General features: G+C 39.0%; 4 protein-coding genes, 2 long non-coding RNA genes and 1 pseudogene across 9 annotated transcripts; 5 read left to right on the forward strand and 2 right to left on the reverse strand.

The window, feature by feature from the left end:
• Positions 1-11223: 11223 nt before the first annotated feature.
• LOC104884680 (uncharacterized) lies at positions 11224-12231 on the reverse strand. Its single transcript, XM_010669364.1, has 2 exons — positions 11894-12231; positions 11224-11767 (listed from the first exon to the last, which is right to left on the reverse strand). The coding sequence occupies exons 1-2, from the start codon at positions 12229-12231 to the stop codon at positions 11224-11226; spliced, it is 882 nt and encodes a 293-aa protein (XP_010667666.1).
• A 9781-nt stretch (positions 12232-22012) lies between these two features.
• Positions 22013-23096, forward strand: LOC130589980 (uncharacterized). The gene is made up of 5 exons (XM_057391697.1): positions 22013-22256; positions 22334-22426; positions 22519-22635; positions 22712-22829; positions 22888-23096. Exons 1-5 carry the CDS (start codon positions 22062-22064, stop codon positions 23094-23096), a joined length of 732 nt encoding a protein of 243 aa, XP_057247680.1. The 5' UTR covers positions 22013-22061.
• A 308-nt stretch (positions 23097-23404) lies between these two features.
• Positions 23405-26161, forward strand: LOC130590595 (uncharacterized). Its single transcript, XR_008968444.1, has 3 exons — positions 23405-23878; positions 24408-24464; positions 25753-26161. It is a non-coding gene; the product is annotated as an uncharacterized LOC130590595 (long non-coding RNA).
• A 75-nt stretch (positions 26162-26236) lies between these two features.
• Positions 26237-28458, forward strand: LOC130589982 (uncharacterized). The gene has a single exon (XM_057391698.1). It carries the CDS (start codon positions 26401-26403, stop codon positions 28456-28458), a length of 2058 nt encoding a protein of 685 aa, XP_057247681.1. The 5' UTR covers positions 26237-26400.
• Positions 28459-30579: 2121 nt separating this feature from the next.
• LOC130590599 (uncharacterized) lies at positions 30580-33581 on the forward strand. Its single transcript, XR_008968449.1, has 3 exons — positions 30580-31488; positions 32018-32074; positions 33362-33581. It is a non-coding gene; the product is annotated as an uncharacterized LOC130590599 (long non-coding RNA).
• A 4722-nt stretch (positions 33582-38303) lies between these two features.
• Positions 38304-46798, forward strand: LOC104884641 (sulfate transporter 1.2). Of its 4 annotated transcripts, XM_010669327.4 has the most exons (16): positions 38304-38404; positions 38557-38608; positions 38711-38824; positions 41433-41821; positions 41912-41960; positions 42074-42281; positions 42368-42542; positions 42635-42700; positions 42793-42906; positions 42995-43111; positions 43485-43611; positions 43712-43998; positions 44076-44266; positions 44800-44885; positions 45010-45086; positions 46271-46798. In XM_010669327.4, exons 4-16 carry the CDS (start codon positions 41483-41485, stop codon positions 46412-46414), a joined length of 1980 nt encoding a protein of 659 aa, XP_010667629.1. In that variant the 5' UTR covers positions 38304-38404; positions 38557-38608; positions 38711-38824; positions 41433-41482; the 3' UTR covers positions 46415-46798. The 4 variants fall into 4 exon arrangements, with proteins under 4 accessions (XP_010667629.1, XP_010667626.1, XP_057249064.1 ...); XM_010669324.4 differs by lacking the exon at positions 38304-38404 and having other exon boundaries at positions 38457-38608; XM_057393081.1 differs by lacking the exons at positions 38304-38404; positions 38557-38608; positions 38711-38824 and adding an exon at positions 38907-38996.
• A 7243-nt stretch (positions 46799-54041) lies between these two features.
• On the reverse strand, positions 54042-59244 carry LOC125493130 (uncharacterized; annotated as a pseudogene).
• Between the last annotated feature and the right edge of the window lie 12054 nt (positions 59245-71298).

Genomic DNA, 71298 nt, shown 5'->3' on the forward strand with positions numbered 1-71298 from the left:
TGATACTTAGGCGCATAAACTCATCAATGTTATTGTAAAGGGAAGGCCCTGGTTAATGGTGATTTTAGATGTGATCACGTCCAGGTTCCAAATATATGTAGACGTTTGCGACTACGTCGGTGTCGGTCCCCACTAGATCAACCAAAACATCGCTTTTTCCCACTTATTAGTCTACAAACTCTACACTTCTGAATTCTGATTCGACTTGTCTTGTGAAGTTCACGATTAAGTACGGACGAGTGACGACTAGAATACTTTTTTCCATTTTACAATACTTGCAATGTCTTTTCACTATTCATATATACTACCTCCCGTCTTTATTAGTTTACTCGTATTTCTTTTTGTAATGTCCATTATTAATTTACCTATTTCTTTTGTTTCTACTTTTGAAATAAGATCACTAACTTTCCATCACATATACTTTCAACTTTAATATAAAATAATAATTTCTCTTTATTTTTATGTCCACATTATTTCTCCTAAAACTCTGTGCAAAAGAAAGAGGTAAACTAATAAAGACCGGAGGGAGTATTTCTCAAGCAAGCGGTAGGTGATAACTTAGTGGTACTAATTACTGACAACACCTCCAATTCTAGATGTGATGAGATTGATTCTTAACAAGAGGTGTAAGTGGATTGCACTGGATTGGACATTGCCAAATCCATATCTAGTGCAAAGTTTTTTGAACTCGAGAAATTGCGTCAAAATTTGTTCCAATTTTTTTTCAGTCCAGTCTAGTGTAGTACAAAACTTTTTTCATGAGTTTGAATCCAGTCTGATCTAGTTCGATTATTATATAATTTTTTTTTCTATTTAGGTTCACAATATGTTTTCTCATGATTGAATCATTGAAATTTCAAAATTTTGAATCGTTTGAAATTCTTTTTTCACGCCTTCTTTTCTCTCAGTGCACGATAAGGAAACCCATTCTTATCCTACACCCGACACCATGGCTGGAAAATCGAAAGCAAAAGCGAAGAAATCAGCGAGTACAAACAACAATAAAGAGAAGCATAGGGGACCTTTGAACCCTGCAACTGGACAAAAACACAAATCAATGGCGGAATTCCATGGAATCGCGACATTAGAAATTCAAACCCCTGGGTTGGGAAATCATCTTTCACCAAGGAGTTCGTTGCAGGAGCTTCAGAATCAGCAGAAAGACAAGGCACAATTGTCGGGCTGGTTAACAATCATGAAGAAGAATCAAGGTAGATTGGAGCAAATTGCTTCAGGTAATCAACCTTCTCGTGTTTTAATGCCTAAATTTGAGAAAGTTGCATCTCCGCTGCCTGATTTAGATGAACAATTGCATATAAAAATTGACCTAGAAGATGTTTAGGATGAAATTGCTTATTGGGAATCTTCAATAATATGCTATGACATAGGGGCTAATCCACCATTTCCTGTAATGGATGGGTTTGTTAGAAGAATTTGGGCCAATAAAGGAATTGATAAGGTTATATTGGTGAAAAAAGGTATATTCCTTGTAAGATTTTCACAATGTGTAACAACGTGATCAAATTCTTATTGATGGATTCCATTTATTTGACAAGAAGCATGTAATTGTAAAGAAATGGCACCCTGATATAGGTTTGAATAAAGAAGAACTTAGAATTGTTCCAATGTGGGTTCAGTTGCCTTCTTTGGATTTGAAATATTGGGGAGAAAGGTGTTTTTTCAAGTTTGTGGCTGGGATTGGTAAACCACTCATGTTAGATCAACCCATCATTAACATACAATGGTAGGCTTCAATATGCTAGGGTCATGGTGGAGGCACAAATGAATCAACATTTTCCTTCTGAAATTCAGTTTGAAAATTAGAAGGGTGTTATGATGACACATCAGATCTTATATGAATAGAAACCTATAAGTTATGAGAAATAATGTCATGGAGTTGGTCATTCAATAGAGGATTGTAGACCACGGAAGAAACAGGTGAAGCAACAATGGGTACAAAAGCAAAATATGGTGCAGAAAGATAAAGATGGTTTTCAGAAAGTCTTAGGTGGTTCTGTTCCCATTATAACTAACCCTCGGAAGGTTGCCACTGATAGTTCTTTTGTTGTAGTGGATGATGTAGATAATGAGGATAATAGGGAGACGGAAGTGGAGAAGGTTAACAATGAGGTCTACCATGATGGGGAGGGGGAGCCTCCCACTATGGATGGATAAGTTCATGGGCTGGAATGTACGGGAATAAACAGTAGGAAAAAGCAAATAGAAGTGAGGAATTTTGTAAATTCTCATAATCATAAATTGTTTGATCTCCTTCAAACAAAGATAAAGCTCCTACATTAGGAGATTTTTATCTAAATGTTTGTCCAGGATGGTGTATTGCCACCAATAATGTGTGGCATGGCAATGTTAGGATAATGCTTTGTTGGCATCCGTCTGCTATATCGCAATAGCTAGCTTATTTGTGTTAAAATAAAAGTCGTTAATGGAGGTAGAGTGTTCTATTGTACCTTTGTATATAGGTTGAATGACGGAAAAGGTAGGGAGATTTTATGGAGTGATGTGAAGAATCTCTCTATTACCCAGCCGCCCTGGATTATACTAGGGGATTTCAATGCCCTAATGAAGCTTGATGAAAGAGTGGGGCATCCTGTGAGGGAAAAAGAAATATAAGATATGCAAACATGTATGCAAGATTGTAGACTAATGGAACTAAAGTCTTCAGGCCAGTATTACACATGGAGTGATAAGCAAGAATGTGTCAATAAAGTGTTCTGTATATTGGATAAAGCAGTAGGCAATTATGCTTGGTTTAATGAGTGGCCAACTACTAAAGTTCTAGTAATTTCAGAAGGGGAGTATGATCATTTTCCTTTGATCATCAATGCTTTCCCTGATGAAAGTAGAAATAAAGCATTTTGTTTCTTTAATATGTGGTGTCAGGCTCCTTCTAGCGCCAATGTTCCGGCATGGGACAAGTTTTTGGGTATGAACCGGTAGGTCTTCAGTCAATTAAGCCGGTTCCAATTCCTGCAAGAGAGAACACGTAAACTAGCCTCGGGGGTTGATCTGAGGAACGCCCCTCCGATGCCTAAGTCAGTATTGGGTAAAACGGGTAGCTCTCAAGTGGAGTATGATGGTGTAAGTCAACGTACCTCATGACTCAAATCAGGGGAGTATTTATAAGGAGCCCGCAGAGGCCCGTATCCAAGTAGGATTTTGTTATTGTGGGAATATTCTTCAGGATATCCCCTTGGGATACTCTCTTATCTTATGCTGAACTTCTATCTTTTAGGCCCGTAGGCAATGATAGATGGAAGTTGGATCAGGCCCAAGCCTTTGATAATAGGCCCGGAGAAAGATGTCGGCTATGCATCTTAATGAGACTGGTATGACAAAGTCAACGGTCCTACAGTAAGCGTGCGTGACCACAGCAATACATAGTGGTCTAGTAAGACCGGTATGGAACTTAGTCAACCCCCATACAAATAGCACCCAAGCCCATATGTCTAGCATAGACTTGTCCTGCTTAGTAGGTTTCAGACCGACATGGGTAAAGCTGACTTGAATTGGAATGGGAAGATGAATCGTTGCCAGGGAATTTCAATCGTCACCTCGATATCCGTGCTTACTGTCAGAGCTCATAAAGAGGAGTTTCTTCACAGCTGGGTACCATTCAATAACACGTGGCGTGATCGGGACGGGAAGACGAAGATTAGCCTAATCCCAGCCGTGATTTTTTCTATAAATATGCTTTGAGCGACCTGCGTTCTTCACTTCTCACAATCTCGCATTTGCTCTGATATTCCTATCGGACTTTCTCTCTCTAAGCTCATCCTTTGCATTCTTGATGGCTTTGATCAAATCCTTCTTCCGGCTTTCTCGTACTCGCTGATACCAACTCAACCTTCCTTCATACTCTTCATTCCAGGTATATCCGCAAAATCTTTCCCTTGTCATTCATACCGTCTTATTTATCATGTCTTAAGACTCTGATTCACAAAACATCTCTAGAAGTCCCTCTGTTATGATAGAGAGTGACGTAAATTCTAATAGCACTTCTTCTAGTTCCGTAGAACTTAATAACTCACCGGTAATAGACTCTGCCAAGGAACATAGGATCAAAACTCAACATGACTACTGTAGTACCTCTGGTAGGACTAATGTCGAACCGGTATTACGAGCCTCTCCCTTTGGAGCAGTAGTTGAACTTGGACAGGCCTTAGGGGTGCCGGTCTACGGACAATACGGAACCATGCTAGGCCTAGCAGAACGCTCTCCCGAGCTATTCCCCCCTAGCCAACCTTCTACCTCTAAGCCGGTAAACCTGATGGAGCAAGGTGAAGCTTCGAGTAGGCGCGGACCTATAGAAGAGGTCGTGTCTTCTGTAGATTAGGAGGATGTCGAGAGTGTTTGCCGGTCTTTGGCGTCGGATGAGGAATCCATTACCTTGGAGGCCGATGAAGAAGAGATACCGACCGATTCCGATGAAGAGGCCCTGGCGGAATGGTATATGCCCCCAAATGAAGTCGGTAGTGCTGCTGCTGTATCAGTGGATGCCGGTTGGGCAAAGATATGCTTGGAGAACAACTTCCTCGTGAAGGGGCCCGAATACTTTGCCTTCCCCGAAGATTACCGGCTAGTATTGTCAGCCGAGGGGGATAAGATCACTGATTGCCCTCCCGGGCATGTAGCAATTTACGCCCATATGCTAGATTTCGGTCTATGCTTTCCCCTTGACCCATTTATTGTCAAAATATTTAAGGCCTGGAACATCTGCCTGGCCCAATTGACGCTTGGGTGGTCGCTATAAAGGGTTCCCGGAGACCCTTAACCTGTTCCGCAAACTCCACTGGATCAAAGAGGATGGTTCGGCTAAGGGTAAAGGGAAGCGTAAGAGATCCCGGGCCGATGACGTCCAAGGCCAGGGTGGTTGGATGTCTCTATACACTAAGGCGGGCAAGTTGACGGTCTATCCCAAACTCACCTCCTTGAAACACGAGAGAGAACGCTTTTTTTGGGTTAGGGTACCCGCCGACTTCCCTCTCTGCCGACAGTGGACCAAGCCTCGGTCTCGAATGGAGCACATCCCTGATAGAGGGATGAGTGGCCGGGAAAGGGAGGCTTATGAGTTTTTTGCCGCCACGTCTGTACCGGCCCTCAAAGGGAAGAGAAGGATTCCGGTGCCCCAGACCTGGTTGCCTCATGTGCATTATATCTTGGGCAATCCGGCCCTTTCTGCACTAGGGTTTTGCGCCGCCGACCCCCATGGTGGGTTTTGTAGGCCGTTTGGAATGTTTTTATTTTTGTTTTCCTTATATGCTGTTTGTTAATTATGACCGTAGTGCTTACTCTTTCCTTTATTTGTGGTTTTTGCAGGCCGGGAACACCTCATTAGGGAGGCACTTCACTTAGACCATAAAAACGAACCTATCAACAATATGCCGCCCAAGCCTAACCGCCGGTATGTTCCTATTCCCGCCCCCACTGGTGGGCGTGGCGGAAGAGGAGGTCGCGGCTCGGGCCGAGGGACCGGTAGTGATGAGAAGGACCGGGACAACACTCCGCTGATCCAACGAAAGGCCAACCTGCAGGCCCAGGGGAAGCAGAAAGCTGAAGACACTCTTGAAAAGGCCCGCAAGAAAATGGCCAAGGATCCTACCCCTGAGCTAGGCAAGGGAGTGGATAAGCCGACCTCTGATGTCCTTGCTAGAAAGGGCGGTGATGCTACCTTTGCCCCATTACTGAAGGGCCGGGTAGCGGAGGTCGGTAGTACTTCTTTCCGTCCCGCTATGTACAAGCAGCTAACGCTGCCTACAATGATCCCCTCGCTGAGGGCATTTGCTAAACCCCGAAAGTCGGGCTTCCTTGAGCGCTCGGAAGTACAGGTGCCCGAGTCGCTCCAAAAGAGATGAAGTCGTTCGCCTGTTAAGGACGGGTCTTATTTTCAACCTAAGCTCAACGTCCTGGACGATGAGTCTTTGTTGCTAGACCGTCCCTTAGAAGGCGGGAACCTGGGATACCGGCTTCTGAAGGGCCTCCTTCTAAAGTACAACATACCGGTCGACAAGGTGAAAGCCGCCGCTGCCGTTCATGCCCATAATCTGGCCGTGGTGAGTGTACCTCTCACTTGTTTTAATACATCTTTCATTTCGGTTTTTAACATATTGCTGACGGTAGTATTTTCATGTTTTTTCTTGCATCAGTCGGCACAATCCGGGAAGGAGCTTTGTGACCTTTACCGGCATTTTCAAGGGGCCTATCACTCTGAGTTAGAGGCCTACCAATTGACCGCCAATCAACTAGCCGACAAAAAGTCGGAGTTGGAGGCTAGTGAGGCGAAGCTGGTCAAAGCCAAGTCTGATTTGACCCAGTCCAAGGCGGACTTGGAGGCCGCTAATAAGAAGGCCTCATAGCATTCCTTGACGGTGTCCAACAAAGACACCGAGATTAAGCTGCTGAGGGAGCAAATCACCGAAGCCACCGACCGGGAGCGCAACGTGGTGGCGGAGTACCGGAAGTCCATGGACTTCGTCTCCTGCTTGCTCAACCGGTATAACGGTGGGTGGTCTGCGGCTATGAGATGTGTTAAACGCAACTTCCCGGACTTCGACTGGTCCAAAATTCAGGAAGCTCATGGCCGCGACGAATTTCAACACCAAGTAGATTTTAGCTTTCTTCCCGCGTTTCGTGTAAACCCGGTCGCCTGTGGCCGGTATTTTTTGCTATAGCTCCTAGGTTGTACCCGTCTTTTATTATATTGAAATGCAACTTTTGGTTCGCACATATTGTCTTTTATCGTAATTTTTATTACTTTATGTTTTGCTTTCGCATTAATCCAATCCGGTAGGTCCTTTAAGGTCATTGACCGGCTAGGCATCTTATTGTATTCAGCAGATCCACTAAGGTCATTGTCTGAATAATAAACAGTGTAAATTTATTTTGTCTGGCATATCCTCGAAGGTCATTGACCGGTAAAGTACTTTCACTAATTCAGCAGATCCACTAAGGTCATTAACTCATTAATTAATAATGCGAATTAATTTTATCCGGCAGATCCACGAGGGTCATTGACCGGTTAGGCGCTATAATTAACTCAGCATATCCAATAAGGTCATTGACCGGCTAATTAATAACACGAATTAATTTTATCCGGCAGATCCACGAGGGTTATTGACCGGTCAGGCGCTATAATTAACTCAGCAGATCCAATAAGGTCATTGACTGGCTAATTAATAACGCGAATTAATTTTATCCGACAGATCCGCGAGGGTCATTGACCGGTTAGGCGCTATAATTAACTCAGCAGATCCAATAAGGTCATTGACTGGCTAATTAATAACGCGAATTTCAGTTATCCGGCAGATCCACGAAGGTCATTGACCGGCACATTTAGATAGTTATGGAACTCGGTGTAGAAGATGCTCATTTTATTAAATAAAACGACTCTTCCCGGTTGTGCCGGACTTATGGCCTACAACAATAAAAATAAGAATGCTAATAAAGAGTAACTCCTACTGGCAACAATGCCTGTTTATAAACTACACATAGTATCTTTTGAGGACACTAGCGTTCCAGCTATTCTTCAGTAGTTTGCCCGACATGTCTTCGTGCCGGTAGGACTTGGGGACGATCTCTTCCTTGACCAAGTAGGGGCCATCCCAATTGGCTGTGAGCTTTCCGTCTACATGGGCTTTCCCGGTTGTCGTTGTGCGTCTGAGGACGAAGTCGCCTTTGGAAATTGGCCGGCTTCGTACACGTTTGTTATAGGCCTTGCTTATCTGGTCTTTATATGCTGCCGACTTGAGCTCGGCTGCCAGCCTGACTTCTGGTAGAAGGTCTAGGTCCTCTTTGTGCAGTTGCTCATTCAACTCTGGGTCATAGTTCAGGATCCGCCAATTTGGTAATAAGCCTACCTCCACCGGCAACACCACTTCTGCCCCGAAGGCTAGTCTGAATAGAGTTTTGCCGGTAGTTTCCTTCTCTGTGGTTCGGTTGGACTACAGCACAGCCGGAACCATGTCAGCCCAGGCTCCTTTCAAATCATCCAACCTTTTCTTTAGTGCGTTGAGGATTTGCTTGTTGGCGGCCTCTGCCTGTCCATTGCTCTGAGGGTGGCATACCGATGAGTATGCGAACTTGATGTCGTATGGTCGCAAGAAGTCTCTTATGGGGCCGCAATCGAACTGGACGCCATGGTCCATGACAATTCCCATTGGGATCCCAAACCTGGTGATAATATTTTGCCAGATGAATTTCTTTACCTGATTAGCCGTTATCTTAGCTGTTGATCCTGCCTCGATCCATTTTGTGAAGTAATCTATCCCCACAATTAAGAACTTCCTTGCCCCGGATGCCCGTGTGAAGGGTCCTATGATATCCATCCCCCACTGAGCAAAAGGGATTGGGTTTAGGATTGGCTGCAGATCATTTGTCGGCTGGTTTATAACTGGTGCGAACTGTTGACACTTGTCGCATTTCTTGACGTAGGCTTGGGCATCTGACAGCATACTAGGCCAGTAGAAGCCTGCCCTTAACGCCTTTTCGCCGATATGGTTCCCGCCATCTTTTCCTCTAGGAGGCTGCCTGGCAGTTTAGAGGCCAAAATATCGTCATACTACTCCGAACTCTGGCTTACGGTGTTGACAGCGAGCGATGGAGTGTCAATGCTCTTTTCCCCCAAAGAATCTACCATGACACTTCGCTTCTTGTCACTGATACTCGAGCTTGCTAACTTTGACATGGCGTCGGCTGCCATGTTTTCTGCTCTTGGTACAAGCTTGACCTCAAAACTCTGTAATCCGGCTGTCATGCTCTTCACCTTATTGAGATACTTCTGCATTACCGGCTCCCGGGCTTCATACGTTCCCTCAATCTGACTCGATATAAGCTACGAGTCTGTGGTCATAAGGATCTTTTTGTCGGCAGCCGCAATGCTCAGACTCAGTCCGGCCAGGGCTGCTTCGTATTTTGCTTCGTTATTTGAAGCCTTGAAACCAAACCTGATGGCGTATTCAAAGATTTCCCCCTCTAGGGACATCATCACTACTCCTGCCCCAGTTCCACTCTGGGCGCTGAGCCATCGACCTCTATTTTACAGATACCAGTGGATTCTGCCGATTCTGTGTAAGTGGTTTCAACAATGAAATCGGCCAATGCTTGGACTTTAATGGCCGTACGAGGCCGGTATTTGATGTCGAACTCAGAGAGTTCTATTGCCCACTTTAGGAGTCTGCCGGTTGTATCGAGCCTATGGAGAGCTTTTTCCAGAGGTTGGTTAGTGAGCACTTGGACGGTATGAGAGTCGAAATATGGCCTCGATTTCCTTGCCGCGATCAAGACGGCATATGCCATTTTCTCCAGCAGCTCATATCTCTGCTCTGCTTCAGCTAATACATGGCTCACGAAGTATATGGGGTTCTGCTGCCCTTTCCTATTCACCAGTAATACTGCCGCTACCGTCTTCTCAGATACCGAGACATAAAGCTGCAATTTGTCTCCCAATTCTGGTCGAGTTATTATGGGTAGCTTTTTGAAGTGTGGTTTTACTTCCTCGAAGGTCTGCCTCTGCTCATCCCCCCATTCAAACTTCTTATTACCCCTAAGGATTTTGAAGAATGGCAGGGCTTTTTCAGCTGACTTGGAGACAAATCGGGTAAGGACCGCCATCCTTCCTGTCAGCTTTTGAATGTCCCGGATGCTCTTTGGCTCTGGGAGGTCGCTGATGGCCCTAACTTTGTCGGGATTGGCGTCTATGCCTCTTTCACTTACCATGAATCCCAGGAACTTGCCAAATCTCACCCCGAACACGCACTTTTTGGGGTTCAGCTTCATCTGATGCTACCGGAGTGTGGCGAAGGTTTCTTCCAAGTCAACGACGTGCTCTTCCTCCGTTAGGCTTTTCACTATACTGTCATCCACGTATACCTCTACATTCCGGCTTTTTTGGTGTTCGAAAATCTTATCCACCAACTTTTAATAGGTGGCACCGGCATTTTTGAGCCCAAAGGGCATGGCTTTGTATGCGTAGACTCCCGCCTTCGTTATAAAGGCCGCCTTATTTCTGTCAGATTCTAGCAAGCTGATCTGATGGTAACCAGAGAAAACGTCCATGAAGCTTCGTAAGGCGTGGCCGCTAGTAGAGTCCACCAGCTGATCTATTTTGGGCAATGGGTAGCAGTCTTTGGGGTAGGCTTTGTTAAGGTCGGTGAAGTCGACGCACATGTGCCATGACCCGTTGGCCTTCTTCACCATGACTATTTTTGCCAGCCATCAGGGTAATCGCAGGGCTCAATGAAGTCTGTTGCCAGCAGTTTGTCCACCTCTTCTTTAATGGCTGCATTTTTTCTCGCTGGAGAAATATCTCTTCTTCTATTTGACCGGTCTAACATCCTCATTGACGTTCAGCCGGTGCACCATGAACTCTGGGTCAATGCCCGACATCTCATTTGCTGAGAATGCAAAGATGTCGGCGTGACCCCTCAGCAAGGTAATTAGGTTGACCTTGACTTCTTCTGCCAAATCTGCTCCAATCTTCACAGTTTTTTCCGACCTATCCAACTCTAGGCTTACTTCCTCCGTTTCTTCTTCTGGGCTAGGTCTCGGCTGATCTGTCGGCCTTCCCTCGAAATTCTCCATTGATAAATATTTCTTGTCCTTATTCTCCAGCCTTCGTCTCTTTCGCTCTGATGGCGGTGTATCAGCGGGACGTTTATGATCGGAGTGTCTGAGAGCGGTCAAGTAGCAAGCCCTTGCCGATTCTTGGTTCCGCCTGAGCTTCTCGGGGTTACCGTCATTGGAGGTATAGACCATTGTAAGGTGGTAGGTAGATACCATAGCCTAGGCGTCGTGAATCAAAGGTCGTCCTATGATGGCGTTGTATGATGTCGGTACATCAACAACGAGGAACTCCACTATCAGGTCCCTAGAATGAGATCCTTCTCCCAGTTTTACGGCCAACTTAATGGTTCCTTCTGGGACGACATACAGATGCCCCTGTGAAACCGATAATGGGATATGAGACCGGCTTTAGACATGCAGCGTCGAAGCTCATCTTTTCAAATGTCTCCTTGTATAGGATATTGGCAGAGCTTCCTCCGTCTACCAGCACACGATGCACCATTGCCGTTGATATCTGCAGAGATACTACCAAGGGATCATCATGGGGGTAGACAATTCCCTTAGCGTCCTCTGACGTGAAAGCTACAGACGGCATGGCTGGTGGTGCCGGCCATTTCCCTGTGTTGTGGTGGTTCACTTGGTGCCTCACTCTTTCAGCCTAGCTTTGCCACCGTGGATGCTTCCACCTCGTGTCGGTCCTCCGAATATGACATGGATTTCAGTAATCCTGTCTTTCACCGACCTTCTGTTACCGTTTTCATCCTCTCTGGATGGAGATTTCCGGTCGACCCTCGCTTGGTACTGGGTGAAGTAGCCTCTTGTAATGAGGTCTTCGATCCCGCCCTTGAGGTTTTTGCAGTCTTCGGTTATGTGACCGTAGTCCCTGTGAAACTCACACCACTTCGATTTATCCCGGCCCTTGTAGTACATTTTCCTAGGCCTCCGCCACTTATCATCATCTTTATGCCACTCGTATATCTGAGCCCGGAATGTCGTGAGAGGAGTGTAATTGTGGTATTTGTCAGGTCGACCTTCGTGGCCCTTCTTCATAGAGTTACTTTCCTCCCTTCTGTTGGAGGTGTCCGACTTCTTGTATTTCCGGTATTTATCGTCCTTGCGGTCTTTTTCCTTATCTTTCTCCTCTGCTGCAGTCCTTTTAGTATTCGACGCTTTGTCAAATTCTTCCCCCCTGATGAAGTCATTCGCCTTTCCTCAGACCTCTGTAAGACTTGTCAGCTTTTTGTGGCCAAAATAGCTTCTGAAGGGGGTCCCTTCCTTTAAACCCGTCATGAGGGCTAGGACGACAATTTCCTACTGCAGAGTAGGGATGGTGATAGATTCTGCGTTGAAACTCCCTACATAGTCCCTTAGACTTTCTGTCTCCCATTGCTTGACCGACATCAGCTTGCCGGTAGTTTTCTCCCTGCGCTTGTCGCTAACAAAGTGTGTAAAGAACATTGATGTGAGCTGGCGGAAGTCAAAGACTGTTGCCGGTGGTATGCTCTTGAACCAGGTCTGTCCTAGTCCAGTTAGTGTAGAGGGGAACACCTTACACCATACTTGAGTCAGTGTCGTGTATAGCAGCATGTGCCCCTCATAAGCCGATATATGATCTTCCGGGTCAGTCTTGCCGTCACACTTACATGTCGGCATTTTGATATTTTCCATGGGCTCTTGCAGAATAGCAGTGGAGAATGGCGAATTCCGCTGGGATACCGGCGCTCGTCGCCTATACTCACTTCCTTTCTTGGGTGAGAAGAATGCTGCTGGACCTCTGTATCCTGAGCCTCCTCTTCTTCTTCCTCCCCCACCTACTCCGTGGGGGTCTTGGAGTTGGCCACCTGATCCTGGTCATCCTAGCCTCGCTCTCCCTGGCGGCCCGTCCCTGGCGAACGAAGTTTTCTCACTGGGTTGTGGGTCGCTTGACGGGGGGACCAGTCGGTGGGGTGTGGCTTGCCATGGCCTGGAAGACTTCTACAGCACTCCTGAGCTGTTCTGGGTGAAAATATGCTGGAGAGGATGAAAAATACTCTCCTAAGGAGTTTCAGGAGCTTTTCTTCCTTTGTCAGTAGGTGGCCAAGTTTATCCTACAGCTGGCAGCGGAGTTGAGAATCCTGGTGGGGTTTTCTCAAGAGGAACATTGTTTTTATCAGTCTCCGGCATCCCAAAATGCTGACTAGGATCCATGAGGGATGTTTTGTTTGCAAGAAATGGCTTAGACTACGAGGTATTGTTCGCCCCTCCTTCTAGCGCCAACCGTTCCGGTATGGGACAAGTTTTAGGGTACGAACCGGTAGGTCTTCAGTCAATTAAGCCGGTTCCAATTCCTGCAAGAGAGAACACATAAACTAGCCTCGGGGGTTGATCCAAGGAACGCCCCTCCGATGCCTAAGTTAGTATTGGGTAAAACCGGTAGCTCTCAAGTGGAGTACGATGGTGTAAGTCAACGTACCTCATGACTCAGATCAGGGGAGTATTTATAAGGAGCCCGTGGAGGCTCGTATCCAAGTAGGATTCTATTGTTGTGGGAATATTCTTCAGGATATCCTCTTGGGATACTCTCTTATCTTATGCTGAACTTCTATCTTTTAGGCCCGTAGGCAATGATAGATGGAAGTTGGATCAGGCCCAGGCCTTTGATAATAGGCCCGGAGAAAGATGTCGGCTAGGGTTCTTAATGAGACCGATATGATAAAGTCAACGGTCCTACAGTGAGCGTGCATGACCACAACAATACGTAGTGGTCTAGTTAGACCGGTATGGAACTTAGTCAGCCCCCATACACGGTAGGCAATTATGCTTGGTTTAATGAGTGGCCAACTACTAAAGTTCTAGTAATTTCAGAAGGGGAGTATGATCATTTTCCTTTGGTCATCAATGCTTTCCCTGATGAAAGTAGAAATAAACTATTTCGTTTCTTTAATATGTGGTGTTAGGCTCCTCAGTTCATGGATATAGTGAAGAATGGTTGGCAGAGACATATACAACGGACCAAGATGTTTCAAATTGTGAGTAAATTGAAGATGATGAAGCACTTGTAGAAATAATGGCTTGATTGCGTTTTCATGATTTTTCAATATTTGAAGCTTGAATTTCTAGATAAACTAAATATTTTTTTTCTAATCATCCTTACTTGCACAAGCAAATTTAATTTGGAATAACATCCTAATTTGATTCATTAAACTAAAATCGAATATCATACGTTCATTGTTGTTTCGACTCAATTAACACTTGATTATGCTGTTGTTGAGATCAAGTTGTGAGATTGTTGAAATTGTATTAGATTGTTGCTCCATGAATCTCTAATCTTCTTTGTAATTTTGATCCATAAAATTTCGCGAGATTGCTGATTTCGATCTGAAGAGAAAGAAAAAATGTGCGATTTACTTTGAAAAATGCGGACTTCAAATCCAAGAATCACTACTACATTTTTAATCAAACGCAATGGTTAAAATAAGCTAATGCAACGGTTATTTTTTATACCGTTGCAATAGGATCATCTATTGCAACGGCCTATTTCAATTTAGGTTCATAGATTAAGCTATTGCAACGACTTTATAGTAACCGTTGCATTATATATATCTATTGCAACGACTTGGTCATGTCCGTTGCATTAGATATATCTATTGCAACGACTTGGGATAGTCGTTGCACTTGATGATGTTATAACGCGTACGTACAATAATATATTCACTTATTCATCTGATTATGCGTTAGCTAGCAGCCACGTGCACGTACGACTCATCCACTCACAAAAAATTACGCTCATGATTCCCTCAATTTTTTTTCACGAAATTTCAAATAATACTTCACATACAGTTTGAATAGCAGTACAGCACCTTATCTCCCTAAAACAAGGAAACCTTGATCGATGGTAACTGACATCGAGATAAAAAAAAACCCTATCAATTGCAAATCCCAAATCTCTCTTATGAATTGAAGGCACGAACCGAATTCAGCCAATTACATACTAAGAGGAATAGGGAAGAGGGAAGAGGCGAAATTTTCACGAACACTACTTCACATAACAGAGGGCGAAATTTCGAACTTCAAAGGTGCGTTCTTGTATTTTGGAAATTCTGGAAATCCTTCTAAAATCACAAAATCCAGTCGAGCTCCAAAATTAAGGTATGTTCTTCAATCAATTGTTATTGGAATTTTATGTTTTAGGAATTCTTGAGATTATTGAAATTCGTGGATATTAAGATTCTGCTATGTTTTAGGAATTTTATGCATAACCAACGTAATTAATCACCCAATTCAAAGAAATCCCAATTCAGAACCAACGAAAAAGAAACCGTTAGCAAACAAGTATCTAAATTCAATCCCCAAATCATCGAAATTAGCCAGATTAATTAAAACACCAAGCAATATACAGCGAAACATAATAAACTAAATCACAGAAATTAGTGTGTATAATAAAAAGACAAAACATTGATGTAATGTAGCAACTAAGGAAAGAACATGAAAATTAATTAGTATAAACTGAAACAAACCCTCAGAATAGGTAATAATGACAATGATAATAGAAATTGAAATAAAAGAGAAGCTGAAATAGAAGGAATTACAGTGAGAAGCTCAGAATTGAGGGAATAAGATGATAAAGCATCTTGAATGGCAGAAAGAGAATCCTTTTGTCAAAAATCTCAAGATTGTGGGAGGAGAGAGAAACGATGAAATTTATAAGTTTAAGAAATTAAGGTTGAAACAGATCATACCAAATTACCAATTATCCAAGACCCAATATGTTTTGTGAATTACTATGTTTTAGGACTGAATTGGGATCTTTTGAATTGGATGCTGACTTAATGTTCTTGTTTGCAATATACGATTAAGGAACAAAATGGATAACATAGATAAAAAGTGGTGGATGCTTCAAAGGTGGAGCAATGAATATGAAGAAGGAGTTGAGGAGTACATTAGTAAGGCTTTTGCTATTAAAGCACAAGGGAACCAGATTTGTTGTCCTTGCAATGTTTGTCATTATCGTTATTGGCAGTATAGAAATGTTGTTAGGGATCATATCATTGTTAATGGTTTTGTTCCCAGAACTGATAAGTTGTTAGACTTAGATATAAATATTGAAAAAGAACCGGATGTGACTGAAGAACATGATGCGATATTAGACACAAATGATGACATAGAGGGGTTGTTGCATGATACAATGAGAGAAGGGCCAAATGAAGATGCAAAGAAGTTTATAGATTAATAGAAGGTCAACAAGAATTATATCCAGGTTGCAAGAAATTTTCCAAACTGTCCTTTCTTATTCATCTATTTATATACAAGTGTGACCATAAGTTGAGCAATGTAGCAATGTCGGCTTTGTTAGGAATATTTAGAGACACGCTACCAGATGCAAATTTTCCCAAGTCTTTTAATGAAGCAAAAAATATTTTAAGAGTTTTAGGGCTAGATTGTCAGAAGATTGATGCATGCCCTAATGACTGCATGTTGTATTGGGAGGAGCATGCAAATGCAACAAGCTGTTCTGTTTGCAAGACTTCAAGGTGGAAAGTAACTAATAAAGAAAAGACTAATGGGAAGGATTATAAAATTCCTGCTAAAATTCTAAGGTATTTTCCAATTAAGAAAAGGTTGTAAAGGTTATTTATGTGTCCGGAAACTGCAAAGTACATGATATGGCATAAAACAAATGATTCAGAAGATGGGCTTTTACAGCATCCAAGGGATGGTGAAGCATGGAAAACATTTGACAAGAGATATCCAGACTTTGCCAAAGATGCTCGTAGTGTGAGGCTTGGGTTAGCTTCAGACGGGTTTAACCCATTCCACAATATGAGCATTGTACATAGTACGTGGCCAGTGATATTGATCAATTATAACTTACCTCCGTGGTTGCTTACGAAGCCTGAATTTTTGATGTTAGCATTGCTTATTCCAGGTCCCTTATCCCCGGGAAATGATATTCATGTTTATTTGCAACCACTAATTAAGGATTTGAAAGAATTGTGGGAGGTTGGATTGGAAACTTATGACTCTTTAAGCAATCAAAGGTTTGATATGCATGCAGCATTGATGTCTACCATCAGTGACTTTCCTGCTTATGCAATGTTATCTGGTTGGAGCACAAAAGGGAAACTTGCATGCCCTGCTTGTCATTATGAAACTGAATCATTGTTCTTCAACAAAAGCCACAAGCATTGCTATATGGGTCACCCTACTTTTTTAGATTCGTCCCACCCTGGCGTCGTAATAAGAAATATTTTATTGGAGTTACGGGGCAAAGAGACCAACCAGTGCGTTTAACAGGAATCGAAACTAAGGAGTTACTTTGTGGTTTTCGAAATAAATGTGGAAAGTTGCAAAAGATAACGAAACAAGAAAAGGAAGTTCCATGGAAAAGGGTACCAATATCTTTAAACTTCCATATTGGAAGCATTGTTCACTTCGCCATAATCTTGATGTAATGCATATTGAAAAAAATGTATGTGATAATATCATTGCCACACTGTTAGATTTACCTGGAAAGAGCAAAGATCATGCTAATGTTCGTCAAGATTTGAAAGCCCTAAATTGGATGCCTGAACTTCATCCTCAATTACTAGAAGATGGTAAGGAAGTATTTCCAAAATCACGCTTTTCGATGTCGTTAGAAGAGAAGCGATTGTTTTGCCAGGTCATTAAAAATGCAAAGCTACCACTTGGATAGGCTTCAAATATCGCTCGATGTGTGCAAGTTGGTGAAAGGAAGATCACTGGATATAAGAGTCATGATGCTCATTTTCTAATGCATTACTTACTTCCTGTTGCAATCAAGACAACTTTGAGCAAAGATGTTGCAAAACCTTTGCTAAGGTTATGTGCCTTTTTTAAGGGCATATGGAAGAAAGCTATCGACCCCCAAGATTTCGACTATTTGCAAACTGAGATTGTTGAAACCCTTTGTCAGTTAGAAGAGATTTTCCCACCTACCTTCTTTGATGTCATGGTTCATTTACCAATTCACTTGGTGGAAGAAATTAAGCTTGGTGGTCCAGTTGGAATTAGATGTATGTATGCAATAGAGAGGTACCTCCGAGAGTTAAAATCTGATGTTCGGAACAAGGGTCGTCCGGAGGGATCAATGGCTGAAGGATATTTGGCCAAAGAATGTCTTGCATTCTGTGGAAGATACTTGAATCGATCAAACAATACTTCAGAAAATAATGGTGTTGATCCTAGTATCTCAAATCCATTATTTCCCAATATTGGCCGACCTATTAGAGGAAAGGGAAGGAATAGAAAGAAGAAGGATTATGGGTTTATGATGGATCACATTACACGGGCCCAAGTCCATCAATATGTCTTATTCAATTGTGATTCTGAGGAAGTTGAGAGATACATCGAGTAAGCTAACTTAACACGGAATTTTTTCTAATTTATTTTTCTAATTTTTTTATTATGCTAATTGTGATAGATACTAACATATTTAATAAAATCACAGTGAACATAAGTTGTCTGTAAGCAGCCACAGGAAAAGAAAATGGGATTTCGCGCATACTCATAGCAAGAATTTCATGGAGTGGTTTAGAGAGAAAGTTGATCTCAATATTCAAGAAGGGGAAGAAATAACGGATCATATCAAATGGTTATCAAAAGGACCATCTCGTGTTGCTAAGAAGTTCAGTGGCTACTCTGTTAATGGCTATAGGTTCCACACCATGAAACGAGAGAAAAATGGCGTAACTCAAAATAGTGGAGTCACATTAACAGCTCTAACGCATAGTTTTGCTAGTAGTAGAGATCAAAATCCTGTTATGGGGCTGTGAACTATTATGGCTCGTTAGAAGATATTATTGAGATATCTTATCATAGTCACTTTAGTATTATCTTGTTTAGATGTGTGTGGTTTCATTCGGAAAAGGATGATTTTGGGATGAATGTTGTGAATAAGAATAAGAATATTTCACAAGGAGAACCGTTCATCTTGGCATCTCAAGCACATCAAGTTTTTTTTATTGAGGATCCGCTTAAAAAGGGCTGGCATTATGCTATTCAAAATCTTCCTAGAGAACTTTCTGATGGTACTATATATGGCTTTTTCTTTGGTATTCGATATGAATTCGTGTCTATATTGAATTACAATGCATGTGTTTAATTCATGATTTATCGTCTCATAAAATATATCTTTGCGGTTTTTATTTTTATTTTTGTAATATACAATAACGTTGATTGTCTCATCCACCCCCCCCCCTTGTAGATGAAGGAATAGAGCGAAGCTTAATGTTGGACAACATTAGATTCCACCTTATGAAAGGCAACGATTAGAGAGAGTGAGGTTTAACGAAGAAAGAATGAAAGCAAAAGGTCTACAAAGTTTGGCAAACAAGTCATTACTCGACAAAACTCAGGAGATTCTCAGTGGATGGAGAGATGATGAAATATTTTCATCTGATGACGAGTACTTCACATCAGACTATGAGGGTTATGACGGGGAGAACGAAACTAATAATGATGCGCGGCAAAATACTATGGAGGTTTGTGATTTTTGTTCCGCTCAATTTCTACCTGTATATTATCAGATTTTCTAGTGGTCTTAATAGGTTATGCTGGCTTATTATGTGGTTAGCTATAGTCTAATCAAGCTTTTTATATATCTACCTATAAGTATTTACCCTGATAGAATTGGTGCAAAAAATGGGACTAGAGTAATAAGGCATGCAGTTTAGAGTGTGCAGTCTGCATGACTGCACTATGTGCAGATGGTTAAGAGAGATGTTGGTGGCTATGGTTTTGTTAATGTGTAAATATGTTATTCATTTTGAGTGTCACAATGAGATTATAACCTTTATATATTTATCTATCTATTTCTTTGGTCTCCATATGTTTTTCTTTGGTTCATTTTTTGCTGCATGTTTGTGCTGTCTTGTTTATGATGGTTCTGTGTAAATTAATTGCTATCTTCCTAGCTAACTATGAAGTATACAAGCCTATCACAATGGCAATATGCTGAGGCCTGCCTTTCAAAATCAGAGGCTCTATGTCCTAAGTCTGCTTCTAGATGTCATTCCAGAGGTAAATGATGTTATAGTCAAATGCTTCAATAACCAACCATTGATAATAATAATAGTAGTGCTCAGCATGACAATATACTATAAGGCATGTTTTAAGAAGGATCACATACAATGGCATACATTGGATTCATGTTGAAGTAGAATAGATTGTAAGAGACTGTAAGTCTAACAGAAAAATGTTTACATCATACTTTCATCTTTTTCTTTTCCCATGGTCTATTACAGGACTGATATTGGTAGCAGACCAGTTTCTCTAGTGACCTTTCTATATAGAGAAGCAATTTCTTACTATTTCTTGTACTTACTGCCTCTTTACTATTAATGATTCCCCTCTTTACTATTAATGATTCCCCTATTTTTCAAGATTTCACCTTGTAAGTCCTAAAGAGAAATATGATGATTGATTAGTTTGTCAGTTGAAATAAAGCCTTGCGATATCTCTAATTTTGCAGATAGGAGGGTGTGATCCCTCATGGGGGGGGGAGACATCCTCACGATGCTGCAACTAACCAGAGACGATAGAAATCTCTAGATATGGGAAATAACTTACCTTTGGAACACATTCTTTAGATTTGCAAAAGAGAAAAAAGAAGAAGATTCTGAAATATGGTGTAACTGCACTGGTTTCAATTTTTGAAAGTAGTGGTTCTCTTTTAGTGGAGACAATCTGTAGGAAACAAAATACTAAAGGGTCTAACAAGCACATATTTTCCAGTGTTCACAAGGTTGCACATGGTGACATTGAACAACTGAAATCCATGGTCATGGCAGTTACACCTCTTAATAACTGGTTAATTACTCCTCATAGAACTCAAGTCAGATTGAAGAATACAACCACAATGACGAAAGAACACCATATATTCATTCACTGTTTAACAGAAGTTTGACAAAATCACTTTTTAGTCTCTAAACACCTTTTAGCTTCAGACTATGGGAAGATATACTTCTAAGAAGCTACTTTAGGAAAGTTCGCAAATTGAGAGTGCTGCTTGTCTTGTCCTGCTGTTTCGCCTGTTTGAAAACTGTGGTGCCATGACCTTTCTGTTAGTAGAAGATTATGAGGCTGATGTATAACTTGTGAATGCAGAACTTTTTTTTTTGGTACTTATCTGCTGTTTGAACAGTCATGTTGTTGCTATATATGTTTGTTTGTTAGAAAAAAGAAGTGTCCCAAGAAAAAATAGGCAGATAAATCTGCACCACTTCTTAGAGCAACTGCTTGGTGCTTGATTGCATGTACTGATCAAACATTAAGAGTATGCATTCTAATATTTCCTTTATTCATATAAAAAGCTGGCAAGTAATAACATTAGTAATTAAACTTTATCAAAGTGGTCATTGATAAGAACTAACTACTTCCTAAAATGTTTACATTGATAAGAACTAACATCTTCCTAAAATGTAAAGAGCTCAAGCACTGCATTCCCCTATCTGCACAGACAAAAAAGCAGCAGCTATAGCAGCCAGAAAGTTTAATAATTTACTCAGATTGGTGCCATTATATGTTTCTTGTATGGTTTCAGGTGGAAAAAGAGGGAGTGAAACACCCATTATCTCAACCATTATCTATGAGGGACTTTGTGCATAAAAATGGTCAACGGAACCAACAAGCAAAGGATAACACACAATCTGAAAATGTCCGCAAAACAGGCGAAAATCCATAGGGACTGCCCAACTTGCAAAACAGCAAATGCAAAAGGATAATGCACGCCCTCAAAAGCAACAACCAAAAGGAAAGACACAAGAAAAAGAGTATTGTGTTCCGGGGTCTATATCTTCATTTCGCTTGTTTCGGCAAAAGCAGTTAGAAAAGATGCGACACACCACAGACACGGAATCTCCTATTACCGATGGAATGACACATGAAGCAAACTTGGAAATTCAGATTCCTTCCACAATAATAAGAAATGATGAAGTTGAACATGAATTGGAGCAACAACCAATAAATGAAGAAATAGAAGTGGAATCTCAACCAAATGAAATAATAGAGGAAGGTATATATCACACACTTCTGTAGATGACATTTTCTTTTTTTTATATCTATCTTATTATATAAACTAATACCTTAACCTTAAATAGCTTGTAAGAGTAAAAAGCAACGAGGTCCAACAACGTTAACAAAGGTCCACTCGCGTACAAGAGAAGAGCGTGAAGCTATTGTACTGAACTCAATCGGCCAACCAGTTGGACCAACAAAAGAAGTTGTTGATGAATTTAGCCTTTCTTGGGTACAGTTGCTAGGGATTCCGAGCTTGCGCCTCTTAACTATAGAAAATTCAAACTTTTGCCCACACTTGACAAAATATGGGATTATGTTTTGGTATGTTCCTTTCATTGTTTCTTTTCTATGTAAGCTCATTCATCAAACTAAAAACATGTATATACTAATAATTGAGCTCATTCATTGGACCGAATACCTTATATACTACTAATTGAGCTCATTCATTGTTGGGTTAGGAAAAGTACATGGTTCCCGATCAAGGGAAAAAATGGGTTTTCGAATCTATAAATGCAAGTTGGCGTGGTCATAAATGTAGGGTAAAGCAAAAGCACTACTATGCACATGAAACTGATGAGAAAAGGTGGGAAAATCGTCCAAAAACAGTTTCCGATTCCCAATTTAAAGATCTTTTGGAATACTGGAATTGTTCACTAATCGAGGTATATGGTTTTATTCTCTTTGAAATTTTGTTCGTCTACTGTTGAAATTGTATGTTAACTTTTTTTTTCTATTACAGAAAGAAGCAAAAATTAATAAAGGCAATCGTGGATCACTAGATGATATGCATACTATGGGTCCGAAGTCATACGCAATGTTACGTCATAAGTTGGTAACAACACATTATCTTGAATTATAGTTCTTATTGTTCCATCATTTCATACTCTTAGAAAGTTATTGAACTACTAATTTGTATCTCTAAAGCAACAAGAGGATCCGGATAAGCAAGAGCCTTCACAAGAAAAGGTCTACAAAGAATCGAGGAAAAGAAATCCTGAAAAGACATACCTCACCAACAACGAAAAAAGTATATCCAATATTGTGAGTTGACATGCTATGTATTTCATATTTTCTGCCTTAACTTAGTATATGTAATAACTTAATCTTCATTGGATAGGCCAAGATGGATGCTTTACAAAGTGTTGAACATGGAGAAGATGGTAACACTAAGGATAATTACTCTAAAGTCATACAAGATCCTGTACGCAAAAATCGTGTACGCCTTTATGGAAGAGGTGTAACGAAGACTGATTTGAAAAAAAAGGATAAAATTCGGGTTTCATATTTCCCCAGGAGTTTTTACAAAGTATGGAGACTCAATTGGTGCAAAAGCTAGCACCGAGCGTGGCATCTGCATTCTTTCTCAAATTCAAGCCGCTAATCCAGGAGTAGAGCTTGTGATTCCTGATTTTTCAATGGTACAATACCAAGGGATGCATCTAGAGATCAACATCCAACTAGTGACACCAATGAGCAAGCTTCTAATGGCCCTCAATTGTTAGATTGTGAGGTACCGTTCTTAACTCTTATTTCTCTATGAATATATTTATGAAGAAACTTGCTAGGCAACGCTTTTTGGTTCAAAATTGCTTCCGATGGTCTGAATTAATAAATAGATAGATAAAGAAGTTTGATGTCTGTCTATACCTGCAAATACTAAAATGAGCTATAATTTGACTTTGGACCTGCGATTAATAAAGATTTGGAATAACATTTGGAGTTGTGTTGCAAAATGATGATATTAGTATGTAGTGGTAAATTTGTAGCTTGGTGGAATCATGAGCAGGAGTTTGTGTAATCCCCCATATTTTTAAGATATTTAATTAAATAGTTTTAATCATTTTTAATTATTAAAGCTATTTAATTTCGGTATTTAAGAGCAGAAGGGTATTTTGGTCATTTTACCAAAATAGTATTTGAGTATTTCCACAAAGAAGTATTTTAGTATTTTCAAGGAAGTATTTTATTAATATTAGTAGGAAGATTATTTTGGAAATTTATCATCAAATGTATTTTGGCAATTTGATGAGTAAGGGCATTTTGGTCTTTTACCCAAATTGACTACCACTATAAAAAGAGAAAACCTAAAGTTTCCCATCTTTTTCCATCTTCTTCACTAGCCACCATTTTGTCAAAAAGGAGTAAGTGGGTTTTTCCTATCAAACCTTTGTTCTTCCTCAAGTAAGTTTTTCAAGTAATCCTCTTCAATAATTCTAGCTTCTAATCTAGTTTTGTTTTTGAAATTTATAGGAAGATCTTGCAATTATCAAAGGGAAGCAAAGAGGTAATGATTTTTCTGAATTTTTTTGGGGTTTTTCTTCCTTATTTTCTCTCTCCTCTTTGTTCACGATTTCCGGCCACCACAAGGGTGGTTCGCCGGCGAGATCGACAGGTCCGACGAGACCATTGTCGGGACAGCAGTGGTGGCAGCCGACTGGGCACGGGCGCCGCCTGCCACTGCCGCGCAGCTGGTGGTGGTGGTGGTGCTCGTGGTGGCGCCAATGGTTGTGGTTTTTCAGATTTGTGGTTTTTGAACCACTTGTAAAAAAAAAAAGAAATTGTTATTATTATTTTAATAATTTACAGCAGTAATTTATTAAGTAAATTAGTAGTTTTTATAAAGTTTTAAGTATTAGTTTGTAGTGGGTTTTGCCTAATAGTAAAGGTTTTCAAGTTAGGACTTTAAAAATAGTTTTTAAAGCATTTGTAAGAAAAATCAGCTTTATTAGTATATTTAAAATGCTGATTTTAATTATTAAGTAGCTTTGAATTGTTGTTGGAAGTACTAATTGATAGTACTTTATTGTTGGTAGGTTTCAAGAATAATTAAAGCCAGTCAACTGTTGACTGTTGATTTTTGTGTAATCAAGGTACATACACTTTGACCTTGACTTTAGTAGTTTCAAAGGATATATATTTTATTGAGCATGAGGAGTAAGGAGAGGCTTATGCCTTGAAATTGTTTGAGTATATGTTGAGAACTTAGAAAGGAGATTAGGAATGAAACTTTTGAGTTATTCCTATATTTGAAAAGCATGTTATTGATGTTAATTGCTTTTGAGCATGATTAAAGTTATTAAAGTTATTCTTGAAGCTAGGGCTTGCCTGAGAATATTTTATTGAGCATGGTCTCATTAGAAGTTATATATTTTATTGAGCATGGTCTCATTAGAAGTTATATATTTTTTGAGCATGGTCTCATTAGAAGTTATATATATTATTGAGCAAGGTCTCACAAGTTATCAAGTTATTGAGCAAGGTCTCACAAGTTATCAAGTTATTGAGCAAAGTCTCATAAGTTATCAAGTTATTGAGCAAGGTCTCATAAGTTAAAGTTATTGAGCAAGGTCTCACAAGTAGTTTAATCATTGAGCAAGGACTCAATTGATTGGATCATAGATCCTTAAGAAAGTAAGAAAAAGGACTCATGGAGTCATTAAAGTAATAAGATGAGCAAGGTCTCAAAGAATTTAGAATTGAGTTAATTATGGTGTTTGTTGCATTCACTTGTTAAAGAAAGATAAGAAATTGATTTATTTGCTAGATGTATTATTGTGATTGTGTCTCACATAATGGGCTTTGGCAATAAAACTCTTGGGATGGATCCCCCATGAGTATTGAACATAAGGGGGGAGTTAGTGTGAAACTATACTCCTGCATATAGCTTAGCATGACGATGTTAATGCTTTTATTTTATCGAGCAAGTTTATGGAATTCCAATTATCAAGATCTTTAAGTGGACTAGGTGTCACTCGTATTCTTTATCTCTGAGATGTTGAGTCTAGAGGCTCACTCTCACCCTCATTCACTACTAACAAGCTTAAAATTCTCGAGTCAAGTTATTTAAAGTTCATGGAACTTTAGTAAGAGGTGTGGGATCTCTTACACAAGGAATAGTAGCCCGTATGACTCCAAGGGGAGGACGGTGCCCGTTCATTGCCAAATAATAATAAAAGAAAGTATTTAGTAAGTTCAGTTATGTGCTTGTCGCATGTAGAGTCGTAAGAAGAGCAAGCCGAAGTGATTGAGGATTGCATGCATTATTATTCGCATTAATTAGTTGTGTTATGTACTCAGCGTTGCTGATGTATGTGTTCTTTGTTTCTTTTGGTTGTTGTTTTTCCTCAACAACCCTGTGATGATCCATTTGGTGAGCAGAGTTTAGAGAAGAAGTTGCAGGTACAAGTTCTTGATGTGCATGGAAATCATAAGCATCCGGATGGGAGTTTTAGTACACGAGTACTTTCTTATTTAAGTTATCTTGAATTTTATATTTGACTTTACTTGACCAATGGGGTCAAGGTTTAACTTTTGAATATGGGACTAGTATGGGATAGTCTCGGAGTTTGTAATTCATTTACATACTTTCTTATTTCTATTGTATTAAAGTAATTCCAGTTTATTTTAAAAGACTTTCGCTGTATTATCTGATTAGCCTTACGTATTATCATGCGTGGCATAACAACTCCCGCAATTTCTCCTAGTTTATAAAAGGAGGAGTCGTGGGGGTGTTACAAAGTGGTTACCAGAGCTCCAAGGTTTATATTACCTTATTTTACAAAAGTTTTCGAACTGAAAAGTATTTCAAAGTCGAATTGCAAAAAGGGAAGGGAATTGCATATGCATAATAGGAAACCGCCTTCTTATGATGGGAAGGGTGATCCTGTTAAGCTTGAGAACTGGGTTAGGGATTTTGAGAAGCTATTCGATGCTATCCAATGTCCAGATAATAGGAAAGTAGCTATAGCTGCATATTACCTTAAGGAGGAAGCTGACTTTTGGTGGTCGCAGCATAAGGAGACGTTAATGGCAAGGCCTGACTTTGATTGGAAGGCTTTCGGAGTAGCTATGAAGGAGAAATTTTATCCCAATTTCTTGAGGAGGCAAAAGGCCACTGAGTTTGATGAGTTGAAGCAAGGTGACATGACTGTGGAGCAGTACTATGAGAAGTTTGTAGGATTGATGAAGTTTGCTCCCGAGTTAGTACCAACCGAGGAAAGAAAGGCAATTAGGTTCGAGACTGGACTTAGTCTTGAGGTGAAGCTTGGGCTAGGAGGTTCAACTTTCAGGACCTTAGAGGAAGTGTATGATAGAGCTGCTCATTTAGGTTCCTATTTGAAACAAGCTGGAGTTGAGAGCTCAAACAACAAGAGGAAGGAAAATCCTAGTCAGAATTTTCAGAGGAACGACAAGAAGTTCAAGCCTCAAAATAACTTTCACCAAGGAGGACAATCTAGTGGCCAAAGGAATGGAGGCCAGTATCAACCACAGAAGGGTGGAAATGGTTCTAATAGGGGAAAGAAAGGAGACGAATGCGTGTATTTCTGCAAGAGGTGCCCCTACAATCATCCTGGAAAGGATTGTGAAGGAAAGCTGGTGGAGTGTAACTATTGCCACAAATTGGGTCACCGAGAGTATGAGTGCTTCTCCAAGAACCCTGAGTTGAAGACTGACAAAGGCAAGAACGGAAACCAGTTTGGTCAGGGTAATCGAAACCATTCAGGAGGCAACAATTATCAAGGCGGGAACAAGCAAAATGGGAACAACAAGACTGTTTCGGGTGGAGCTGGTCCTAGTGTGCCTGCAGTGGCAAGGTTGAATGTCATAAGTGCTAGGGAAGCTGAGACGTCCAAGGACGTAGTTACGGGTAATGTTTCTATTAATTCCACTTTTGTTAAAGCTTTATTTGATTCAGGAGCCGAGCGTTCATTTGTGTCAAAGTTAGTTGTTTCAAAATATGGCTTAGGAAACCCTAGAGATGTTGAAATTCCTATTATGTTACCATCTGGGGAAGTAGTAACTTGCTCAAGAGTATATGAGAACGTCCTTGTGAGAATTGGGGATGTAGACTTTGAAACCAACCTCATAGAATTTCCATTGGAAGACTTAGAGATCATTTTAGGAATGGATTGGCTTAAGGAGTATAAAGCCGAGATTCTTTGTGGAGAACAAAAAGTGAGATTGAGGAATAAGAATGGGAAAAAGGTGACTTTCAAGACTAAACCACAAGAAGGTAGAATTAAGATCATTTCAGCCTTAAGTTTGGTAAAGCAAGTGCAGAAGGGAGCTTCGTTATTCTTGTGTAATGTGCAGAGGTTGGAAGAAGAGAAGCTTAAGATAGAGCATGTGAAGGTGGTGAATGAGTTTCCAGACGTATTTCCGGAAGATATACCGGGAATGCCACCTCAAAGGGAGTTAGAATTCACCATAGACTTAGTTCCTGGAACTGCCCCTATATCAAAAGCACCCTATAGAATGGCTCCAGCAGAGATGAAGGAGCTCAACAAGCAACTAGAGGAATTACTCGAGAAAGGGTACATTAGACCTAGTTATTCCCCATGGGGAGCGCCTGTTTTATTCGTAAAGAAGAAGGATGGAAGCTTGAGGCTATGTATCGATTATAGAGATCTCAATAAGGTGACTATTAAGAATAAGTATCCGTTACCGAGGATTGATGACCTATTCGATCAATTAAGAGGAGCTGGAATATTTTCAAAGATAGACTTGAGGTCAGGGTATCACCAACTGCAGATTGGGGAGAAGGACATACCAAAGACTGCCTTTAGGACGAGGTATGGTCACTATGAGTTCACCGTGATGCCATTTGGTTTAACCAATGCACCAGCGATGTTTATGGACCTCATGAATAGAGTGTTTCGAGAGTATTTGGACAAATTTGTAGTCGTATTCATCGATGATATCCTTATCTACTCAAGGAACAAGGAGGAGCATGAAGAGCACTTGAGGTCAGTATTATCTACACTAAGGGAGAATCAGCTTTACGCAAAGTTCTCGAAGTGCGAATTTTGGATGGAAGAAGTGGCATTTCTTGGCCACATTGTGTCAAGAAGGGAATTTCCGTAGATCCGTCGAAGATAACCGCAGTGAGCGAATGGCCTAAACCAGGAATGTTACTGATATAAGGAGTTTCTTGGGTCTAGCTGGCTACTATAGACGTTTTGTGAAGGATTTTTCGAGGGTAGCTAAACCAATGACTAGTCTTATGAAGAAGGATACGAGGTTCATATGGACCGAGGAATGTGAGAAAGCCTTTAAGAAGCTTAAGGAGTTGTTGACTACAGCTCCAATTTTGACGTTACCAGAGGAGAATGCTGAGTTGGAGGTATATAGTGATGCTTCGAAAAATGGTTTAGGGTGTGTGTTGATGCAAAATCGAAAGGTTATAGCCTACGCTTCTAGGCAATTGAAACCGTACGAAGTGAATTACCCAACCCATGATCTAGAATTAGCCGCAATAGTGTTTGCTTTGAAGATTTGGCGACACTACTTATATGGAGTGAAGGTGAAGTTGTATACAGATCACAAGAGTCTGAAGTATTTGTATACTCAGAAAGATTTGAATATGAGGCAGAGAAGATGGTTAGAGTTGGTGAATGACTATGACATTGAGATCTTATACCATGAAGGAAAGGCAAACGTCGTTGCCGACGCGTTAAGTCGTAAGTCTAGCCATAGTTTAAGTACTTTGGTACTTCCAGAGAAGTTGTGTGACGAGTTTAGGAAGCTCAACATTGAAGTTGTTGGAAGTAGTGGAGTGGAAGCATGCTTAAATGCCATTTCAATCCAGTCAGAATTGAATAAAGAAATTTTAAAGGCTCAAGAAGGGAATGAGGAAATGGAGAAGATAAAGAAGCTGATCAAGGAGAAAAAGACAAAGGAGTTTAGTATCCATGATGATGGAAGTGTCCGATTCAATGGAAGATGGTGCATACCGTCAAGTTGCACCGAGTTGAAAGAAAAAGTGATGAAGGAAGGGCACAACACGACTTATTCTATCCACCCTGGAGGGGATAAATTATATAAGGACTTGAAGCTAATGTTCTGGTGGAACAATATGAAAAGAGAAGTAGCTGAATTTGTTGCTAGGTGTTTGACTTGTCAGAAGGTGAAGAGCGAACACAAGAGATCTCAAGGGACGATTCAACCGTTACCAGTGCCTGAATGGAAGTGGGATGACATAGCAATGGATTTCGTTGTAGGTCTTCCCAAGACAGCGAAAGGTTTCACCAAAGTGTGGGTGATCGTAGATAGACTAACTAAGGTAGCAAAATTTGTTCCAATGAAGGACAATTGGTCGATGGAACAGTGTGGTAAAGTATATGTGGACCAAGTGGTGAGGCATCATGGAGTTCCTTCCACTATTGTGTCTGATAGAGATTCAAGATTCTTATCTCATTTTTGGGAGGCATTACAGAAAGCTTTTGGGACCAATGTGCTTAAAAGTACAGCTTTTCATCCAGCAACTGATGGTCAATCGGAAAGAACCATTCAGACTCTCGAGGATATGTTAGGGCGTGTGCCTTAGATTACCCTAAGACTTGGGATGAGATGTTGGCTTTAATAGAATTCTCATACAATAATAGCTACCATTCTAGCATTAAGATGGCTCCTTTTGAAGCTTTATACGGTCGAAAATGTCGTAGCCCATTGTGCTGGAACGATATTAGCGAGACGGTTACTTTGGGACCGCAAATGATTGAAGATACTGTAAATCAAGTGAGATATATTCGTGAGAAGATGAGGGCGGCCCAGGATCGTCAAAAGGCCTATGCAGATCAGAATAGAAGAGATAGCGAATATCAAGTAGGCGAGAAAGTCTTACTGAAGGTGTCACCTATGAAAGGGGTGATGCGTTTTGGGCAAAAAGGAAAGCTTAGCCCGAAGTTTATAGGTCCGTATGACATCATTGAAAGAATTGGAAGATTGGCTTATCGTTTAGATTTGCCAAATAACTTGGGAAAGGTGCATAATGTGTTCCATGTATCCCAACTAAAGAGATATGTGCCCGATAAGTCTCACGTATTAGATCCCGAGATTATAGAAGTGGATGAGACGCTTTCTTTTGAAGAGAGACCAGTAAAGATCTTGGACTCTAAGGTGAGGAGTACAAGAAATAAAGATATAAAGATACTCAAGGTTTTGTGGTCTAACCAGCGTACCGAAGAGGCACCTGGGAGGCTGAAGACGAGATGAGAAAGAAGTATCCTGAGCTCTTCGACTAGGTGAGTTGAGTTTCGGGACGTAACTCCTTTAAGGGGGGTAGAGTGCGTGCGCGCATTTTGCTAGAAATTAGTAAGAATTTGTTGCATTTGTGCACTATTTTTAGAGTTTTCAAGTAAAAACTTTTCAAGCAAAGTAAGCATTTCATAGTCTGAACATTCAAGGCAAAAGTTTTATTCAGTAGCGTATTATTTGGCTACTTGTTTTACTTAGTAGCGTATTATTTGGCTACTTGTTTTACTTAGTAGCGTATTATTTGGCTACTTCTTAAGAAAGAACTATTTTATGGCGTAATGCTCGTAAATTTTCAAATTTGAAAGTTGGATTAGAGAGGAGGGTTTTGTTAAGTTTCGGGACGAAACTTCTTTTAAGGGGGGTAGACTGTAATCCCCCATATTTTTAAGATATTTAATTAAATAGTTTTAATCATTTTTAATTATTAAAGCTATTTAATTTCGGTATTTAAGAGCAGAAGGGTATTTTGGTCATTTTACCAAAATAGTATTTGAGTATTTCCACAAAGAAGTATTTTAGTATTTTCAAGGAAGTATTTTATTAATATTAGTAGGAAGATTATTTTGGAAATTTATCATCAAATGTATTTTGGCAATTTGATGAGTAAGGGCATTTTGGTCTTTTACCCAAATTGACTACCACTATAAAAAGAGAAAACCTAAAGTTTCCCATCTTTTTCCATCTTCTTCACTAGCCACCATTTTGTCAAAAAGGAGTAAGTGGGTTTTTCCTCTCAAACCTTTGTTCTTCCTCAAGTAAGTTTTTCAAGTAATTCTCTTCAATAATTCTAGCTTCTAATCTAGTTTTGTTTTTGAAATTTATAGGAAGATCTTGCAATTATCAAAGGGAAGCAAAGAGGTAATGATTTTTCTGAATTTTTTGGGGTTTTTCTTCCTTATTTTCTCTCTCCTCTTTGTTCACGATTTCCGGCCACCACAAGGGTGGTTCGCCGGCGAGATCGACAGGTCCGACGAGACCATTGTCGGGACAGCAGTGGTGGCAGCCGACTGGGCACGGGCGCCGCCTGCCACTGCCGCGCAGCTGGTGGTGGTGGTGGTGCTCGTGGTGGCGCCAGTGGTTGTGGTTTTTCAGATTTGTGGTTTTTGAACCACTTGTAAAAAAAAAAAAAGAAATTGTTATTATTATTTTAATAATTTACAGCAGTAATTTATTAAGTAAATTAGTAGTTTTATAAAGTTTTAAGTATTAGTTTGTAGTGGGTTTTGCCTAATAGTAAAGGTTTTCAAGTTAGGACTTTAAAAATAGTTTTTAAAGCATTTGTAAGAAAAATCAGCTTTATTAGTATATTTAAAATGCTGATTTTAATTATTAAGTAGCTTTGAATTGTTGTTGGAAGTACTAATTGATAGTACTTTATTGTTGGTAGGTTTCAAGAATAATTAAAGCCAGTCAACTGTTGACAGTTGATTTTTGTGTAATCAAGGTACATACACTTTGACCTTGACTTTAGTAGTTTCAAAGGATATATATTTTATTGAGCATGAGGAGTAAGGAGAGGCTTATGCCTTGAAATTGTTTGAGTATATGTTGAGAACTTAGAAAGGAGATTAGGAATGGAACTTTTGAGTTATTCCTATATTTGAAAAGCATGTTATTGATGTTAATTGCTTTTGAGCATGATTAAAGTTATTAAAGTTATTCTTGAAGCTAGGGCTTGCCTGAGAATATTTTATTGAGCATGGTCTCATTAGAAGTTATATATTTTATTGAGCATGGTCTCATTAGAAGTTATATATTTTATTGAGCATGGTCTCATTAGAAGTTATATATATTATTGAGCAAGGTCTCACAAGTTATCAAGTTATTGAGCAAGGTCTCACAAGTTATCAAGTTATTGAGCAAAGTCTCATAAGTTATCAAGTTATTGAGCAAGGTCTCATAAGTTAAAGTTATTGAGCAAGATCTCACAAGTAGTTTAATCATTGAGCAAGGACTCAATTGATTGGATCATGGATCCTTAAGAAAGTAAGAAAAAGGACTCATGGAGTCATTAAAGTAATAAGATGAGCAAGGTCTCAAAGAATTTAGAATTGAGTTAATTATGGTGTTTGTTGCATTCACTTGTTAAAGAAAGATAAGAAATTGATTTATTTGCTAGATGTATTATTGTGATTGTGTCTCACATAATGGGCTTTGGCAATAAAACTCTTGGGATGGATCCCCATGAGTATTGAACATAAGGGGGAGTTAGTGTGAAACTATACTCCTGCATATAGCTTAGCATGACGATGTTAATGCTTTTATTTTATCGAGCAAGTTTATGGAATTCCAATTATCAAGATCTTTGAGTGGACTAGGTGTCACTCGTATTCTTTATCTCTGAGATGTTGAGTCTAGAGGCTCACTCTCACCCTCATTCACTACTAACAAGCTTAAAATTCTCGAGTCAAGTTATTTAAAGTTCATGGAACTTTAGTAAGAGGTGTGGGATCTCTTACACAAGGAATAGTAGCCCGTATGACTCCAAGGGGAGGACGGTGCCCGTTCATTGCCAAATAATAATAAAAGAAAGTATTTAGTAAGTTCAGTTATGTGCTTGTCGCATGTAGAGTCGTAAGAAGAGCAAGCCGAAGTGATTGAGGATTGCATGCATTATTATTCGCATTAATTAGTTGTGTTATGTACTCAGCGTTGCTGATGTATGTGTTCTTTGTTTCTTTTGGTTGTTGTTTTTCCTCAACAACCCTGTGATGATCCATTTGGTGAGCAGAGTTTAGAGAAGAAGTTGCAGGTACAAGTTCTTGATGTGCATGGAAATCATAAGCATCCGGATGGGAGTTTTAGTACACGAGTACTTTCTTATTTAAGTTATCTTGAATTTTATATTTGACTTTACTTGACCAATGGGGTCAAGGTTTAACTTTTGAATATGGGACTAGTATGGGATAGTCTCGGAGTTTGTAATTCATTTACATACTTTCTTATTTCTATTGTATTAAAGTAATTCCAGTTTATTTTAAAAGACTTCCGCTATATTATCTGATTAGCCTTACGTATTATCATGCGTGGCATAACAACTCCCGCAATTTCTCCTAGTTTATAAAAGGAGGAGTCGTGGGGGTGGTACAGTTTGTATAGAAATTATCTTGGTGGAATCATAAACAGGTATTTGATGGTCATGGTGGAACAGACGTAGCTTCCTTTGTTTGTAACAACCTTCTTAAGTATATTGTCGATGATCCACAGTTTCCTGTTTCTTTGGAAAAGGCTGTTAAGTGCGCCTTTGTTAAGGCTGATTATGCATTTGCTGATTCTAGTGTTCTTGACATTTCTTCTGGCACCACTGTCCTGACTGCCCTTTTTTTCGGAAGGTAAGTTGTAAGGAGTCGGCCTTGGTATATGGGGGGGCTGCATTGAATTCATTTTACATTATAGCCAGTCTTAAACATAATATTTAAAGAGCACTAGTGATGTCACTGGCTCACTGTGCTAGCTTAATATTCGAAAATGCATTGTCAATCTCTCTGTTTTTCTTTTACAATTACACCCACTTGCACTCGCATGAACAATTGACCCCTCCCTAGGCCTGCATCCCCACCCCTTCACTAGATCTAGAATCTCACTTGCAAAACATGACAATATTACTCTTTTTTTTTTTTTTTTTCCAAGCAAGTTAATAACAATGACTTTTCACCCAGTGAAACAAATCTACTGCCATCTATGCTCTACGCAGTTAAATTGTTTGGAGGTAGTAGCAAGAATTCTGTTTTTTAAGGCAATCATCAACATTTATTTATATCTGCTTTTCAGGAGAGACTTGGTGAAATTCCTGAAGATTTGGGGTCTAACCGAGCCGGACAATCTTTGGTTAATTAGTGAAACTCAGGAGAGCAGCAAAACAGATCAAATGGAGCGATATTTAGAAGGAAAATGATCTATATGTGTACTTAAAAGGAATTTGTGGTACTAAAACAAATGTTTATTAGTTGGGTTTGATTAAGTACGTTAATTTTCGTTAATTAGGATTTGTCATGTATACTCTTAGTTTAATTACTTTTGGAAATTATGTTACAGATATATATGACAATTGTTTTTGGCATTTCAAGAGTATTTTTGCATTTGTTGCATCGTTACTAATATATATCAAGAGCGCGGTTATATTATAGGTTTTCAACAGGTTACATTAATAATCGTTGCAATATCACCAAAAAATGGGAAAAAAAAATCGTTGCAGTAGCTTAAATCCGTTGGACTAGCTTAAATAGTAGTCGTTGCCGTAGCCAAGAATATTGCACAACCTGCCACTAACAAAGCCGTTGCAAAAGATAGATGATCTAAGGCAACGACACATTTATCCGTTGCAATAGGGCTAAAAGTCGTTGCAGTAGGCCTATTGCAACGCCAACAAATGCGACGGTACAAAACCGTTGCAATAGGTCTACTGCAACGATTTTTAACCCTATTGCAACGATTTTGGTGTGTTGCCTTTGCCTTTTAATGTAGTAGTGAATGTGGAGAGAGTGTCTAGATTTTTTTAGAAAGTTGCGGGTGTACAAATGAGGAGAAAGAATGAGATATTGTTTTGTTTGGGCTTCATTTTATTTTGGTCTCTTCGCATCTGAGAGGATCCTGGTCCACAAATAAGTTATTGCAGATCAGGTCCACACAAGTTAAAAATAGCCGGACCATAAGAGTAGTTAGAAAAGACAACAGGTTGAAATGGGTATCCAACTTAGATTTTTTAAAATTGGATTCAGATTCATATTTTATTCATCGTATATATATTTCAAATTACTATGCAGATATCATATTAGATTCTTAATATTTTTAGTTGGTATTATAAAAGGCCGCCTATTTCTAATTAAAAATTAGACAATGTCAAAACTCAATATAAAGAAGAGAATAAACCAACTTTATGAATATAGCGACAAGTCTAGTCTATTTAATTACCAGTTTAATGTATTTAGTGATCTGCGTAATTCATTCAGTATCACTCTCTTTCATCCGTTTAATGACTAATTTAACCCCTTTAGTAAATTTGGTTGTTGTAGTTCGAGATTTAAAGGAAAACGAAGGAAGCAAGGAGGAAAGAAGAGACGACTATGATGGTGTGGGATGTCCAGGAATAGTATTATGTCAGAGTGAGATGACAACATTAAGGCAAACATGTTTAAAAGAAACCCTAGCCTCCTCTCTCTTTTTCTCTCTCTCAAACCCTAGCCTTCCCTACCCCTTCTTCATCAATTAGGGGCTGCCATGGATGTTTTCATCCATGGTAAGCCCCTTTTTCCCTTTTATTTTCAGTTTTTAGTTCATTTTCTTGTTTTGTTCAATAAATTAGTCTCTCTTTATGAGAGTTTCTCAAACCCTGTTATGAGATATTTAGTTTCTGTTTTGGAAATCTCCTTCTCCCCTATGGGAGTTGTGAGTATGGTTCTTTTGTTTTTAGGTATGAGAAATTATTCTCATTGGTTGAAGTTCGAGACTCAGCATGAAGGTATTGGAATTTCGGATGCGGTAAACCTGACTCGATCAAGAATGTTCTTCCCAAACTATATCAGAATGATATATACTTCATCATCAATAGCTGCTTGATTCAGCAAATACAAGAGGGCTGTGCTGTATTGTTCGATCTGGTTCATTGTAGTTTCTTCGAAGACGAATTTGATTCAGTCTTATTTAATTGTATCTTGTTTTATTTTAATACCTATGGTAGATGCCGTTTGGCCCTCAATTAATGATATTTCTCTTTCAAAAGAAAAATGTCAGAGTGAGATGGAATAGACTTGTTAGGACAATAGAGGTTGGAGTCTCTCTAATCTTATCTTAGAATTAGACTGCTTATTATAATTATTTGTGTAATGTTTTACACCGAGGCTCCGTTTGGTAGGATGTAAAGCATTTAAGTGTAAAATAATTTTCATGGAAAACGATTTACAATGGAAAAAATAATTTCAAAATTAGTTTTCCGTTGTTTGGTTCCATGTAATAAAATGATGAAATGAAAGGAAAAAGAACATGAAAGTAAGGACTAAGGAGGTAGTGAGAGTTGTACAAAAGTGATAAGGAAAATAGTTTTCCCTTCATTTTGAAAGGAAAATACTTTTTCATCACCGGAAGAGTAATTTTACTCCAAGAAAAACGCCTCGCAATTTCAAAATCACTAATATCAAAATTTTAAAATTGATTATACTATTTTATTTCTTTTGAAAAAGTTCACGGGGCTTTGAATCCAAAGTAAAATATTTGAAACTACAAGTTCAACTGGGCAAGAGATTCCCCTTTAAAAAGAAAAAACTGTAGCGCAGTAGAGGAGGACATACCACGTTAATACTACAAAAGAACCTGGTGTTTTCGTTAAAAATAAAACGCTTGCTAAGCAAAAACTAATCTATAGGTTCCTAAAAAAAAAAAAAAACTATATAGATTTGGCAGGGAGTAGGTGGATGAATTTGTCAGCAATATGGTCTCAGTACAATCCTAAGTTTACTGCCAATTTTAAAAGGATAAACAACTTTTTGTTTCCTTTTATACTTCCTCCGTTTCTAAATAAGTGCAACATTTGTATAGTGTTTACTATTCACAGTTTAAACTTTAATTAGCTTTGGTGATTTATATTTTAGGAAAAACATAGTCATGTGGGATCTTGTTAGATTCGTCTGAATGTTTTAATATCAACTTTTTATAAAAATTTAACTTATTGATAATTGAATATATTAATGGTTAAAATAATGCATTGGCAAACGTGCAAACAAGAAACGTTGCACTTATTTAGAAACGGATATTTAATTTTTCATGTTTCTAAAAGATGGTTACCCTTTCATTTTTTATGTATGCGAATATAAACCTTTTAACCTTAATATATCTCCTTTTACAAAAAAATTTAATATATTTAATTTTGTATTTGTAAAAATTATAAAAAGTAGATATTTATTAAATACATATTAAATTGAATCTAACAAGATTTCACATGACTATATTTTTGCTCACGTATATTACAAATAATTGTCATTGAAATTTGTCAATAATAAAAATGTTAAAATATAACAGTTAAAAAACGGAGATTATACATGTAACAAATGGATCATTATTCCTCTAAAAACAGGATCATTCTTAATCAATTGACAGTTGACACTTGACATAACATCTATGTTTCAATTTTGAATCTTCTCGGTTATCAAATATGTTTTTTTTGGGTGCAATTATCAAACATCGCTTTAATTTCGAGTTTATATGCATAATTTGAATTATACTTATCTTAAAATTTAAACACTAATTTTTTCTATAAAATAATACATATAAGGCTAATTCCTTGTAGTCATGTAACCATAAAATTTCTAATACACCCTATATAATTATACACTAGTTATTATGCCCGGGTTATGCCCTGGGTAAGAAAAATTTTTATTTATTAATATAATATTTTATGATAATAACACTAAATACAACTTAGCCTAGTGGTTAAAATTTTAATATAGGTACTTGAGGTCTGAAGATTAAACCATATACTATGCAATTTCTTAATTGTATAGATTTCCTTTCATAATCTAGATGGGATATATAAAAAAAATTTCAAATCAATGTTTTTGACTATTTCTAAGGCCAATTCTTAAATACCCCTATTTCTCTTTTTTCTTTTTCAGTTATTTCTGAAACCCTATATAATAGTAATACTGTTCCTTTTTCAGACTTTTTAGATTTCTAAAAGTTGAAAATTGTAAGATTAGAAATATTGGAGAAAGTGCAAAGTTGAGAAAAAAGCAAAGCTGTAAAATCTTCCATGGGTTCATTGAACCGGGACAATTATGAACAGGTAATTTCTGCCCTCCCTCTCTTCCTAAACAACTACTTTTTTCTTCATTACATTACATCTATAAAAATATTTTCTGGGTGCAACAAAGAAAACTTTTTTCATGATCAATATAAATCAAATAATAAATATTCTATGTTCCACTAAAATTCCAGAGTTACAGGTGCCATCAAGTGTGCTTACATTTGGAGGTACAATCCTAGAGAGGTATTTTTCCTTTTTAATAACATTGAGAATCATATAATATAATATTCTTTTATATTTTATTGGTTGGTTACTTAGTGGTGGTGTTTGTGCAAAAAACTATAGAGAATGGAAGGAGAAGAAGAGAACTTTATGAGAAGTGATGAAAAGATCATATGAGCATTGAGCCCCCACTATCAATGGTTTGAATATAAAGCATTGATGAATCATGTATAGCAGGTGTGCTTGTCACTTTCCTACATTTCTTTTTTCTATTTTCACCTCTTTATTCTCCATTAAACTAGCTTCTTACTGGAGATAATACCCAACTCTTCTCTATTTGTAGTTCAGAACATATGCTATATTTGGATTCTATATTTTTCAGTTTTTGGGTACAACTTTACTAATTTTGGTAGGTTATTCGGACTTTTAGTTAACCATTTTTTTTATATCAATATTAATGTATTATGATTTCTGGTTTTGTCATGAATGTTGGCTAATCTACTTCATGGAGGGTTGGGGTGTACCCAAGACTTAACATCAAACTTCGTCTGATCTCTATCACTTGCCTTGTTTGGTAAAGAAAGGTTTGAGACAAAAATAGAAATTTGAGCTAATATTAGAGGAATTGACTAGTGAATCACTAATTTAAGGGTTCGGTAAAAAGGAGTTTGAATTAGCTTATTAAGCCCAAAAAACTCTTTTTGAAGATGTTAAAGAGGGAGCTTTTTGACATTAGAGCTTTGAGAATGAGTGGAGCAATTATATTTAATGTCCTTGTTAGTCACTTTACAAAATAATGTAGCAATCAACTATAACTACCTACCAAACACCTTTAAACAATTAACTAATACAATAAGCTAATAAAATAAGCTAACAGCTAAGAACTATTCGCTAATTGTCAAACAGGGCCATTATATTTTTTGGCTCTCTCTCTCTCTCTATATATTATATATATATACCAAAATAATTTTACATTTCCCAATTTTAAAATATTGGCAGGTAAATTTAATCTTATAGAATAGTATAGGAGTATGCAATTTTTTATGAAGTAGCCAAAGTCGCGCTACATGCTATTATCGTAAAATAATCCTAACTTTTAGATTGACCTTTCTAAGATAATTAATCTGCTATTAATTATACATGTTATAGGCCAAAAAAGGATTCATGATGGCAAAAAAAACATTGTGGAATGTTTTGAGAAGGTCTTAGAATTTAGAAATTGGGATTATTTGATGTTGATTTTTCCTATAAAAACACTCCAAAGAAACTTGAATTAGCCATATATATAAAAAGGCAATTGGATCTTTTTGCAGGACAATCTGATGCAATACTCTTGAAATAAAAATAATCTTATGCAATAGTTACCTTACTCATGTAATTGGCTAATACTAGTACCTGATCTAAAGGTTTGCTATTTGTGAACTTCTTTTAGTAGATTTTAGCCATTAACTAGTTGTTGACTCGAGTGATGACAAAGATCATTTACCAATGTAAATTTGAAGTGTTAAATCAAACACTTGAGAGAAGTGAAAAGAAGTTATGAACATCGAATTTGTTATCGTGAAATAATCTTCTAATTCCTTTTAAATTTTCCACATAGCAAATTATAATATGAATTATTGATCAATATAACTCTTGGAGATAGCACATATATATAATATATAATTAATTACAAAGACTATAATATAATCTTATATTTGCAATCTAGGTTAATGTGTAATAATCTAACCGACGCAATTAAATAGTGTACTGGTGTTAATTATGGAGGTTATAAAATTTTTAAGAGTTCTTTTTAATATAAGAATACTAAGAGGTAAAACACACTATTATCAGCATTAGATTAATGAGTATTAATATATACATTTGTATTTAATTGTTTTAAAAAAGAAATATTATCTTGTCTTTGAACATTTTTCTTTCCTATATATGAAGACTAATATGAGATTGTAGATTAGTTGTTTAGTGCATTGGTATTTCAAATGAGTGGTTATGTATTCGAGTATTAACACACATTTTTATTGTTTAATGTCATTTGATTGCGGGGAAAGTACGAGTATATGTGGCAACATGGTATGTTTTTGCATTGGATTTTAGATACAGATATATAGATGTCCCTACTCCAGAAAACAAAAACAAAAATCATGTTAAGTTTAGTTATTACATAATAGTACATCAATTTCTATTTTCAGTATATTGGCACTACACTTGTGGTATTTGTGGAGTGTACATCTAAGATTTTAACAAACTGAAAACACTTTTATGGGGAAGGTTGTATCTGAAACATGTATTGACTTGACAAGGAAAGTCTGATTGCTTGAGAAATTTCAAACTTCCTAAGCCAACACTTGCGAAAGATAGTTGTATGAGATAATGAGAACCCTACAATATGGGCCAACTACCAAAATATTGCTGTAGGAAACTCAAGATGTATACAGACTTATTCCTTACTAGTAGAGATCGAGACTGTTTTGCTGAAATTTTTTGAATAATTTGTGGTCGAATTTGCTTAACTAGAGATAGTGTATGATCACTTATTGGTTCTATGAAGGTATTATTTTTCAGTGTCACATTTTTCTGGTCTGCATAATTCTTTATGATGACATATTCACTTAGCTAAACTATTGACTTTGACTAGATTATCTTTAACACAACTTATAAAGCACAGAGACCTCTTTAATCTTTTGCATTTTGTAGCACACTCTCATCAATCACATCCTCCAGGCTAGCTCAAATTCTTTGTTTCTTAGTCATTGTACTTGGTTTTCCTCCTTTTCCCTTCTTTAGCATACTTTTCAGATCAATATTCTTAAGCAACGTCTTTATCATGCATTTTACATTTTTACAGATTTGAACTGCATTAACACCACCCTTTTCACCGTTCCCCCAAACACTTCAATGGCCGGTCTTCCAACAAATGGAGACGCCGACACCAAAGAGATTGATATGGCTAGCGTATCATCTTCAAAGCGTCACAATCAATACTTTGATGTTCACCACAAAGTTGGTGTCCCGTCTAAGCAAAACTTGTTTAAGGAGTTCACTCACACTGTGAAGGAGACATTCTTTGCTGATGATCCTTTACGAGACTTCAAGGATCAGCCTAGCTCACGGAAGTTCAAGCTCGGTCTTCAAGCTGTTTTCCCTATCCTTGAATGGGGAAGAGGTTATAATCTCAACAAGTTTAAAGGAGACCTCATTTCTGGTCTCACAATTGCTAGTCTCTGTATCCCTCAGGTATCCAATAAAGCTTGTATTTCTGGTCCAAAATATTATATCCAAGTTTAATTTTGCATGTGTAACTTAGTCATTTTTCTGATGTAACAGGATATTGGGTATTCAAAGCTTGCAAACCTAGACCCTCAGTATGGTCTATGTAAGCTCTATTACTACTACTGCTACTATAGTTTTTGTTTAGCACAAAGCTAGTCTGTGTGGAAGAGTGATGTTGATTTTTTATACCCTATTGTTGTTTGTCGTAAATTGCAGACTCAAGCTTTATTCCCCCATTAATATATGCTTGCATGGGTAGTTCCAGAGATATTGCCATAGGACCAGTGGCTGTTGTGTCTCTCTTACTAGGGACTCTGATTCAGAACGAGATTGATCCCATCAAAAATCCTGTCGAGTATCGAAGGCTTGCATTTACTGCAACATTTTTTGCAGGGATCACTCAAATGACCCTTGGATTCTTCAGGTCTGCTAAAGACTCATCTGAAACCCTTTTTTGGCCCCGGTTAAGTTGTAGTAATGTGGTATCTCACCGTACACTCTTATTAACAGGCTAGGCTTCTTAATTGACTTCCTATCGCATGCTGCTATTGTCGGGTTCATGGGTGGAGCTGCAATCACAATCGCGTTGCAACAACTTAAAGGATTTCTTGGTATCAAGAAGTTTACAAAGAAATCAGATATAATATCTGTACTACACTCAGTATTTGGTTCCATGCATCATGGGGTAATTTTATGCTATATATCAATTCTTATTCCACATAGTTGGGCTCAACCTACGTATTCTGATTGTCCGTTTTCATTTTTCACTATTTGAAGTGGAACTGGCAGACTATACTTATTGGAGCAGTCTTTCTGGCGTTCCTTCTTTTCGCTAAGCTTATCGTAAGAGTTGAACTTATAAGGATTTCTAAATACAGTCTTTTGCTAATTTGCATACCTTTTTTTGTTGAAGTTTGATATTAATGTGTCAACAGGGAAAGAGAAACAAGAAATTATTTTGGGTGCCAGCAATTGCTCCATTGTTGTCCGTCATTCTCTCCACCTTTTTTGTGTTTGTAACGCATGCAGAAAAGGAGGGAGTAGCAATAGTAAGTAATTTTGTCTCTCTATATATTGAAATAAAACAGGATGGACAATTTTCTTACATTCAAATGAATGTTTTCATTTTGATTGTAGGTGAATCACATAGAAAAAGGACTTAATCCATCATCGCTGCATCAACTATATTTTTCTGGAGACAATCTCCTAAGAGGCTTCAAAATTGGTGCTGTGGCTGGTATGATAGCATTAACTGTAAGTCATCTTCTTCCTGTTAATTTTTACTAATATTTATCGTCAACAATGTTTTCAAAAAATTCCAACTTACAATAAACAATCTGCAAGCTACTTTTCTAACATCATTCTTTGAAAGTAATTCTACTCTACAGTTGATTTAAGTTCACTTAATTGCCGAAGCGGGCAATAATCATCACCATATTTCTCCTTTGATCGAAAAATGGTGCTTAATTAAGGATCAGATTAGATTACTTCTAGCGTTAACATATCTTTTAAGGTTGTTTGGTTCAAAAGATGACACCATTGTCTGAGGTACTTCAATGAGTTCTCTATTTTTTTCTTAATAAAGATGTATACTAAAAAGAGATTTTTCTATGAAACTTGTTGACAGGAAGCCACTGCGATAGGAAGAACATTCGCAGCTATGAAAGACTACCAACTAGATGGAAACAAAGAAATGGTAGCTCTAGGGGCGATGAACGTTGTTGGATCAATGACTTCCTGCTATGTGGCCACAGGTAAATTTATGAATTCTTCTTACCATGACAGTTACATTGTTTTATAAGCAATTAAATTGATCATTTGATACATCGAAACATACATATGCTTATGTTGCAGGGTCCTTCTCTCGATCTGCAGTGAATTACATGGCAGGCTGTCAAACTGCAGTGTCAAACATCATAATGTCATTTATTGTGTTCCTAACCTTGTTATTTATCACTCCTCTTTTCAAGTACACCCCAAATGCCATACTTGCTTCCATCATCATATCTGCCGTCATCAACCTTATTGATTATGAGGCTGCTATTCTGATATGGAAGATTGATAAATTCGACTTTGTCGCATGTATGGGTGCCTTTTTTGGTGTCATTTTCGGGTCTGTTGAGATTGGTCTTTTGATTGCGGTAAGAATTCTCAAATAGGTTTCTGTTGTAGAAATATGTATCATTCCCTTGCTAAAATGATTTTGTTATCTGTTCAGGTTGTCATATCTTTTGCTAAAATCCTCCTGCAAGTTACGAGGCCAAGAACTGCACTCCTTGGTAACCTCCCAGGCTCCACAATTTACAGAAATATGCAGCAATATCCTGAAGCAACCAATATTCCTGGCATATTGATTGTGAGGGTTGATTCAGCCATCTACTTTTCCAACTCAAATTACATCAAGGAGAGGTAATTCCATGAATTATGTTCACTTCTTGATTTCTAAGATATCTTCCTTATGATCGTTTATCACAGATCCTATGTTGCTTGGTCTAATCATATTACGTTAAGTACTTATGTCGGATCCTCAACACTCTGACATGAATATAGACTCTTTAACACTTTATGTCGGGCCAAAATCATGAAAAAGTATCATAAACTGCCGGGTGAGACACTTGGAAACATACCCGTGTCCAAGATGAGTTCTGGTTTCAACAAGTTGGATCAAAATTAGCAAGGACAGTTTCGGGAGGTCCAAATATACGTAAAGAATAATGTAATAATAGAAAGGCATTTATACAGTTATGCACTGTATTTTTCTATATTATTGTTTATAAACAGACTAAATATATTAGAACATGCAAGCTGAATAATATCTGGTATAAGATATCCATATCATAAAGGACATATTCTAAAGCAAGTGCTTAAAATCGAGGCCAAGTAGTTTTTCCTCTGTTACAGAATTTTTTATTTTCTTTATCCTTGTTTTTCTTGTGTTACAGAATATTGAGATGGTTAGTTGACGAAGAAGAGAAAAGGAAAAAGCTGTACAGACCAAGGATCCAGTTTTTAATCGTAGAAATGTCACGTATGTTATTCATTAAGATATGATCAACATAAAGTTAAAACTAATTTGTTGCAAATGGATTATCATTTTATTCATTATAATTAAAAACAAAGGCTTATGGAATATTGTTTATGGGTCGATGCAGCTGTGACAGACATTGATACGAGTGGCATCCATGCTTTAGAAGAGCTATACAAAAGTCTACAGAAAAGAAGTGTTCAGGTAAATAGTTTTTTGCTAAACTTTTTTTTTTATCTGCATTTCTGTGAGGAAAAGACGTATGTAATTACAGAGCTTTGCCCATTTCAGAACTGATCTATACAATTTTTTTTTTTTCAGATCATAAAAGAGGTTGTAATTTTAGTAAAATAAGAGTAGTATAATTAATTAGTGAAGTAATCCCTCCGTCTTTTTTTAGTTGTTACATTTTGTCATTTTCGGGTGTTTTAATTTACTTGCTACATTTGCTGAATATTTTACTTTTAGTATGTGGTATCTACATATTGTTTACGTTTATACCCTTAGTTTTGTCTTCATTCACAAAAAAAACAACTACTTTATGTTTTATTGCTCTACTTTTCAATGATACCCACATGTTTTCTTGGCAAGTGTGTAAAAGTAAATGTAGCAACTAAAAAAACACGAAGGGAGTAGTGTATTGGAACTAAAACATCACTCTCATGATATACTTACCATCACGTCATATGTTAGTTTTTGCTAAGCAAGACTTGACCTAATGGTAAAGATTTGGCCTCATAACTTCAATGTTATGAGATCAAACCCCCCTAGGGGTATTTTGGGAGTAAGGTTTCCTTTACCATCCCTTCTCCCTGTCAATAGTCTGACCTTTCATCTTACCTACCAAAAAAAAGACATACATTTTTGTTTATTTAAAATGTCCTTGAAGTTATTTTGATAATAATTACTGGGACCAATGGTTTTAGTTGATGTCCCTTTTCTGTTACGTTTGTGAATAGTTGCAAAATACCTTTCTTAGCATATTTTTTTCCGTCTCCTATGTACCCAAGATTGTCTCACTCGTCCGCTCATTTGGAAAAAGTTCCCTAATCGAGCAAATGGGTAGCCAAAATAATATAAGATTGCTACGGCTACCTCTTTTGTTGGAACTCAAAAAAAGAGGAAGTATATTTTTTTATCCATATGAGCCACGAAGGCGGTACAAAGTACAAAGAAGGGGAGGGGGATTTGAACCTGCGACCTATCGTTCACAACACATCAATCTTAACCACTAGCCAAGACATCCTCGATAAAAGAGGAAGTATATTGCTTGATTCGTTTGTGCAAATGATCGCATAGTTTACCTTCATTTTTCATTATACTTGCAGAATTTGTTGTTGTAGATTTGTACTAGTCTGACATATTTGTTCTGAATGTTGTTCATGTAGCTTGCTTTAGCAAATCCAGGACCAGTGGTAATTGAGAAGCTACATGCATCCCATTTCACAACTTTAATTGGGGAACATAACATCTATTTAACGGTCGCCCACGCTGTTTCTTCGTGTTCTCCGAAAGTAGTTGAAGAGGCTTGATTATGAAGTCATCGGAACTTAAATGTATCATGTATGTATGTATGAGTTGTTTGTATGTTTAAACCGTAAAAAAGAAGTGAGATTAATTATCTTAATAAACTGTCTGAGTGATGCTAAGCTCAAAAACTGGTAATTGTTGAATCAACCAATTCATAATTTTTCTCAATGATAAATAAGTAGCTTTTGAGGGGTGATGTTGTGTGTAAATGTACAAGTTTAGGATATTGTCAATCCATTTTCATGCATTGAGATGGTTAGCATTTTGGCAATTTGTCTTTTCAGGCGATTGTTGTATTGCTTGCGTTTTTGGAAAATAATGAATGTGTGCTTAGCTGATCTAAAGTCTTTTATGAAGGAAGCTAATCTAAAGTCTTAATTTATATACTCCTCTCGTCTTTTTAGTTGCACACATTTACACTATTTAGTGGACAATTTTGATTATTAATGTTTTTAATTATATATTATTAAAAATTATAAAAGATGCTATTTAAGAAATCTAGATTGGAATAAATCTAACAACATTGTAAATAATAACTATTTCTTGTATATTAGTAAAAAAAAAAGTGTCAAGGTTAGCATATAATTAGTGCAAAAGTAAGTTTATTTTTGACATCATTGGAATTATATATATTCTTAATAAATGCACTTTTGCGCATTTCGTTGTATTGTTTTGACACAAATATCTATAATCATATATAAGTAAAAATTATAAAAATTACATCTTATGAAAGTATATCACGAGACGAATCTAACAAAATCTCACTCGACTATGCTTTTCATTATATATGAATCACAAATTTTAGTCAAATTGAAAAGTGTAGATAGTAAAAAAGTGTATTTGTTGCATTTAAAAAGAAACAGAGAAAGCATTTAAAAAAGAATGAAAAAAAGAAATAAAAAATGCCATGATAATGACACAAAAGACTAGGATATACTTGTATATGTATACGCTTGTAGAAGTTGTTTCACTTTGTTTGATGGCTTTATTCCCGCTCTAATGCGAATGATTTGTTGAATTTGATTAGAAGTCAAAATTCCACGAAAAGAAACGGAGTAAAAACATGCTTTCTTTACCAATCCAAGAGCAATATTTGTGTACTATTGTTGAAAAACATGATGTTGGAAGACTTTTAAGGCACAATTGAAATATTTAGCACCCTCTGAAGTCTGAATGGTCAGCCCTCAAACCCTTTTAATTGAATTTCTGGAATTAATGCCACTTCCCTAGCTGATTCAAGGAAGAAAATTGCAAAAGGTCAGTAAATGAAATCAAAGAACATGCAGTTAAAGGCAACACTATGTGGTTGCTGAACTTGAGGCAGACTTAATTTGTAAACATTGCACCACTGAAATTGTTGGCTCAACCGCTTAACGTACTATATTTATTTGAGTTCGCTGTTCACTATCTTCAGACGTCTTAACTTCATAACTTTGACCAAATTCATAGGGTGGGGTCAGGGTATCACCATTAAAAATGTGGTTGTGTTCGTGTTATACATAGGCTAAAACCTTTTGTATGGAGGCTGATTAAGTTTTATACCGGTTCTTGGAAACCGCCAAAGATGGTCATGGTCAAGATATTTGTTATAGGGCCCTTGACTACGTCATGTCGGTTTCATCAGGATACCTTAATGGTACTCCTATCCTGGGCTATATATTCTCATATGGGCCCGAGCCTGATCCTGTTACTATCTAATGTATGTATGGGCCTAAAGATAAGTATTGAAAGAGTATAGAATTGTATCCAACCAATAGGAGCAAAGTCATACCTTAGCAAGGGCACTGTCGGCTACTATAAATACCCCACTGATCTGAGTCAAAAAGTATGTTCACATATATTATTATACTCTTCTTGAGATATACCGGTTATTACCCATTACTGACTTAGGCATCGGAGAGGCGTTTCTCAAATCAACCCCCGAGGTTAGTTTACGTACTCTATTTCGCAGGACACTAAACCGGCTTACACCTACGAAGGATACCGGTTCATTCCCTACTAATTATCCCATACCGGAACAATTGGCGCTAGAAGGAGCGGAGAACTATACCTTTATGTCTTAAGCCATAACTTTGCCAGCATACCACTCTCATGGATCCTAAGCAAACTTTTGGGATGTCGGATACTGATGAGAATAATGTCCCATTGGGGAAAGCACCACCGGGTTTTTCGACTCCGCAACCGGTGGTAGGATCTTCCAAGCCACCTGCTGATAAGGGGAAGAACGTTACTGAAGCCCCTCAACCAGGTATCTTTGAAGCGCTCCAACATATGTTTACTCTTGAACAGCTCAGGAGTGCGGCGGAGGTTTTTCAGGCCATCGCGAGCCAAACACCGACTGGTCAAGCCGGCAAGCGTCCCCTGAGTAGGCCCATAGCCCTGTGAGAAAGATGCGCTCTCTAGCAACTGGCCGCCAGGGTGACCAAGGCCAGGATGACCAGGATCCCCTATGGAGCCATTGGGTGGAGGAGACGAAGAAGAGGACCAATTCACTGAGATCCAACAGTCAACTCAGCCTAGAAGAAAAAGCGAGTACGGGCGGAAAACACCAGCTATCTCTACGAAATTCTCCTTTCTCAACGGTTATACTTCAAGAGCCTATGGAAAAAATTAAGATGCCGACATGTAAGTATGACTGTAAGACAGATCCTGAGGATCACATCTCGACGTATGAAGGACACCTGCTGCTATACACTAATACTGACTCGGTATGGTGTAAGGTGTTTCCTTCTACATTGACTGGACTAGCCCAGACCTGGTTCAAAAGCATACCACCGGCAACTGTTTTTTATTTCCGCCGGCTCACCTCCATGTTTGTTGCACACTTCGTTAGCAACAAGTGCATGGAGAAAACAACCGGCGAGCTGATGTCCATCAAGTAGGGAGAATCAGAAAGTTTGAGGGATTACATAGGATGCTTCAATTCAGAAGTCGTCACTATTCCTAGCTTGCAGCAAGAGGTAACAGTCTTGGCTCTGATGACGGGATTAAGAGAAGGGACTGTGGTAGGCGTTTGTCGTGTACTCCTAACCATATATAATTAACCTACTTTCATGCATACTAAGTAAGTATAATGGAAGCAGGGATCGTATCCACAGGGAGCAAATGAACTTGATTGGAAATTAGCAAATCAAGAACCCTAGTATGTACTAAGGCCAAAGCAACCGAATAGGGGGATTTGGAACAGTGTAAGTGATCTAAACTAATCACAATACTAAAACACGAAGAGATTACAATATAAAAAGGCCTTGGACTCGGTTAGCATCCACCCTAACCTACTTTGTAATCACGAAACCTTAACCCTCAACCTCTCCTATGGTCACCTATTGAGAAGTCAATACTTCTATCCTCCTAGATCGTGGTCTAACACACGATCTGCGTGGTTTGAACCGCTCTTACTATGAATTAACTCAAATGAATCGCACTTAAGTTCAAACCAAAGTAGCATTAAAAACGAGGAACACAATAGGATCACTAATGTTATTAAAGCAACAACATTCAAGTAATAAGCTATGCTTCTCTAAGTGCACAAGATTAATGTTCAGCATTTAATCAAACACCTAGTATGCTACATGGAGCTAGGAACACAACAATCCGATTATGCACCTAAATCTAGCATTAGATGATTCACACAACATTACTAGTAAAGTTCCTAGCAAGGATTATGCAAATATCATGGAAATACATACAAGAAGCATCACAATGACCATAAGAAGATAGAGAGTAAGAAGTTCTCACAAGTAGATTAGAGCTTCAATAACCAAATTCAGATGGAAGTTTAAGCTAGCAATCCATGAAATTCATTACAAATCTAATAAGGAAGAGTAGAAGAAACATATGGAACTCCCTTTCTCTCTCTACCTTTTTTTCCTAGTAAAGCTAAAACTAAAAGCTGACTTAACCTCCTTTCCCTCCAAGGGAGGAAAAGAAAATAAAAAGTGCAGCGGCAGGGGTCGCGACTCGCGACAATAGGCAGGTCGGACGAGCCGTCTGCCCCAAACTCTCCAAAACACCAAAAATAAAAGGAGAGAGAAATAACTTGGCTTTTGAGGAAGCCATGAAGCTGAGAACTGAAGTGTGATCAATCCTCGGGCACGAATAACAATGAAGCTCGAACCACGGACCTTGAAACTCGGGCAAAGCTCGGGAAACTCGGAAGATGCATCATAAAGGACAACGAGCAAGGATCCGGGATACAAAAAGTGATCGGAGGGCTAAGATCGGCCCTCGAGTGTGCCATCATGTAAACTACTTCCTAAACTCCTCAAATCACAACATCCTCCGGCAACACCTCCTAACGTCAAATCTCTCCTAAATCCCGACACTAAGCTCGTACCGACACCAAAAACGCCTCGAAATCCGCCTAAGATTGGCGGATAACTTGGACACATCAAATTCCCCCACGCTTAAACCTTACTCGACCTCGAGTAAAAGAAAAAGAGAACTCGACACACCCAAGCCCCAAAATACGCCATACCCGCCAACTCTTCCGGATTGCTCCACACAAACACAAAAGCCAAACGACAAAATCTACCCCAAAAGAATCATCCTATACAAATGACCCTCGAATCCCAAAAGGTATCGGGACACGATCATCAACAATGACCTCCTACTCCAACCAACCCAAAATGCAAGGAAACTAAGGCACGAGGGTGAGTGATTCCCCCACGCTTAGCTTCTTACTCCATCCAAAACATACCATAAAACAAAAGAAACAAGCAAGAGATGTCTAACCCGCCTTAAAGGACAAAAACAAGAACCTAAGCTAACCCGAAAACACCAATCCAAATGCCGCCACCTTATGACGCCGCCACCGACAAATGAGAATCAAAGCAAGTTTTCTTTTCTCTCTTTTTTTTTTTCTCTCATTTTGCCTAGGAGCCCTTTCGGGTTTTCATCCTAGCTTCTCATTTTCATTTTTTTTCATCTCTCTTCTTCTTTTGGCTCACAAAACTCACCCGCTCAACTAGCTCTTTTTTGCATAGGCCGCCCTTTCGGGTTTTCGACCTATCCGAGCCCCCAATTTTGCCCGAGTCGCCCGCCCTTGCGGGTTTTCAACTCAGCGGGATTCTTCTTTTTTCTTTTTTTTTTTTTTTTTCTTTTTGTCATTTTTTTTTTTCAAATTTACATCAATTTACCACAATATTAACAAAACAAACCAAATAGAACAAACTAAAATATCACCACATTTAATCAATCTCTCCCCCACGCTAATTATGCACATTGTCCCAATGTGGAAAGGACAAAAACAAATAAGAGGAAAGGAAAGGAAAAGCTCTAAGATCCGAGGGGCCCCGCTCAAACCTGCGGCTGCCCTACGGGCCTCTTCTCCTGGCGGGTAGAATGCGCGCCTCCTCAATCTCGGATGTGGGATCGGAGTACAGGAGTCCTGGTTTCGGTCCCTGAGGTGGATAACGGGAGACAAAGAAGTTGTTCATGGCCGAAACCATGGAACCAACTGAATAAATCTGGTCCTCCATCCCGTACATCCTATCCTGCATCTCCCCCAAATCGCCCCTGACACTGGATAGTTGCTCAGTTACCTGAGCCTGAAATTGGGCGTGAGGGAGGTAACCCTGTTCCTGCTGATACTGCTGGTGCTACTGCTGAAACTGTTGGTATTGGAATTGCTGTGGCTGTGGTGGAGGCTGTGGTTGTGGCTGTGGTTGTGGTTGTGGCTCCCTCTGACCTAACTCCTCCGCCACCACGGTGGCATACTTCTCATCAGGGGAAAGGAAGAGCTGCTCATGGGTAGTCTGATCTGTAATGGCTACCCGCGCCTGCGGTAAAGTCATATACCTAACATTCCTTGCCCCAAAGAGCCAAACATATCTCGTCTCATTGCCTATGGTTGTGAAGTTAAGCATAGTAATACTCCTCAAGGCAATGGTATCATAACAGTTGGAATCACGAGAAAGCCGACTACTAGCAGTCCCTAAGGGGTCAATATGGGCTCGCCCTTCCTATCCACAGGCACCTGGACACCTAAGTGGGATGCTAAAAGGGTGATCATACCCCCATACTCAACTTCCCAGATGTCTTCCCCTCTGCCGACTGGGCTAAGCACTTATCTACCCAAATTTTGACCCAATCTGGACACCCCCCCCCTGTGGTGTCATAGCCCAAAGACATTTCAAATCAAATTCCGGTAAATTGGTGGGCTCACCTGCACAAAAGACCGTCATGGACAAAAGACGGTGCACATATCGTAAGGCGGGGTGGGGAATGGCGCTGCTCTTACAGTGGCTATGCCACGTGCCACCACCAGTGATTTTATACCAAAAGACAGCAGGGTTATAGTTCTCCGTCTCCGAAAAGTCTTCCTCAGCCAAAAAATCCCAATCAAAAGCAGTTTCTATCTGAGCATATGTCATCTTATATGGGTGATCATTAAGAGAAAAAGTAATATATGCAGATTCATCTTCAGTTTCGGGATGTTTTTGCAGGGTTGAAAGAAACTCCAGGGTATACCTTTCATAAGTGGGGCTCTCTTCCAAAAAAGTCTTTGAGGCCAACTTTGTTAAGAAGATATTCAACTGAGCTAGCTAACCCCAATTTTTCTAGGGTAGGATAGTCCGCAAACTTAGTTTCTTGTATTGTCCTCCCCGGTCTATCAAGGCGGTCCCAACGTCTCTTAGCATGGTCACTAAGCTTCTTAAGGCCACGGGAGTTAATGTGGGGGACGGATTCGGTTCGGCTTCTTTTGCTCATGGTTCTTTCAACTTAGGAGAACTATCAACAGTAGGGGTTAAACACAAGAACACCAACAATGACACTCTTACACTCCAAACACCCTCCACACAACAATAACCAACCACCAATTCCCAAATGAGTTCAACTATCACACCAACAACACCAAACAACTCAACAATTCCAATCAATCACTACAAACAATGACTCAATCAAACTACAACTCTACAATTAAGCAAGAATGAGATATTTCAAGCAAAATCAAAGAGAAGTAGAAAAGAGAATGTTATACCAAAATGTAGGTCAAGTAGTGTTGTGTAGGATGATTAGAACTTGTGAATAGCTTCCTTAACATGTAGAATGATCCTCCAAGCTTCAATTTGGATGGTGGTGCTCAAAATCAAAAACCCCCAAATTCTAGGGTTTGGTAGAAGGTGTGAATTTTCAGAAATTTTGGAGTGATTATGATGTGAAGGAGAGTAGAAATGTAGAATTTTGTTGAGAGAGAAAGAGGAGAAGAGATTGGAGGTGAAGATTGGAGTGTGGGAGATGAAAAGAGGAGTTTGAGTGAGTTTTGAGAGTGAGAGAGTGATAGAGGAAGGAGGGGGCTCGAATGAATGGGGTTAAGGGAGAAAAAGAGGGTTTAAGTGAGCTGCTAGTAAAGAAAAACAGGCTTCTGTCGCGAGTCGCGATCAGTGTCGCGAGTCGCGACCTGGGGTCATCGCGAGTCGCGATCACTGTCGCGAGTCGCGACCTGCACAGTCTCGACCTGCGATGTTGGTTGCGGCTCGCGAGGGTCTTCTGTTTTTTCTTTTGTCTCTTTTTCTTCTTTGATTTTCTTCCTAACTAAAGAACGTCCCTCATTTTTTTTCTGTGCTCCCTCTTCACTCTTGTCCACCTATGACTCTCATTACTCTTTCATGCTCTCTTTTTTTTTTTTCACACATCAATAACCAATTCACTCATCCACATTTCACACACAACAACTTCACAAGCTACGAGCTTTTCTTCTATTCCTGCAAAACGAAAAACCAAAAGCATAATATCTTCCAAAAACCAAAGAAACTAATTTTTTTACACTATATACAACAAGCTCGTTTATTTACCGTCGTCGACACGACTTACAACCATATGGCCTAACCATAGTCGCGGTCCCGAGAGGAACATCCTCGGCTCCAACTGCTTGAATCCTTCAAAGTATGGCTTAAGCCGCTGCCATTACCTTCAAAATTTTGATGTGGCTTCACTTTGGATTTCCACAGCTCCATGTGGAAACACTTTCAAACAATGAATGGCCCGATCCACCTAGAACGCAATTTCCTGGAAAAAGACGTAGGCGGGACTGAAACAAGAGGACCTTTTGGCCCACCTTGAACTCTTTTCTTATAATCAGCTTATCATGCCATGCCTTAGTCCTTGCTTTATAAATTGCCGCGTTTCATAGGCCTCGTTCCTTATCTCCTCCAACTCTTGCAATTGTAACTTCCGGTGCAATCCAGCTTCATCCAGGGCCATGTTGAAGTTTTTACGGCCCAGTATGCTTTGTGCTCAAGCTCTACTGGAAGGTGACATGGCTTTCCAAACACCAATCGGTATGGTGACATACCAATGGGGGTTTTATAAGCTGTCCTATATGCCCATAATGCGTCTTCCAATCGCAAGCTCCAATCCTTCCTACTTGGATTCACCGTTTTTTCCAAGATCGATTTGATTTCTCGATTAGATACCTCCGCCTGGCCATTTGTTTGTGGATGGTAGGCCGTTGAGGTCTTGTGAGTCACATGATATTTTTTTAGCAGTGCACCAATGGTTCGATTGCAAAAATGGGTTCCCTTGTCACTAATCAATGCTCTGGAATTCCAAATCTGCAAAATATGTTAGATTTGACAAAATCTGCAACCACTTTAGCATCGTCAGTACGAGTGGCCTTAGCCTCCACCCATTTTGATACATAATCCACTGCTAAAAGAATGTACATGAAACCAAAAGAGGTCGGGAAAGGTCCCATAAAGTCAATGCCCCACACATCAAAGATTTCACAGTATAAAACCGCACTTTGAGGCATTTCATTTCTTTGGGATATATTCCCGACCCTTTGACAATTATCACAAGATTTGCAGAAATGAAATGCATCCCTATGAAGACTCGGCCAATAAAAACCACATTCCAATACCTTTCGTGCTGTCCTTTTTGCTCCAAAATGACCTCCACATGCATGGGAATGACAAAAGGTAAGGATAGAAGTACCTCTTCATCAGGAATACATCTCCTTACTATTTGATCTGCACAGTGCTTCCAGAGATAAGGCTCGTCCCATACATAATGCTTGGCATCGCTCTTGAGCTTATCTTTCTGTGCCTTGGAAAAATGAGGAGGAAAACAGTTAGAAACAAGAAAATTGACAATATCGGCATACCATGGGTGTAAGCATCCTAGGACCATCAATTGCTCGTCTGGAAACTCTTCCCGAATAGGCTCTTGCCATGGCTTCTCCGAACTTGGTTCTAGATCATAAGAGGATACCAATCGACTCAAATGGTCTGCAACCAAGTTCTCAGTTCCTTTCTTGTCTCGAACTTCCAAATCAAACTCGCTCAATAAGAGAATCCACCGAATTAGCCTAGGTTTGGCTTCTTTCTTCGCCATTAAATGACGGAGAGCTGCATGGTCAGTGAAAACAATTACTTTCGTCCCGAGCAAATAGGATCGGAATTTTTCCAGTGAAAACACCACAGCTAACAACTCCTTCTCAGTCGTGGAGTAATTACGCTGCCTCATTTAGTGTCATAGAAGCATAATAGATGGCATGTGGCACCCTTCCAACTCTTTGTCCTAGCACTGCACCTACGGCATAGTCGCTTGCATCACACATAATCTCAAATGGAAGGGACCAATCTGGAGGTTGAATGATAGGAGCCGAAACTAGCCTCCCCTTCAAATTCTCGAATGCCTTCTTACATGCTTCATCCATCACAAACTCTACATCTTTTTGTAACAACCTGCAAAGAGGAGATGAAATCTTCGAGAAATCTTTTATAAACCTGCGGTAAAAACCTGCATGACCAAGAAAAGAACGGATTTCTCGCACATTAGTAGGGTAAGGTAAGGACTGAATAGTATCAATTTTTGCCTTATCAACTTCTATACCCTTCACAGAGACCAATGACCTAACACAATTCCCTGCTCAACCATGAAATGACACTTTTCAGAATTAAGCACAAGGTTAGTTTCAATACATCGTTTCAAAACCATAGTCAAGTGCTCCAAGCAATTTTCAAAGGAGTTTCCATGCACGGTAAAATCATCCATGAAAACTTCGACAAATCGCTCCATATATTCTGAAAAGATACTTACCATACACCTCTGAAAAGTCGCAGGGGCATTGCATAGTCCAAAAGACATCCTCCGGTAAGCAAACGTGCCAAAAGGACACGTGAAGGTTGTTTTCTCCTGATCCTCCGGCGCTATGGCCACCTGAAAATATCCAGAATATCCATCTAGGAAGCAATAATAAGCATGACCAGCTAATCTCTCAAGCATCTGGTCAATAAAAGGCAATGGAAAATGATCCTTCCTAGTTACCGCTTAAGCCTACGGTAATCAATGCAGACTCGCCACCCATTTTGGACACGGGTGGGAACTAAGACACCATCTTTGTTCTCTACAACTGTGACTCCAGACTTCTTTGGAACAACTTGGGTCGGACTAACCCATTTGCTATCGGAAATTGGAAAAATCATACCAGATTGGAGAAGTTTCAGAATCTCGGCTTTTACCACCTCCATCATAGGTGGTTAAGCCGCCTTTGAGGCTGTCGCACGGGCTTTGCATCATCCTCCAACAAAATCCGGTGCATGCAAGTGGTTGGGCTTATTCCCTTGATATCTGCTATAGTCCACCCGATCGCCTCCTTATGCTCTTTTAGCACCTCGATGAGTTTTCTTTCCTGTTCCTGGGAGAGCTTGCTTGATATAATCACCGGTAGTGTATCTCCATCTCCAAGGAATGCATACTTCAAATGCTCAGGCAATGATTTCAGCTCAACTACGGGTGCCTGCAAAATAGATGGTAAAAGCTTCCCCGGAGGGATAGTCAAAGGCAAAGGACCCACAAAGGAAGGAACGAGTGGAAAAGTCACATGTTCCTCCAAAGCCTGGACTGTTTCCTGCAAGTTAGCACTTAAAACATACTCAACATCATTTCCTTCCAAGCTATGTTCAAGAGCTACCTGCAAAGAATCTTCTCCACCTATATCGAAAACATCCTGCGAATATGAATCAATGACATCTATGGAGTAACAAGAGTGGTCATCTCTCGGGAATTTCATGGAATCGTAGATGTTAAACTCTACAAGGCTTCCATCAAATTCCATCGTAAGACATCCACTATGCACATCAATTTTTGTTCTAGCAGTTTTTAGAAATGGCCTTCCTAACAAAATAGGAGTAGCGTGCTTGTCATGCTCCATATCTAAAACATAAAAGTCAGCAGGAAAGATTAACTTATCGACCTTAACCAACACGTCTTCTACTATCCCTTTCGGGTAAGCATTAGAGCGGTCAGCTAACTGAATCACAACACCAGTTTCATGTAGGGTGCCTAGTTTTAAAGACTCATACAAAGAATATGGAATAACATTAATCGAAGCCCCTAAATCTAGCATAGCCCTAGGAAATGTGGTGTTCCCAATCACGCAAGGGATAGCGAACATGCCCGGATCACTGCACTTCGGAGGAAGTGCCTTTTGGAACATGGCAGAGACATGCTCGCTAACCTTTACCTTTTGGGCTCCCCTTAACCTTTGTTTCCTTTTTGTTGTACACATTTCTTTAAGAAATTTAGCATACCTAGGAATTTGCTTTAAAGCATCCAAAAGGGGAATATTTACCTCACACTTACGGAAAGTCTCATAAATATCACGATCACATTCTTTTTTCCGAGTATCTCGCAGTGCTTCTGGAAAAGGAGGAGTTGGCTCATAAAGTGGTGGAGGTGGTGGTTGCTTGGACTTCTCATGAGATGTGGAAGGCTCAGGTTCGGGCTCTGGTTCTGGCTCAGGCTCCGGCTCTGGCACATAAACAACAATCTCCTCCTCGACCTCTTTATCTCTTCCTTTTATCTCTTTTCCGCTCCTCAAAGTGATTGCACTTGCATTTTTTTCGGATTAAGCTCCGTTTGAGACGGTAGCTTTCCCGAATCTCGCGCCTCTAATCGGCTCACTGCTCCAGAGACCTGACTCATTTGTTGCTCCAGATTCTTGATGCTCGATCGGGTCTCCTCCTGAAATTGAACCATATTTCCCTGCATGTTAGTCACATTTTTAGTTAAAGCATTAATCATATCTTCAGTTGACATGCTGGTACTCGGTCCCTGTACTTGGCCTTGTGGCCTAAAATGTGGAGCTCCTTGCTCCTGGTGTCTCGGGTAAGGAGGTGGAGGACGGTTATACTGGTGCGGTCCCTGCTGGTTTCCCGAAACATTACCATATCTCAAATTGGGGTGATCTCGCCAGCCAGGATTATATGTATTGGAATAGGGTCATACCGCTTCTGAAAACCTTGGCCCTGAAATCCGGCCGCCTTACCTCTTCACTCGCTTCCTCCTGCAAATGAGGACAAAAATCTGTGGAATGATTTAAGAGCAAATGCCACAAGCTTTCACATGTTGAGTATTCTTGTCTTTGTCATGAATTCCCGAACCATAGATGTCAATGCTTGCACTTGATCCTCTAACTTAGAAGTTCCAGGACTTTCGGTAGCCATACGACGAGCTCCTGATCTTCTAGTGAATTGTCTCGAGCCCTCAGCTAGCTCGTTTATCAAATCTTTAGCAGCTTGTGCAGTTTTATTCACAATTGAACCTCCACTTGCTGCATTACCATTCGTGCATCTTCACCACTTAATCCATTATAGAAGTAAAGCACTAAGTCTTCATCTGCATAGCCATGATAAGGACAACTAGCACATAACTTCCTGAATCTAGCCCAGTACTCATAAAAGGTTTCATCACTCTTTTGCTCGATGTTGCTTATCTCCTTTTTCAACACCGAAGACATTGAAGTCGGAAAATATTGCTCGAGAAAAGCCTTTTTCAAATCAGCCCACGTAGAAATGCTACCCGGTGGAAGAGTATAGCCAATCATTTGCCGCACCTTTTAATGAGAATGGAAATGCCTTGAGTTTCACCTTTTCTTCCGACACGCCACTTGGTTTCATGCTGCTACACACCACATGGAACTCCGAAAGATGCTTATTCGGATCCTCACCATTTAGCCCATAGAATGTCGGAAGCAAATGTATTAATCCGATTTCAGCTCAAAAGTCTCCCCTTCATCTTCTTGGGGAATGTAATGCATAAAGGTCTGATCAAGGTTAGGAGCTGTGAGCTCCTTCAATGTGCGTGGCTCGACTCTCGGAGGCATCTCTTCTTCTATTTCGATAGCAAAAGGAAGCTCCTTAAAGTTTTCACGCCGTTCTCTTCTCAACCTGAAAAGAGTTAATTCCAAATCTCGATCGTACTGCAAAGGATGTTGGTTAGTAGCACGAGTATTAACCATAAACTACAAAGCAATACAACCTAAGGAATAAAAATTCACTAATTACAAACAAGTAATGCGTTGCTCCCGGCAACGGCGCCAAAATTTGGTAGGCGTTTGTCGTGTACTCCTAACCAAATATAATTAACCTACTTTCATGCACACTAAGTAAGTATAATGGAAGCAGGGATCGTATCCACAGGGAGCAAATGAACTTGATTGGAAATTAGCAAATCAAGAACCCTAGTATGTACTAAGGCCAAAGCAACCGAATAGGGGGATTTGGAACAAGTAAGTGATCTAAACTACTCACAATACTAAAACACGAAGAGATTACAATATAAAAAGGCCTTGGACTCGGTTAGCATCCACCCTAACCTACTTTGTGATCACGAAACCTTAACCCTCAACCTCTTCCTATGGTCACCTATTGAGAAGTCGATACTTCTATCCTCCTAGATCGTGGTCTAACACACGATCTGCGTGGTTTGAACCGCTCTTACTATGAATTAACTCAAATGAATCGCACTTAAGTTCAAACCAAAGTAGCATTAAAAACGAGGAACACAATAGGATCACTAATGTTATTAAAGCAACAACATTCAAGTAATAAGCTATGCTTCTCTAAGTGCACAAGATTAATGTTCAGCATTTAATCAAACACCTAGTATGCTACATGGAGCTAGGAACACAACAATCCGATTATGCACCTAAAACTAGCATTAGATGATTCACACAACATACTAGTAACGTTCCTAGCAAGGATTATGCAAATATCATGGAAATACATACAAGAAGCATCACAATGACCATAAGAAGATAGAGAGTAAGAAGTTCTCACAAGTAGATTAGAGCTTCAATAACCAAATCCAAGATGGAGTTTAAGCTAGCAAATCCATGAAATTCATTACAAATCTAATAAGGAAGAGTAGAAGAAACATATGGAACTCTCTTTCTCTCTCTACCTTTTTTTCCTAGTAAAGCTAAAATAAAACTGACTAACCTCCTTTCCCCAAGGGAGGAAAAGAAATAAAAAGTGCAGCGGCAGGGGTCGCGACTCGCGACAGCTCGCGACTCGCGACAATAGGAAGGTCGCACTCGCGACACTGATCGCGGGTCGCGACGACCTCTGCCCCAAACTACCAAAACACCAAAAAATAAAAGAGAAAAATAACTTGGCTTTTGAGGAAGCCATGAAGCTGAGAACTGAAGTGATCAATCCTCGGGCGACGAATAACAATGAAGCTCGAACCACGGACCTCGAAACTCGGAAAGCTCATGAACATCATAAAGGACAACGAGCAAGGCTCCGGGATACAAAAAGTGATCGGAGGGCTAAGATCGGCCCTGAGTGTGCCATCATGTAAACTACTTCCTAAACTCCTCAAATCACAACATCCTCCGGCAACACCTCCTAACGTCAAAATCTCTCCTAAATCCCGACACTAAGCTCGTACCGACACCAAAAACGCCTCGAAATCCGCCTAAGATTGGCGGATAACTTGGACACATCAGACTGCCTTCAGAAGTTACCTAGGCCGTAAAAAGCTGACTAGCCTGACGGAAGTCCTAGGTAAGGCGAACGACTTTATCTAGGGAGAAGAGTTTGACAAGGCAGCAGCTGTCAAACAACCGGAAGGAGATGGAAAGAAGAAAGATAAGGACAAGTACCGGAAGGATAAGAAGTCGGACAATTCTAGAAGAAAAGAGGAGAGTAATTCAGTAAAGAAGGGGCGGGAAGGGCGATCTGACCGTTACGCCGCAATTACACACCCTTGACCATATCCAAGGCGGAGATCTACGTGCTCCACAAGAAAGACGATAAGTGGCAAAGGTCCAAGAACATGTTCTACAAGGGCCGCGATAAGTCGAAGTGGTGCGAATTCCACGGGGATTACGGTCACATCACAGATGACTGTAAAGATTTAAAAGACGGCATTGAAGACTCGGTGCTAGAGGCTACTTCAAGCAGTACCAAGCAAGAACAGATCGAAAATCCCCACCCAGAAAGGACGAAGACGGCGGTAGAAAATCAGTGAAAGAGCGGATCACTGAGATTCATGTTATCTCCGGAGGACTAGCACACGGGGGGGGGGGGGAGGGGGGAGGGAGTATACACGGTACCAAGGCTAGCCTGAAAGAGGTTAGGTACCAGGTAAACTACAATGATATCGGATAGTGGTCGGCGCCTCCAAGCATGCCATCAATAGTATTCACGTTAGAGGACGCTAAGGGAATGATTTATCCCCATGATGACCCCTTGGTAGTATCTCTGCAGATATCAACAACAATGGTTCATCGCATCCTAGTAGATGGCGGCAGCTCCACCAACATCCTCTACATGGATACATTTGAAAAAATGGGTTTGGGATATCATATATGAAGGCGCTGAACTGAGAATAAAACTAAGATGGATCTATCAATGGAGAATCTCGAGGGAAGGCCGGCAGACCTGCCAAGACCTAACCTAGAGGGTGAGACAAAAGAGATCAGTTTGGGGCTCAATAGACCAGATAGAAACGGTAAAGATTGGGGCCGACCTGGTAGATGGCGTCAAGGTCAGCTGGATAAACCTCTTATGCAATCATGCTGACGTATTTGCCTTCTCCGCAGATGAGATGCCAGGAATTGACCCAAAATTTATGGTCCATGGCTGAACTTCAATGAGGACGTAAGGCCGGTAAAACAGAAGAAAAAAAACTTTTCTTCGAAAAAGAACGCTGCTATTAAGGAAGAGGTCGATAAACTATCGGCGGCATATTTCATCGAACCATGCGACTACCCGGAATGACTGGAATATGTGGTGATGGTAAAAAAGGTCAATGGGTCATGACAGATGTGCGTAGATTTCACCGACCATAACAAAGCGTTCCCTAAAGACTGTTACCCACTGCCCAGTTTGACCAGCTGGTGGACTCCACAGGCAGACACATCTTGCTTAGCTTTATGAACGCTTTCTCTGGGTATCACCAGATTAGTCTGCTAGAATCTGATAGGAGCAAGGCGACATTCATCACCGACGCATGGGTTTACATTTATAAAGCTATGTCGTTCGGTCTAAAGAATGCCGACGCTAATTACCAGAAGCTGATGGATAAGATATTTGAGCATTAGAAAGGCCGGAATGTAGAAGTATATGTCGATGATAGCATTATAAAAAGCCTCACTGAGGAGGCTCATGTTGTCGACTTGGGAGAGACATTTGCGACCCTTCGCAAGCACCAAATGAAGCTTGTAATCCCCCACGATTTTAAAGGATTTTCATAAATATATTAAGTATTTATGTAGTTATATTTAAATCCAAATGAGTTTGGAAAATGATTTGACTTTTAAAAAGGGTTGACTATTATAAAAGTCAACTAAAAATATTTTTCATAGCTTAATCAAAATTGTAATGTTTTAATTAAGCATGTTTTATTAAGAGTTTTAATTATTAAAAGCGTATTTGAAAAGGAACCTTAATGAAATCAAAAGCCCAAAAGTGATAAAAAGGGAAAGGGTTATTTGATGACTAAAGTCCTAATGAGCCCATCTTATTAGTCATCAAAGTTTTATTTATTAAAATCTCTTTTCCTAAGCCCAAAAGGAAAAGCCTCTATTTAATATCATGAAAACCCAAATTTTACCCTACACACTTTATTTCTCTCTCCTCTTCCACGTGACTTTTCTTTTCTCTCTCTCACCCGGCGCTTTCTTCCTCTCTCTTCTCCTTTGTGCGCCATCTTTGATCTTCTCTCAAAAAAAAAATTATTTCTTCTTCTTCAAGTAACGTTTCTTGTTGAACAAGAAACGTCACAAAACTTTGATTGAGCCAAGAAACCGCTGCCGCCGGTCCTTTGCTGCTGCTATTGCCGCCGGCCTTCCTACTTCTCCATTGTTGTGGTTGTTTTTCTTTCTTTCTCTTCAAGATTCCATTAAAGTATTAGTTTTTATATTATTTTATTATTTATTAGCATGTTTATGATTTAAATTATTGTTTTATATACCTAAAAATATTTCGGCTATCATATATATTAGTATAATAAATTCCAGATTTTATTATATTAAGTTATTTTCAGTTTTTATTATGAAAGTTATAGTTTTTAGGGTTTTTAATCACTAGAAACTATATTTCTAAAGTAAAAATCATGAGATTTGGTTAGTATATAATTTTATATGTATTAAATATATTTTCAGAAGATTTATTAAAATTTATAAGTGCTGTAATTTCAGAAAATAAGTATTTTAAGGGTTTTAAATGATTTTTAATCACTAGAATAGTTGTACTATACTAGGGATTAAAAATAACGAAAGTTTGGTACGTAAAAAGATTTTAAAACACGTTTAAGGGGTTTTGCTCGTTTTAAAGTTCTGTAAATTTTTAGTCACGAGATATTTATTTCTTATTTTATTTTCTAGGCGGAGATTTCGTAGTAGGAGACTTTTAGAGCGTAAAAGTGGCCTACAGATTTGTTTATACAAGGTACGTACATTGTCTACGTGCTATATGATTTAGAAACATGCTCTAAGAATGTTTTATTTTATTAGATCATGTATAGGACTCTATTTGTTCATATATATGATTTACTGGAATTGTTTTATATGTTATTTAATTTGCCTGTGTGCTACATGTAAACTAGAAGTATTTATGAGTATTAATGTTTGTATGGAAGTTTGATGCAAGCAGATAAGTCCAGTTTATTTATTAATTCGTGAGTGAATTAATGCAAGTAAGATTGAATCATGTTTTACATAAATTCTTGAGTATTATTTATTTATCTTATAAGAACCGTGGATCTTATTTGGTAAGTACAAGTTATACCTATATAAAGGTAAAGTTTACTGTTGGCTAGGTTCAACAAGCAAGTTAGTAAAGTATAAAAAGAAGTTAAAGGAGTCTTGATTGATAAGTTGTGAACACTTGTTAATCCAAAGATAAAAAGGAATTCTGTATGATTATGATTATTAGTTATGTGTTATTTCTTGGTTGGTGTCAACACAAGTATTAAAATTATTCAACGTAAAGTGAAACGAGAATAGGTTATAGACTTTAGACTGGTGCACGTCTAGAGTTGGACACTAAGGGTTGGAGTACATGGTGGTAGCCCATGGCTTTTCTAGGATTGGATTGATCACCTTTCCTCATTAGTTTAAAGGTTCCTCGATATCGCAGGTCATTTTGGACATGTGGTAGCTCCCATATTTCCTATTTTCTGGTATAGACAACTCGTCCAATAACTATTCCATTTAAAGAAAGAAATAAAGTTTAGAGTCTAGTTCAGTAAGAGTGTCTGCAGATTATTATATGTTTTATTATTATTTATTCCTGCAAGTTATATTTTTGTAGTATCATGTTTAGGGTCATGTATGTCTGATATGTAGTATTCAGCTTTGCTGATTACGTGCTTGTTGTGTTTGTGATCATGGCTTTGCCTATTGATCCTGTGGTGATCCTTCGGGGGAGCAGAGTTAAGACAGCATTGACATTACAGGTTCGAAGATGCATCATCATGGGGAATCTGGAATGGAGAGACTCTTGTATTATTAGTTTTATTTAAGCTGTTTTCACAGGAGCTTATGTTTCAGACAATAGTTTTAAGTTGGTGTGTTTGGTTCTGACAATTGTTATTGGTTTCATAAGTTTTAATAAAGTTGATTTTTAGTAAGTTGTTTTCCGCTGCAAAATTCTGAGTAAGCCAAAACATTATCACACGGGCGATAATGCCTGGGTAATTCTCTAAGGTTATTATAAAAGTATTTTCTAGAAAGAGAGAATTATCGGGGTGTTACAAAGCTGAACCCTAAGAAGTGTGTGTTTGGGGTTCGATCCGGCAAGTTCCTCGGTTTCATGGTTAGTGAGAGAGGCATATACGCAAACCCCGACAAGGTCAAGGCCATCAGTGAGCTTCCGAAACCAAAGAGTATCCGGGATATCCAGAAGCTGACAGGAAGAATGGCGGCCCTGACCAGGTTCGTCTCCAAGTCGGCAGAGAAAGCCCTACCGTTCTTCAAAGTCCTACGGGGAAACAAGAAGTTTGAATGAGGGGACGAACAAAAACAAGCTTTTGAAGAAGTCAAGAAGCACTTCAAGAAGCTGCCGACCATCACGCGACTATAACTGGGGGATAAGCTACAACTATACATTTCGGTATCTAAGAAAACGGTGGCTGCTGTGTTGTTAGTGGAGAAGCAGAGGCAGCTACAACTTCACACCTACTTCCCCCTTTTGGCATCATCAAAATAAATCAAGGGTACAATCAAAGGAACATAAAATAAGCAGTAGATAACTACTAATTCAAGCCAAATAGGCAGCTCAAACAGCATTCTAGGGATGCTGATGCTACCAAAGTTCCTGCAGAGTACCAAAAGCTACTTGTCCTAATTAAGAGTTATTACAGACCAGTAGTAGACCAAATTACAGAAGATCAATTGTTTTTGTAATTTGGGAAGGGGGTAACCAGATAGAAAGTTTAAGAAAAGAGGGGTTAGCAGCAAAAGATAGTAAGAAGAAAAGAGAATAAATCAATCAGCTCCAGAGTCATTTTCAGTCCCATCATCTTCTTCCTCCTCAAGTTCCTCTGAAGCATCTTCTTCATGTTCTTCCTCCTCCTCTTCTTCTTTCTCTTCCTCCTCCGCTTCTTCCTCCTCCTCTTCATCATCTTCATCACCAGCAGCATGGGATGACTCATCCTTTTCCTTAGAGTCCTCTCTACCCTGAATACCAACCTTGTCAAGGCGAACCTCAACTCTCTTGTATGATTCCTGAAGAGCAGTGCACAATTGAGTAACACTATTCAGCATATTCTGCATCATCTGATTCTGGTCACTCAACTGCTTCACCAAGGCATAGGTAGCTTGCACTGATTCCGTACTGGTCCCTTCACCAATAACAGCACCCTTTCCTGCACTCTTCATTTTCAAAACACCTCCTGCATATGACATGCCTTTCTGACCTATAATCTGATTGTAAGGTGAGACATGGTGCCATAGTCTCCCACCATACGAATTTTCCAATGAGTGAATACTAAGGTCAGCCATCCTCCATAGGGCAGTGCATGCTTGGCCTTTTCCACACAGCAGATCATGTGACCCAATATCATAGCAGGAAGGTTGACTGGAATATGTTCCATGAGACAGTAAATGAGAACATTATCCATCAACCGGACACTCATGCGGCCTTGTGCTCGGGGAAACACAATCTTTGAGGCTATGGTGTGAAAGATCCTCATGATTGGCTCCCTTTAGTGGCCAATGGTATACCCCTGCTTAGGGTCAGGTGGACTAGTGAACAACCTGGTCTGGATCTGTTCTGCTGTGAGTCCTTTAACTGTAGGCCAGTTCTCCCTTGAGTACTCATCAAGTCCCTTGTTTGGGGACTTTGAGAATTTCAGCCAAAATTTTCTCAGATAAATTAATGGGAGTGCCCTTAACAAAAACAAAGTAGACACCATCGTCCTTAGTATGCAGGTGTTCATAAAATTCCTCAACCAAAGGCATAAACACATCAAGTTCTTTGCAAATAAACAGACCATTTCTGAAAGTCTAAAGCTTCTTAACCTCATGCAAGAATTTCTGACCAACCCAACTCTTTGCAACAGAAAAACCAACCAAAATAGACCTATCCCTCAAATCATACAAAGGCTAAGGAGTGATAGACTTACTTTTCTTGGGTTTAGAACCCTCGACAGCAGCAATAGCAGGCAACTTCCTCTTTTTGACGGCTGGGAACAGTTCTGGGTCTGGTTCCTGCATAATCTCCTTGCCTTTGGAGGATTCAGCACCCTTCCTAGCAACCGTCTTTATCCTTGTGCCTTTGCTGGCAACAGCCTTAACACCCTCCTTCTTAGAAACTTCCCCCTCAACATCAGCATCTTCCTTCTTCTTTAATTTCTCCACTGGTTTGGGTGAGTCTGTAGGGGTAGAGATTTTGGACTTGGTGGTTTTGACTGGCGGTTTTGAGGGAATGGGTTTGGTAACCGTCTTCTCAACAGACTTAACCGCTTTTGATGGCGGTTTATTGGCGGCAACCTTCTTTGCCTTTTCAACTACAACATCCTCCTTCTCAACTTCTTCTTCCTCCAACTCCTGATTTTCCGGTTCAGACTCACCCACCGGCTCCAACTCCTTTTCAGATTCTGACTTCTCTATCTTCTCCGACTCCTCTGGCTTAGACTCCTCAACCGGTTTTGGAGAGGGAGCCTTTGATTTTAGTGTGACAGGCTTTTTGGGAGTGGTGGTTTTTGTAATTTTGGGAGTAGCGATTTTGGTGTTTTTGGCGGTTGATTTTGAAGTAACCGCTTTTGTGGTGGTAGATTTTGTGGTGATTTTTGGTGTTGTTGATTTTGTAGTGGTGGATTTTGCAGTGGCTGGCTTCTTTGAAGACCTCCGTATCAGAGGTACTTCTTCCTCTTCTTCAACCTCTTCCTCTACAACCAGTTCAGCCACTTCCTTGGCTTTCTTAGTTTCAATTTCAGGAGATTCTTCAACCTCCTTTTCGACCAACCTTGAACTCCTTCTTTTCGACATGGTGAGACTGAATTCACTTTGTTTCGAGCACTTGAGAACAAGAAAAGAAAACTTGAACAATTTGTGTTTCAAGAATTCGAGAAAGAAGAAAGTAGAAGAAGAGATTAGGGTTTGATCGAGAGAAAATAGGCAACTAAAGAAAACAAAATCAGGAAAATATGTGACCAAAGATAATAAGAGAGAAATAAGGAAAGTATGATCACATGCAAGAATATATATAAGATGGTAAGGAAAAAAAAATCAAACGGATATATCCGTTCTTCGCAAACTGCAGTTGCCTTAATTACAACCGTCACTTCATTTATTTTCCTAATTTGAAATTTGAAAAATAAACAAAGTATTCAGAGAATAACCGCCTCAAGAATCTGGTTCCCAAGTGGTCTGCAACTGGTCTGTGCTAACTTACCTTTTTAAGACTTATGCTTAAGTACCCAAGTACTAAGATGATCAGTTCAGCATCGCATAAGAACTTTGTAAGCCCTAAAGAGCAAAAGAAAAATATAAAAGAAAAAGAGATATATACACAAATTTACATCATTTGACTGGCGAAAGGGACAAGTCAAGACCTAAGAGCTCATTGTCTAATTTTAATCATACCCAACAAGGTATGAAGTTTGATGAACACTTCTCTGCTCAAAGGTTTTGTAAATATGTCAGCTAGTTGATCTTCTGACCTGCAAAACTCCAACTCAACATTACCTTTTTCAACATTGTCCCTTAGAAAATAATGCCTAATCTCAATATGCTTGGTTTTAGAATGCTGGACAGGGTTTTTTGAAATATTGATTGCACTTGTGTTATCACATAATATCAGAACACTTCCGAAACATACCCCAAAATCCTTTAGTTGTGACTTTATCCACAAGAGTTGAGCACAGCACAAAGCAGCAACAATGTACTCAGACTCAGCTGTGGATAATGCTACAGAATTTTGTTTCTTAGATCCCCATGAAATGAGACAAGAACCTAAGAAGTGAGCCATTCCAGAAGTACTTTTCCTGTTCACAATAAAACCAGCAAAGTCAGCATCTGTGTATCCAATGAGGCTCATGCTGCTGCCCTTTGGATACCACAAACACAAATCATCAGTACCATTGAGATATCTAAGAATTCTTGTAATGAATTTTATGTTATATTCTTAGAGAAAGTACATTCGGTTTTCTTCTTCTTAGAAATTGATGTATTATAGTTTGGGTTGAGTGAATCTAAATCTGTAATCATTTTGAGAGAAAAAGAGAAAGAGAAAGAGAAGAGAGAAAGAGAAAAGACTTTGACTGAAGTCAAGGGAGAAGTCAACTGTTCAGGGGGAACAGGCTGACAGGGAACCAGTTCCTAGAGGAACAGATTCGGTCCAAGTTTAGGTTGTACAAAAGAGAGTCTTTTGGCCTAAAAGTTATTAAAGATAATTGAGTCAAAATCCCTCGTGGTCAAGGTTTTTCTTCCTATTGGGCCTAGGAAGTTTTCCTTGTAAAAATCTCGTGTTCCTAGCTCTTTCTTACTTCATGCAATTATTTCTTTCTTACTTAATCATTCTTTTATTTCCGCAAAAAGTTTGAAAATATCTCCAACTACAATTCACCCCCTCTTGTAGTTGCTTAAGTGTTTGTCCAAGACTAACAAGATATCTAGAGCACAGGTTAATCCTTGGTCAGATATTAACGCTCTCAAATCAACATATGCTAGTATGGTCGCTCAACATAATCAGCTTTGCTAATTGTAGGTAAGCCTCTAAAGAGTACTATCTCTCGATCTATGACTCGATATTAACAATATTTAGTCAAACAATTGACCAGATTGCAAGATTAACAATAAAATACTAATTAATTAGAGAAATCAATAACTAACACAAATAAATATCAATCAATAATCATATCATATAAACATGGATTCCCAAACCCTAGAAATAAAAAACTACTCTATCATGAAATAAATAATGAAATATAAATCTACCAAGAAAAGCATAATAAAAGAAATTAATGAAAGAAACTAACAGATTCATGAATTAATGAAAAAGAATAAAAACTAGGGTTTACACTAAAAACTAGAGAGAAAAAGAGATGATAGAAAACTAAAACTTAAAAACTAAGAAGATGAGAAAGGAACATTAAAGGGAGGGGAGAGAAAAAGAATAAAAACCTATCTAAATAATATTCACCTAATATGACTAGGAAAGTAATTTACAAGATAAGAAAAGTCTTAAAAAAATCATTAATAGGCGGATTAGTGATCCGCGTGGCAGATTTCAGCAGAAATAATGCAATCTTCCGAAAGGCATAACTCCTTGACTAGAAGTCTCCTCGGGGCGCGCCACCTATCGTTGGAAAGCTTTTCAAGTATTGTTTCCAAATATGCTTGAATTACTCGATTATGATCATAAGAGTATATGAGACTCTTTTTTCACATTTCTTTTAATGATTTCCCACATTGTTTTAGCTCAACTCGTACTATGAAATATGCATGAAGATCCTTATGCATTGTAGCTTCCTTGCAAGTGCTCCTAATCCTCAAGTTTAGCTAATCATATTCCAAACACGTCCTCAATGCCTGAAATTAATCAAAAACAAAAAAAAAAACATACCGAATAGGAGTAGAAAAGCATAACTTAAGAATATAATGCAACAATGAACCTAAATATGAAATAAAATGCGACCTAAATGCATCTAAAAACTATATATAAATATGACTTATCAGGCGCGCAAGCAATTTTGGCTCCTTTATCGCCCGGTTGACCGGGCTAACATGCCTTGCATCCTGGTGAAAATTTTATTTCGCCCGGTCGGGGGAGAAAACTGCGATTTTGCGTCAATTTCCGAAGGCTGTATCTCTCAAACCAGAAGTCGGATTGAGGCGTGTTGAAGTCTAGTTTTCAAGACAACTGGAATTTCTTGATTATCAATTTTCTATAAAAAGTTATGATCAAAATAGTGAACCGGTGTCAGTTTTGACACTTCTTTCACTAAGTCTTTCGTCATTCTAACTCGAAATTGTCCCAAACGAATGCATTGTGATCCTTGTGCAAGCTATCTTCATCTTCAATAATTAATAGGATTAATCTTAGGTAATCATAACCAATTTGCATCAAAGTAACCTGAAAATCATCAAAACACGCAAACAGGGAGTAGTAGAGCAAAATGCATCTGAAAACTATATACAAAT

Source organism: Beta vulgaris, chromosome 1 (genome assembly GCF_026745355.1).
Source record: "Beta vulgaris subsp. vulgaris cultivar EL10 chromosome 1, EL10.2, whole genome shotgun sequence".
NCBI classification, from domain to species: domain Eukaryota; kingdom Viridiplantae; phylum Streptophyta; class Magnoliopsida; order Caryophyllales; family Amaranthaceae; genus Beta; species Beta vulgaris.

Excerpts from the sequence above, each read along its gene's own strand:
- LOC104884641 (XM_010669323.4), top strand. The coding sequence starts at position 41,111 with ATGATCACTTATTGGTTCTATGAAG. Across the intron at positions 41,136-41,432 it reads CACTTATTGGTTCTATGAAG|ATTTGAACTGCATTAACACC; the intron begins GTATTATTTTTC and ends ACATTTTTACAG. Across the intron at positions 42,701-42,792 it reads TTCTTTTCGCTAAGCTTATC|GGAAAGAGAAACAAGAAATT; the intron begins GTAAGAGTTGAA and ends ATGTGTCAACAG.
- LOC104884680 (XM_010669364.1), bottom strand. The coding sequence starts at position 12,231 with ATGCCGACATGTAAGTGTGACGGCAAGACTGACCCGGAAGATCATATA. Across the intron at positions 11,768-11,893 it reads ATCACCATCCCTACTCTGCA|GGGGGAAGAATTTGACAAAG; the intron begins GTAGGAAATTGT and ends TGACTTCATCAG.
- LOC130589982 (XM_057391698.1), top strand. The coding sequence starts at position 26,401 with ATGGCAAGGCCTGACTTTGATTGGAAGGCTTTCGGAGTAGCTATGAAG.
- LOC130589980 (XM_057391697.1), top strand. The coding sequence starts at position 22,062 with ATGGTTCCCGATCAAGGGAAAAAATGGGTTTTCGAATCTATAAATGCA. Across the intron at positions 22,427-22,518 it reads CAATGTTACGTCATAAGTTG|CAACAAGAGGATCCGGATAA; the intron begins GTAACAACACAT and ends GTATCTCTAAAG. Across the intron at positions 22,636-22,711 it reads AAAAAAGTATATCCAATATT|GCCAAGATGGATGCTTTACA; the intron begins GTGAGTTGACAT and ends TTCATTGGATAG.